Source organism: Misgurnus anguillicaudatus, chromosome 4 (assembly GCF_027580225.2).
Source record: "Misgurnus anguillicaudatus chromosome 4, ASM2758022v2, whole genome shotgun sequence".
Classification (NCBI taxonomy): domain Eukaryota; kingdom Metazoa; phylum Chordata; class Actinopteri; order Cypriniformes; family Cobitidae; genus Misgurnus; species Misgurnus anguillicaudatus.
The window spans coordinates 20467514-20518952 of NC_073340.2; the positions used below are offsets into that span (position 1 = coordinate 20467514).

The window sequence follows — 51439 nt, forward strand, 5'->3', positions numbered from 1 at the left end:
TTTTACAGGCAAGGTCACATATACACCATATGTGATATTCAATATTTTGACAGACATTGAAGGGACAGTGCTTGGACTCTTCACAGTCCATATACCTTTTCCATTATATTTAAAATGTTTACTGTATAGATATTCATAGTGACATCATTTAGATTAATGTTTCCATCCAGGAGTAGCAATGTCTAATCTATTTAAAGGCCAAGTTCTGTATTTTACACTTAAAGCCCTGTTTTTAGATGTTTATGATAAAATAGAACGGGTTTGACTGAAGTTTGGACATATTGGAGAGTTTTCTGGTGTTTGTTCTATCACCTCCCTCTGCAATGGCTGCATAGGTGCACTGGAGCAATCCTTCCTTAAATGCATTAAACTTTCGTTTACAAAGACATGAAACTCACCGAGTGGTCAGGGGTGTTCACTGATATCCTCACACAAAAATCGCTGCAAAAGATGCTTTCCAACAGCTGTTTTAGCTTTTGTTGTAAACTTGTGGACCTATTTTTCCAAACGCCTCACACCCGTATATTCTTCCGTTGAAAGCTTGAATAATAGACACTCCAGCCCAGTTGGGGGCGATAATCCACCTTTGCCAATTGCAAGAATACAAACAACGTTCCCGGCAGCGGAGTAATACCGTACCTCACAGCACATCTAATACAAGTCAATGGAGTTGGACAAAGACTACGATAAAACCTGTTGGAATGCTTCTTTTGCAGTGATTTTTGTGTGAGCATATCAGTGAACACCCCTGACCACTTGGTGAGTTTCACGTCTTTGTAAACGAAAGTTTAATGCATTTTAGGAATGATTGTTCCTGTGCACCTATACACCCATTGTAGAGGTGGGAGGTAATATAACAAACACCCGAAAATTCTCGGGCCAGCATCATATGTCAAATTTCACTCAAAACCCTTCTATTTTATCATAAACAATCTGAAAACAGGGCTTAAAGAGCAACTAAACCCCAAACCAACTTTTTTTAGTTAATGTTCTGTAAGAATGATGCTTTATTAGTGCTGTTCATTGATTTTAGTAAGTTTTTTGACATTTGGATATAAAGTGTTTCAATACTGCAATATATGGTGTAAAAACGTCTGAGTGCTGCCCTCTTCAGGTTGAACGGTGGCTACTGCAGTTGAATTTTCCTATTGGATGTTGAGTCCAAAAAATGACTCGTGACGTAAGCAGATTCAAGCTCACCACGCCCTTGTCACGATCTCACCACACACTTGGTACGAGCTCAGTTCGTCCCCTCTATCTCCATTGGGATCTGCCCACTTTTCTAGCATTTTTCAAATATTGCCAGTGGGCGGAGTCAGGCTCTGACCAGGGGTTTAGTTACGCTTTAAGTATAAAATACCAAACTTAAGTTGTTCTTTAAGATAAACCTGCACCTAAATAGCATGCACAATAATTTTTTTAGAACAAATTTGTTTCTGCTTGTACTGTAAGTGAGCAGTTTATTGCCATAAGAAGTCCAGTGTGGACCAGACTTTATGCTATTCAAAAGTCTGGTTTCTGGAGGCATTCATCATTCATCCCATATACTGGACCAGCAAAAGAAATCAGAACGAGACAGAAAGAACGGAAAAAAGAGGCAAAGGCGTTCAACAGGGATTGGTGCTAGACTGTGTGTTGGTGGTCTGGCTGAAGTTTGGCAGGACCTCATTGTGGTGTAGTCTGGGCGACCCAGCAGGTGGGTCTGAAGGAGTAGCGAGTCATAAGCTATAATATAAGCTTGGCATTCGACCTGCTCACTCTTGGGATCCAAAACATGGGGCTACTCATATAAAATTGAAAAAAAATCCTTACTTTGCAGATTTCAAATTTGCTTATTTGCTTAACCAATGTGTGGTTTTGAATAGGGATGAGACAGTTTTGAGTGATGACTATATAATTAGATGTATGATATATGATAAGGCATACAGTAGTAGTAGTAACCACAGAACAGTGCTACCCACCTTTTAGCTGCTGCTCACCAGTCTGGAAACAGAGCTTTGATGCTTGTGTGAATTCATGCAGGCTTACATAGTGTGTCTGTGCCATGTTAAAGCTGTATCAGGTCAGGTTTAAACTGAGAGAGATAGCGCCACTCAGGCTTTTATCTGTGCGTGTGAGATCAGGTTTTACAAGGTCTCCCCAAATCCCACAGATTTTAACAGCCACATTCCCACAGCACTACCTGTGTGTGCTTACATAGCCTACTGTTTATTCATTTTTGAGTTTGAGGCTTTCTTGATCTGCTCGTGTGAGTGCATTTGTGTGGTCTAAAAAGTAAACTTTGGACACATAAGTCATTTTAAATTAAATGTTTTTGCATTATATAACACAATTTCGGTAACTCGTTACTATGAGGTTGTGGGCTATTAGATAACATATTAGTTTATTAATGCACTGGGTAACATGAACTAACAAGGAACAATACGTTGTCTAATGCACAATAAATTAAAATCCCCACTGTGGCTAAAATCAGGTTTTTATTGTTGTTTATATGGCTATCCCTTATGAAAACTAACCATGGTTTTACTACAGTTTAAACACTTAAAATTACATGGTTACCATGGTAACCGCAAAATAACCATGGTTTTGACAACCATGGTTTTCAAAAACCATATAGTTAAACCATGGAAAGTGTAGTAAAACCATGATTTTCCTGATAGTAATCAATACACCAAAAAACATGGTTACTACACTTTTACCACAATAAAACCATGGTTAATTTTCGTAAGGGACGTGTTGTTTTTAATGTTTTAATATGTGCAAATTCATCATTAAACACCATTGCTGAGTATTTTTTCCATAAAATTAGAGACTCGTTTGCATGGTTAAAAATCACCTTGGCTTCCAAAGTCACAAACATGTAACCAATCACACAACAAAGTTGAACGCATGGATCAGTACACGTATGCATTGCATGACACCAAACTTAGCAGTTATATGTCTGAAACTGCAGAATCCATTTACTTATTTATCTATAGTCCGAGGTGGTGAAAAAGACTGGATGCGGGGACAAAATGGCATATTCATATGTATGGTCCAAGCTGTGTGATTGAGTAGGGGCGGGGACTAAATTTCATATTCATAGATCCATGTATACTAAATGAGGCATGGGTGTAGAGTTACATTTAAGCTGTTTTAAAACATGATAAAATTTGAGCTCCCTCCAAAGATTCTCTATTGGGTTTAGGTCTGGAGATTGGCTAGGCCACGCCAGAACCTTGATATGCTTCTTACACAGCCAAGTCTTGGTTATCCTGGTTGTGTGCTTCGGGTCATTGTCATGTTGGAAGACCCAGCCTCGACCCATCGTCAATGCTGTAACTGAGGGAAGGAGGTTGTTTACCAAAATCTCACAATACATGATGCTACAACCCTTATGCATCACAGTAGGGATGGTGTTCTTGGGATGGTACTCATCATTCTTTTCCTCCAAACACGTTTCGTGGAATTATGAGCCAAAAGTTCTACATGACATTCTCCCATGACTCCTCTGGATCATCCAAATGGTCATTGGCAAACTTAAGACGGGCCTGGACATGTGCTGGTTTAAGCAGGGGAACCTTCCATGCCATGCATGATTTCAAACCATGACGTCTTAGTGTATTACCAACAGTAACCTTGGAAACGGTGGTCCCAGCTCTTTTCAGGTCATTGACCAGCTCATCCTGTGTAGTTCTGGGCTGATTTCTCACCTTTCTTTGGACCATTGAGACCCCATGAGATGAGATCTTGCATGGGGCCCCAGTCCGAAGGAGATTGACAGTCATGTTTAGCTTCTTCCATTTTCTAATAATTGCTCCAACAGTGGACCTTTTTCACCAAGCTGCTTGGCAATTTTCCCGTAGCCCTTTCCAGCCTTGTGGAGGTGTACAATTTTGTATCTAGTGTCTTTGGACAGCTCTTTGGTCTTGGCCATGTTAGTAGATGGATTCTTACTGATTGTATGGGGTGGACAGGTGTCTTTATGCAGCTAACGACCTCAAACACGTGCATCTAATTTATGATAATAAATGGAGTGGAGGTGGACATTTAAAAGGCAGACTAACAGGTCTTTGAGGGTCAAATTTCTAGCTGATAGACAGGTGTCTCTCATAGTGGACATGCACCTAAGATGACAATTTCAGACCCCTCTATGATTTCTACGTGGGAGAACTTACAAAATAGCAGGGTGTTCAAATACTTATTTTCCTCACTGTGTATATACAGTGTTCAAAATTAAAATATGGACACCTCCTGGCTGGCAAACAGAATGGGAACTGACTTCATGCATCTACTAAAATTCACCTGGAGACCAGCTTCTTAGCAAAAGATGGCTAAAAAAAAAGTTAAGTGGAATTTTGGAAAAAAGCTCTAGAATGCCTGGTTATTAGAGGACACCGTGTGTAAAAATCCTGTATCTAACGTATAATATAACTCATATAAGTGTAACTTAAATTGGAGCAACTGTATATGGACGTTTATAGGTGTGCTCTAGTTTAACAGCTTTTCCTTTAAACCAGACATTGGCCTAAAAACCCATAAACTCATGCTTTTAAACACACACCAAATATAAATTCCATACAGCTTTTTTACAACAAAAATGACCCTTTTATATTTTTGCCAAATGGGTAATATGTCAGGATAGAGTCTTTGTCTTTTAATCCCCTCTCTTCATCTTTCTCCATTGTTTACACTGTCTTGCTTAGCTGGAGGAGGTTTCAGACCGCAGACCGGCGTGTTGAACTTGGACAAAACCAAAGCAGCAACAAATTCTCCTCAGTCACACTCAAAACAGTCCTCTATTAACTCACACTGTTGCTGATTTCATTGGCTAATATTACAGCTCAGATTCACTATCTACTTTATACATTGGTGTGGTCAAGAATGTTATTGAAAACACTTATTAATGGAATGGTTTAAAAACAATGACAATTTATAGCAATTCTATTATTGTAGATTAAAATCACACTAAGGAGGCTGATCTTTCTCCCTCTCTCGCTCACACACCCTTTTCTAAATATCTCACAGCTGTTCTTTACACTGTAGTTGAGAAATAAATGTCTGACATGCTCTTCTAAGATGGGCTATGAGTTATGACAGTCCTTGAGAAGGCAAATGTCTCCCATATACACACACACACTTTCTCTAACTCATCATATTTCAGTCACCAGCATCATCTCTACACAAAGACTCTCTGGATGAGTGCTGGGGGGCGGGGCTGTTTACCATAAAGTCTATTTTTATTCTTTTACGAACTTGCCTATGTGTGATGCATATCAATGCTAAATGGCTGCTGTACGGATGAAAAACCAACACTCGTTGAACAAAATCATTCAAAATATTCTTCATGAAAATACCTGAAACAATTTGAAGAACGGCAATATAAATATTCTTATAGACATTTTCTGGTATAGAGGGTATGCACTAGGGTTCGATACGTGGTCGATAACTATTCTTAATGGCACAGGCTATAATATTCGCAGCTATTTCATGTACTATGGCTTTTAATCAGTAAGTCCTTATCGATCTGAAATCACTGTTAGTTTGAGTTGTTTATAACATGCATTTGAAAAAGTAACACTCGTCAAACATAATCATACATATTTATACATATTCTTTATTATCATGAAAATACCTGAAAAGGTTTGAAGAACAGCAATATAAATATATCCTTAAGCCATTTTCTGGAGCTGCGTGTAGTTACTCGTCTGCAGCGCACATGGAGTTTCTGCACGAGAGCGCCCCCTGGCGTTTGGATTCATAATTCATTGGCCCTGTCCCAAATGGCGCACTTCATGTGGACTTTCGATCTCGTGGCCTTAAATTGCGCGTGCTCGCTTAGTCTACGAGTCCGTAGGGTGTCCCATCTGTCATTTTTACGCTTTGAAGTGTGCTCATCAGCGCCTCCTTTGCCCCTTGATTCGGTCTTCACTGAAGCAGGCTTCGCGCACTTTACCAACCCAGAAGCCCTTGCGAAAGAGCAATCAGACCAATCAGACAACGGAAGGGAGGAGTTCACACTGACGGGCAACTTCTCTACCTATTTCCGGTGTGACGCACGAGTCTGTCCCAAAATACGACTCCGGTGCACCCACGTGGACTCGCATCAAGGGTCCCTAAAGTCTGGACTACATGATGTTATCAAAGTGTGGACTCTGAAGAGGACCACAAGTCAGGAGTGTGCCATTTGGGACAGGGCCATTGAGAAGCATAGCACGCATCATCAGCCGATATATCGGTGCACACCTAGTATGCATGTGACGTCACCTTCGGCAAAAGTGACTGCGGTTACGCCCACTTGAGTGGCAGAAGACAGAGCGGCAGAATTTGTGTACAGTGTGAAATCAGCGAAACACGGGGGGAAACGTGTCTAAATGAGAAACAGCTTAATGAGAAACAGATTTAACAAGAATTCTGAGCTATCGTTTTGCAGACTAACAAAAAACACAAAAAGGAGAAATAGATCGTTCAATCCAACGCACACTGACCACAGGTGGGTTGACAAGTTGCTAGGGTCACTATCAAGTCCAACTAAATGTAATTTTTGCTGATAATTGTCAGTTATACGAAGAGCAGAGAATTCTGCCAATTTTTCCAAAATTTTGATAACTTCTTTTATTTATTTGACATTTTTCCATCATTCAAATTTGGTTGGGTGGTTAATACCACAAAGTGTGACAAACTCAGAACACATTTAATATCTGACTTTACAGGGACTTTACACATTTTTTTATAACTTTCTATACATAAATAATAAGTTACAGATTTTCAATGTGGTTTCAGACTTTGGGATCCCACTATGAAAAGCAGACGCACACTTCACATACGTCACCCATGTTGGGTGTGATGCAGGGAGTGTTTGGGTGTGGACTTTAGTAAGATCACTTCCAGGAAAAGAAATTGCATGGCTCCATAAAAATGAAAATTAAGCACATGGCCAAATGCACTCTCAGGAAAAAGGTACAAGAAGGTACAAAAAGTTGTTTTTAAAACTTCCTAATTTCTGAAAGTGTGAAGCCTCACTTGAAACTGCATTGTGTGTTTGTTTGCATGTGTTGTGCATCTTTAAAGGCGGAGTCCACGATGTTTGAAAGCCAATGTTGATATTTGAAATCACTGGACCTTCTGTTGATAGACCCGCCCCACACATACGCCACCCCGGCAAGGATGTCGGTTATTAGACACGCTCCTTCTTGCTGATTGGCTACAAGTGTGTTTTGGTAGTCGGCCCATCTCCTTTTCCAAAGCGTTTTTCAAACATCGTGGACTCCGCCTTTAAAGTTTTAGATCTCTGCTATGTAATTGTTTGATGTTCATTGGGGATATCTGCTTATTTTAAAAGTGATGGAATATTTCAAGCTTCTTCCCTCCCTGGTCTTCATTTAGGGATGAAAGAAGGTTTCTGGGCGACGTCTTGAGGTTCATGGCTCGATCCACTAGAAGAAAACACATTTGTCATTGGGTACGTACGGTTTAGTGGGAGAAAGCCACAGGGTTTTAACAGGGCCAGACTGGAATGTGTCTTCAACTCTCGTTATGTTTAAAATTGTATCTCTTATTCAAAACACAAAACTGTCGTAATGTCCTACAACTGCGTTTTTAACTTTTTAAAAAGTAACACGCTCAATTTTTCATCAATGTGGAATGTTGTTTTTGTCTGCATGTTTTGTTTTAATGAAGATTGTTACACTCCAGATGGTGGCTATCTTAAAATGTCTTTTGACTTATCCTTCAAGTACACTCCTTTCTTCACCCAGTACCTACTATCTAGTTTACTTCTCCTTTCCCCCATACTCCCTTTCTCTACTCCATTCCTTTCTGTTTTCTTTTATGCTAAATGTAGGAAAGGAGCTGACATTACTCAAATCCCAAATAACCCTGGTCAGTTTTATATTACAGTAAATATTTACACCATTACAGCTACATTTATGTTCTTAACAGATACTGTCTCTGCAAATAAGAAAGACATAAGGCAGTGTACGTGTTGCATAAGTGATGAATAGCATTACAGTTCCCCGCCGCTCACGGCAGTCCAGCACACACACAGCAGGCGAATAGAGTCTCAATGCTTAATGTTTGCATTTCACAGTCCACTAAAAGTGGATGAGGGTTTAAAGGGAGTGGGGGGTGGCCAAGAGTCCCCATGATGAAAACGGGTTTATATAAACACTAAATAAGTCCTAATAAATACATTTAATGTATATCTAAAAATGCAAACAGGTTAAAGTGACTGTCAAGTTTAAACGTAAGGGAACTGAAAACAAAGATAGAAAAACAAATATAAGTGTGTGAGTATATATGCTCTTGGTAATAAGTTGCTGAGTTAAATAGAGGCAGTGAGTGTGTTTTTACAGTGTAGTGGTTTTGAGGCTCAGACTGCATTGTAAACATGATGGTGTTTTCCCTACACACACATGCACGTGCGCGTGCGCACACACACACACACACACACACACACAAGTCAGACAGCAGCAGCACAAGCCCTGTTAAAATCTCATAAAATAGATGTGGCTTGCATGCAAACTAAGTAAAATGAAACTATTAAACATGTCCATTGTTCCATGAGAAAATTTGGTGTTTGTTGTAATTTATAGCACACAAACTTCTAAAGATGACGTTTATCAATTTACACCACTGGCAGCATCAAACGAAATCGTAAACTCTTCAGTTACTCAAATTGACTTGGCCAAACCAATAGTGTAATTTGGGGCGGGACTACCAGTTTGGGGTCAGGATGAAGATATTACTGTCAAATGTATTTTTGCAGTTCTGTTTGTTTCTAATAGTGGAGTAGCAATAACACTTGGGTGTGTCTTGATATGATGCTTTTAATTTTTAACTATTCTAACTTTTATAAAATAATAGCAAATGGATAGGCAGAGAAAGCTTGACTTATTGTGTCGATGGATCCTAGTTGCTTAAGGGCCTTTCCATGTAAGCTGGAACAGTATGTCCGTTTTAATATACCTGTCATATATCATGCTAACTGACTAAATGTCTCATATAGTATCAGAAAAAGTATATGGGACTGAGGTATGAGCCTTGAAATGCAATGGTATGTCTAATGTGCATCTTTTATTTACTAAGGGCGGCAGTGGCTCAGTGGTTCATGTAGGTTGACTACAAATCGTAAGGTTGGTGGTTCAATCCTCGGGTCCACATGACCAAGTGTCGAGGTGTCCTTGAGCAAGACACCTAACCCCAGCTGCTCCAGACGAACTGGATGGCGCCTTGCATGGCTGACACTGCTGCCGGTGTATGAATGTGTGAGTGAATGGGTGAATGTGAGGCAATATTGTAAAGCGCTTTGGATGGCCATGGGTCTATGAAAGTGCTATATAAATGCAGTCCATTTACCATTTATTTCAAATGGTAAAAAATTAATGTAGTTATCATCAATTTAGTAATGTTTTCATTTATAAACGTACTTATAAACTGATTACAGTCTTACTGATGTTTTTACAATTTAAGTCCCCATGAAATCAAAACTGAGAATTTTAATTTTTTAATGGAATATTGCAGTGTTTATTAAGTCTTTTTTTTATGTGCCCTCAAAAACTTTAATTAAAATCTGAAAATTTACTTTTGTCCCCTTTTATGGAGATCGTTCTCTGATGACCTAAGCTTGATGGCTAGGGCGGGAGCATCTGTTAACTCCGCCCCCTCCAACTGTCAGTTAGCTGCAAGTTCCATTTCTGAATGAAACGCCTTCTTTACTAAATAGAATTAATTCACAGTAGAAAACACAAGCCACGACCGCTAGTTTCCCTCGTGTGATATCACGTTTCACTCGAAAATATGGATGTAAAGTCAATCACAACTTCTGGTTCATGGAGACATTAAGGGTTATCTTTATTCTAAACCCCTCTTTTAATGATCTTTGCACATTGGGTCCAAAATACTCGTCCAAAATTTTCGGACATACAACCTCAGGTTGTGTCAATCATGCTGCACTTCCTCCGAAAGTTTCGTACTTCATAAAAAATTCAGATTGGTTCATATCCGATCAGTTTAAATTGTCTGCATTTTTTGCATCCGTAGCAAGCATTTTGAAAGGTGTTTTGACAACAGAGCCACCGTACAAGTGAAACCCCAAAATCAAGAATAGCATCTGACAAGTTGATCCAGGCCGCACAAAGTATGACAAACACAGTGAGGAATACAAAGAGACGGAAAATATAAAGACAGATAGAAAGTGCCATCGCCATTGAACATAGTGCTAACTTTATGAATGTTTCGCTAATTATTTCGCAACAGATAAATATGCGTCGAATACAGTGTGCCAGATTTTTGTGTATAACAAATTTGTAGGATAAGGAACACGAAAAACACCTATGAAAATTACGACAGTAATTACAATGTAGTCCCCAGGAGGCTTTCAACAGCCAAAAATAATTTGTGTGGCAACCTGTTTTGTCACTGATGAGGAAGTAACAAACACGCCGTTATTCGAAGTGGTACCATGAAAAGACCTTTAGTGACGCTAATATACATAAAAATGTTTGTTTAATAGCACTGTGATTTTAACATTCAATTACAACATTCAATTACAATCCTACAGACAACGATTTTTACACTGTTAATACTGTTAATATGCATCTTATGAAAAGTTTAATAGCAGTTTGATAACACTAACATACCAGTTGGAAACATACAGACAGTTGATATTACAACAAGTATTTTATAATAGTAACATGTATGTAACATGTATTTTTATATATTAAATACGTTTTTTACATGTTTAAATTGCCTGCACTAGCATGTATTTACTGTGAACCTGTAAAAAGCACTATGAAAAAAAATGTTTATGTGTATTTAAATATTTAAATTTATTGTATTTAAATAAGGAAACCTGCCTAGTATTAGGAATTGAAGACTGTTCAGATCTTATTTGATAAGCTGTGTTGTCTGGCTTTATTGAATGCAGTTCTGATAGCCATGCTTACATCAGGCCAAAAGACTGATGTCAGATGCTCAGCATTACAAAGCCTAAAAAAAACAGGAAGTATTTTCTAATCTGCCACTGGCACGTGGATGTTGGTCCAATTCCAGACTCTTTTCGCCACTGTGATGATTTTGATTGTGTCTCTAAATCTGTCAATTGTACACTGCACAAATGAGATTTTTGTGACATAGATGAAGGTATGTGAGGAATTACATTATCCTGACTTTTCAGTATACAAAGATTTTAGGATAAGCCCGTTAAATGTGTGCTATCCAGGAACACATATAACACATTTCACACATATGTCCTTAATGTTCACTCAAGGACAGGAGAGGAGATTTTCATATAACGCAGTAGTATGGCAGTTATGTAATACCATGCGCTGGCACCGAATTTCACGCTGGCAGATGATGGGCCCCCGAGGACTTCGATCACTCTCTCAGCTTTCAGTTCAATGTGTCTGAACACTTAACAAGACATGACAAAGTGTGCTGAGGATCTAGGTCAGCTTTTAAACTTTTTCACTATTTGTCGCTCTGTGTGTGTGCATTAGGAGCAATATCTAACTTTAAATTCAGCTGCTATTGAGATTTTACAGTAGATTATACATTTTTTGTATAATGTTGAAATAGGATCCACCTCTGCACCTTCCTGATGTGTTTCATTATGGAGTTCTCTTATACAGAAGTTCTCAATATGAGGTTGTGGGCTTGTCCTACATCAAAGTAGATCAGCAGGAGCCCTAATATCAACAGCTGGCAGCTGTTCAGAGGTTATTGGGCTCTACATGCTCCTCATATGTTTAATGCAACCCCTCTGCCACACCAGTGCTCTGTCCTACCTCATGATATCCAGATGCCCCAGCTGAGGTAGAAACATAAACTAGGCCCTGCCTTTAGTCTCTGAACTCATGCTGCAACCCATCTATAGCCTACAAACACACCACTAACAAGGCTATTGCTTTCTACAGGCACCTATTGGTCTTTGTCAGCACAGGTGGTAGCCAAAGCAGGCTTGAGTGACTTTATAGATTTGTTCTGGACTGGTCGAGGACGGTTTTGTAAAAAAGAAAAAGAGGTTGTGTATGCGTGTGCGTGCATGTGTGTCCTTTGCTATATATTTCGGGTTTTCTGAATCTTTTCCAATTTTAGGCCTGCATGTCATTTATTATACAATAGGAATTTGCATATTTTATGTGATATATGAGATTGTGTGATAGTGTTTTGTTTGATTTGTGAATAGTTTTAGAGGTTTAATTAAAATAAAAACAATGAATCTTCAGTTCGGTCAGCCCAAAAGGCTTTTATGCCATAAATCAAGCTCCCCCTATCTTTTTGTTTGTATGAAGGCAGAATTGAGTACAAGATAGATGAAAATGGAGTCACCATACAGATGTAATAAAAGATGTCTTTCAAAGAGTACCAATGATGGCTATTCAAGTGGCATACCAAGTACTATTGCTGAAAATCACAAAAATCACAATTCAAGTGATGACTTTTGTGATTAATTGCTGGATTAAGTATTTACATTTATGTTTTCAATCAGGCAATAACAAGCATTTTATATGTTCTTAAAGTGATAGTTTACACAAAAAATTAAACTTTATCATTATTTACTCGCCGTCATGTCATTTGATCCCCCAGTGTATTCTGTTGTTTGTCAGAACCCAAATGCAGATTTTTTTTAAGTGTTGTTTGGGGTGGTCACCGTCCACTCCCATAGTAACCAAATAACCCTTCAAGCTTCAGAATGACACAAAAGTGTTAAAGGAGACATTTAAGATTTTTTTTAAGATGTCAAATAAATCTTTGGTGTCCCCAGAGTACATGTGAAATTTTAGCTCAAAATACCATCTAGATAATTTATTATAGCATGTTAACTCTTTCCCCGCCATTGACAAGTTATCTTGTCAATTAAGAGAAAACCCTTCCCTGCCAATGACGAGAATTTCCGGCTTTCCGCAATACCACTATTATCAGTTTGTTCTTTTCTTTATATATATTGTATGTTTATATATTTGAAGAAGAACATTTTCTGGAAGGCATTAAACTTTTGTGAAAATGGCAACTTAAAAAAAAAAAAAAACGATGGCCGGGAAAGAGTTAAAATTGCCATTTTGTAGATGTGACCAAAAATGTGCCGTTTTTGGGTGTGTCCTTTTAAATGCAAATGAGCTGATCTCTGCACTAAATGGCAGTGCTGTGGTTGGATAATGCAGATTAATGGGCGGCATTATCCCCTTCTGACATCACAAAGGGGGCAAAATTTTTCCACATGCTTGCAGAGAATGATTTTAAAAACTAAGTTACTGGGTTGTTCTTTTTCACATGACTCTACTCCCAGTGTCCTGAAAAAAATTACTCATCTACTGTCTTGTTGTGGATATCATTGTTGTTTTAGTTGTTACACATTTTTTTAAAGTTAACAACCTAAAATGGTTCAAACACAGAGAATGTGCACTGAAAAGAGAGGCAACACTTTAAAAAACAATGCATTTGGGTTCTGAAAAACAAAGAAAGAAAAGCATACAAACAAAATGAGGGTGAGTCAGTAATGACAAATGTTTTATTTTTGGGTGAACTATCTCACAATTTCAGTTCAGTCAACAACTACATCATTGCTCGCCCAATCATTGCTCAACTTCGAATGCAAATTACACTTGACCAAAACATCCCAAAAATGTTCTCTCTGGTTTCTCAATTTTCTATTTAACAGACTTACGTGTCAGCAGCAATCGATGTGGAGACCGCCGAGTCGTTTCAGTTAAACAAGTCTGAGGAACGGATAACTACACAGCCTGGTATTTGGTCCAGAGATGGTGCGGGTCCAGTGACCACAGGCCACTGTGCAGTCCCCAAAATAGCCGCTTTAAATTGTAGGTTCACTTTTGCCACAGAGAGTGGGGAGCCTGATTTCAGTGAATGTTAAGAATATGTCTACGAACACTAGTGGTTATTCCTGCAAATCCACATTTGGAAACTTCATTTTACACGAGCAAACCCCTGCATTGTTTTCCAGACTTTTTTCCCCTTGAAACCACAAGTCTGTATTTTGCTGTGTTATTCTGTCTGGCCGAATAATAAGATGTTTATGAAAGAGCCGCAATGTTGCAAAGTATGTCAACCCACAAACGCCCAGCTCTGTAATGTAAAGATGAGACGTGAGTCTGTGTTTGCTTTTGTTTAGTTTAACGTTAATTGCGGATGAGAATTTCCCATCCGACACAGTTGATATTTTCATGCTTCGCCAAAATGAGCCGCTCGATCTATTTACAGATTAACTGGAAGCCAATTAAATAATCTAGCTGACAGTTTCTAGCTGACAGACTGTAAGTGCTAAATGAACCAGATCAGAGCTGAGCAGACAGTCCAAGGTGAAGCACGCTGGCCGAGAGGCACCGAAACCTTGAGTGAGAGACAATCTTTCTGTTTGCCATGCCAAGTTGTGTATGTTTATGATTGAGCTAAAGGGGTCGGAGCTATGCTAGCTATCGCAGCTGATTGATTGTCCTCCAAAGCCCATTACCCTGTGTTCAGGCTGCCAAGCCTTCTCTTATACACAAACTACATACACAGACCTTCAAAAGCTAACACTTGTCTTATTCCATGTCCTTGTCGACATTAATTAGTAATCAGTTATAGAATTAGTGTAATAGTTAAAACATACATTCCTGATTTATTTGGCTAATACATTATACGATGATGGTATGCCCTTGATATGTCATTGGGAGAAAAAATATATGATTTCAGGCTATATGCTCAGTAAAGGACTGATTCACATTAATATAAAATATTCATAATACCGTATATCTTAGGGGACTGTTTTTATTGGACATAACGTTGATATATCTCATTGCCTTATTATAAGTCCCCCTGACATTAATGGTTTCCAGGTGCGTATAAAATTCATTATTGTGAGGTCACATGAATTGTTGTATAGGCTACACGTGGCTTGACGTGTCCAATCAGATTAGATATTCTGGAACTTCCCACGTCCTCAAAGGAATATATGCTTGCATCGTTTTTTTTTATCTCCGTATTGTATATTTTCAGTTCCGTAATATCGACACCGGTAGACCGAGCTCAACAAGCTATGACTTAATAATGTTTATCTGAACTTCAGTGGAAGGGAGACAGACCTAAACAATGGATAGATTTACAGGAAACAGATAAGAAGCAACTAAGCAATTTAAAGTCGGCTGAAATTATCACAAACATTTAAGCGGCTGGAGGTCCATGACCTTCCGAGTTTCTTCAACAGATGTCTAAGTGTAGTATGACCTCACAAAACAAACCTAGGGATTTCAGTGGAAACACAAGTAAACCACAGCTCAGATCAGCTCCGGTGATTTCTATTTGAGAAGGGTAGATGGTGCATACCCACTCCTTTTCCAAAAACTCTGTGTGGATTCAGTTATATGTAACATCTGTGTCAATATTATGAGATCTGTCAGCCTTTTTGCACTTTTTAAATTGCTCCAATGGAACAGCTTTTCATCTGTAAATGGTCAGCCCTGAAAACCCTTAGTCAGTCGGGTATGGGGGAGTGTGTGTGCGTGCGTGCGTGTGCGTGCGTGCGTGCGTGTGTGTGACAGAGAGAAAGAGAACGATGTAAACAACAAACTAATTTTTCAAAATATGCCCTGAGTTTAAAGAGTGATGGAATCATAAGTAAACAACACTAAAACTTTTAATCACAATAAGTGTTCCTTTAGCTCAGTGAAGGTCAAGGGTTCGATCCCCAGGAACGCAAAATTTAATGTGTAACTTTGGATAAAAGCACCAGCAAAATGCATAAATGTGCCACTAATGCATTATTAAGTGTAAAGTATTTTAAAAGAATATGCTAATGTAAATCCAATAATCAAATGTGAGCGTGAATCCTGAGCATGAATAAGACTCATATGGGGCGTTTGTGTAATAGTGGAATGGGATGGGGTGGGGTGTATTTCAGTTTCGTCAGTAAAAGTTTACCCACACATTGGGAGGAACCATTCCCCTCTCCACCCGACGCACAGCAGACACATCTGAGCTCTCCCTCTGCTCTGCACAATCCTCAGATATGCACAGCACAACATCAGGAACTAAACACAGGATTCCCTGGGACCTCAGAAAGAGCACATCTCAGGTACGTGTCAAAGGACATTATATATCTTTAAACGGGCTAATTCACGAGGCGTCTTAACGTGAACGCGCTTTTTTATCTACTGACGCTGGTAGCCGTTCGATATAGGCAGGGAATGACGCGCATCGGGATAAACTTGCGAGATAACGGACTTAAATCTCCATGATAACATTTCACTGAGGAATCTAGCGTCCTGTTATGTGCCTGCATCTGTACTGGATACATACAGGCATGATATTCTGAACAGAGATGAATTGCAGGCCACTATATATATGAATTATTAGCCTATTTGTACCGTTTTATGGATAAAACATCCTCTATGAAGCAGACTTGCTTGCTGGTTGTCTGTAATGATGTGGTTAGAGGTCGGGCGCAGTGCGCAAGATGTGTGTGCTACATAGCGAGGTAAACGGTGAAAATACATGGCAGGGATGAGGTTTATCCTTGACATATCATGAATGTATAACTTTGCTGTCAAGTTGTGTTTAGTAAATCCTTTAGGTAAATTAACCATGGTTTTACGGTGGTAAAAGTGAGCTGTTCTGATTTAGCGGACTGATTTATATTACCACAGTTTAACTATTTTACAAATTGTGTGTTTCTAGGGTACCTGTAATGATCGACTATATATTGGTGGTTTACTGTGGTTTAAAAAAAAAAAAATATATATATATGGTCACTCTATAATTTTATTTTCCCTAAGGGATATTTTAACAACTTAAATTAAATAAAACCGCATGGGAAGCTGCACTCACATCCACGCACGCGGCTCGTGTGTTTTGTCGTCATGCGCGAAACAATCTTTATTTATTTATTTATTTAAACTCTCATGTGGATGGTCATCACACAAGACAGCTTGCCATTGGTGTGTTGGCATTTGTCATTAAAGTGTCCGGAAAAACAGTCTCCTGTTGTGTTTACACAGACTGGTTAGTGAATAACTTCAAAGGGCAGGCATGTCACGTGCAGAGGAAGCGACCTGTGTCAAGCGCGCGGGAGGCGCGAGGTCAACAACTCTGCCCCGGATGGCCACTCAATTGCTAAGCTATACCCTTACGAAAGTTGAAATACGATTTTACTACAGTAAGCCGAGTTTATGGTAATCATAGTTTATAATTTAACCATAATATTTGTAGTAGAACTATGATAAAATGTACTCAAACCATGGTTAATTTTCTAAAGGTGGTTGTTGGTCTGTCAACTGCTTTTGGCCTTGACTTAGATGGCAGCAGAGGAGAATTTTTTGAGCACTTATCTATGTGAAGTAATGTTTTCTGATCAGACTGAAATTCTGGGACAGCATATCATATTTCTAAAGAAAAGCGTGTTTTGGAAAGCCAAGGTCCAGTTTGGAGGCTGTTGGAAATGGTGTAAATAATCAAGTCTGCACATCTGTCCTCATGTGGCTTGCAGATCTTTGTTCTCAATATAACCTCTATGACCAGAGCAATTGTGTCCAAAGGCTAAGAGCAAGAACTCAAGTGGTTTTATGAAGCTATAAACTTGGAAGCTGGTCTTGAAAGGTGATGAGACAAATGGTCTTATGACGGCAAATGTGAATAGGTCAAGTTGAGGTCAAAAGGAGATTGAAAGTTAGTCACAGTGATTAGTTATAAACTTATATATATGTGCACATCTTAGTTGTTGTAATAATGTTGTAAGTAATAGTCAGCTTTATTATTATAGTTATATATCCCAATATATTGATTGAGATATTTATCTTTGTCAAGTAACAAGGACCTATGAAGACATACATCCATATAGACTACCTAAGTATTCCTTAAATCTGAAGGAATGGGAGGTCAGCGGAAGGACGAAAGAGGAAGAGAGCTGAATCACACAGCATCACTTATCTAATGGTACGTGGAGAAAGGGCTGGAGTCTGTTTCCTGGAAATGTGCTGATAGCGCTATTATACACATGCAGTTAGTCACTTAAAGTGAGTTTTTTATGAATGAGGTGGTGATGGCTGTTTCTTACCAAACAGGCTGACCAGAGTAACATTATCAGTTTTAATCTAATATTTTCCGATTAAAACGGCACTATAAATATGTCTGTTTTATTACATGCGTACCGTGATTACATGGGGATTTTGAGCCTTTTCAATAGACTTTATATGTTCACAGTGTACTTTTAGTTATAAACATGCTGGGAGCACAAATGCTCCTTCATAATAGATTAAAGGGACCATTTAAAATATCCGCCAAAAAAAAAATCAATTCATACTCCACACTCCAAACAGACGGGGGCAGTATACCTCCAGAAAGTGAGTTGGTCTATTTTAATTTAGCAGCTGCAAATTTAGCAGCATATATCAAGTTTGATTTACATTAGCAACTAAGTTATCATTAGTCACAAAAAAAACATTCGGTCTCATTAAAATTGCAATGTTTTCCGCTACGTTTCGTGCGTCCATTTGGTGTTCATTATCATCGAAGACATTTCAAGCTTCTTAGCTAATGTTACATTTTAGCCTCAGCTTGGTAGATAACGGGTGAAAACCGGATCGGATCCGTGGGTAGAGCTAACTATTAACCGCTAACAGCTAAGGATGCGCGATAATTTGTACAAGCTGAGCATAGGTTATTGCAATGCCTATTATAAGTGAACATCTAGCGAAATACTAACAGTATCTTACTTACCAATCGAAAAGAAATGTTGTCATTTCGGAGTCGAACCTCATTTCTTTCATGTCCATTAGTTGTCTCCAGCGATGAAAAGCAGTGCCAGTATTTACTCTGGTTCGGTTCCTTTATTTACCATATTTTATCCGAGCGCGTTGTTCCCTGCAGCAAATGGTTGTGGTAGTGGTAAATGTCTCTTGCTTTAGCCATTCTTCCACTCTCTTCCCTGAACTGAAATACGTCCGAAAACCCTATTGCAAGGCAGGAAGGCATGTCCGAATCCATGGCTGTCCGAATTGCATTTCTCTGAGCTGCCTTCATGCTTCTTAAGTCAACAAGTCAGCTTCGGACGCAGCGGTAGTAGTAGAGGGCTGTAGTCCCACACACGCGACTTATTCGTGTATTGCAGTTTGGATGGCTGTTATGTGCGTGGCCTGCATACCGCCTCCCATGGTCGAAACTGGTATTACAACACCAGTCGGGCTGTAGCTAGTAATTTAGCATGCTAATTCAGATTGATATTTCTGCAGCACTATACCTTGTCATTTTTTTAATGACATCTTTGCCCTTATTTCTTCTAATTCTTTTGATGCGTGTAGCTAATTTTCTAAAATCTTTTACCTCAATTATTACAAATGGCACCTTTAATGCAATGATAGTTGCCTCATTCAGAAAACATTTTGCTTAGAGAACGATGTCTCGGAATCGATTTTGTTTGTATTGCAGGACAAAAACATTAGACAGGTTTTGAATTCTGAACGTAATCTTGTTTATTTCTATAAATATTTACCCATTACTCGTTCAAATTATGGACAGCAGTTTATTGTCAATTCTAAACAGAGGACACAATAAGATCTCAACTAATTTTTACATCAATCAATGTCAAACGTTTAACCTTGTGTGTGTTTGTTGATTTAGAAGAGAGGAGTAATGAAGACATGCTCTCCCCACATGTACTCCCATCTTATATATCATAGCAATAAAAGTGGGCCAACCGAACATGTACTTTAAGATCAGTCAAGCTATTTGGTAGTGAAATACATTAAACAAGCAAAGTGCAACCATCTGCAGATGAAACAGTACAGTAAAATAATGGCCTAATGGCAATTAAAAGAGATGCAGTGCAAGGGATTACTACAGTATATAGCCCTTGCGTATGAAGAAGAGGCTTTAAACTCATATGGAAAACAGATGGACTGTTGCACTTTTCCTACATACTCCTGTATAGATACCTCTGGTCAAATGCATTTGCCTGGTGATTAAGCTCAGGAGAGAAATACAAACTGATAAGGATCACTGGTCAGCTTTTCCCTCTGATGAAAAGAGCCACCTGCTTCAATGTCCTGTTGGGGTGTGAAGGGTATGAGCTATTAGAAGATGCCCTATTTAATTTTATATGTATACACATCTGGTGTTTTGCTATTGCCCTTTTTGAATGATAGTGTACCAGTTTTTCTTTAACACAAGAGGAATGTTTGTTCAAATAAGCATTGTTCCCCTTGATTTGAGATCATATTTTTGGCAGGATAGGAGAAGTAATTAGCAGAATGCTTACGTGTTCCAATTCTTTGATCAGAGTGTTTTTGACTGATAAACCTTGCCACTGTGGTCTCTTGGATAGTCAGGTTAACTAAGAAAAGGCTTCAGATTAAGACCCTCTTGCGAATAAGTTAAAATTAAACCTGCTCTAAAAGTGCTTTTGTCAAAGGCTTTTTACGGTCATCAACTTTTGTGTGTACAAATTACAAACATTTGTTTAAATTAGGGATGCACCGATGTATCAGCCTATAATCGGTTTTCCCACTATTGGACATCAGCCGATTTTTACAAACAGCCAATGATCAGGGCATATTATTATATCATGGAAATTAAAAGGCGCGGAAAAACGCATCAGAACTCATGCTGTGTGATTATTTTAAGTGACAATGACAATTGCAGTTTTGGGGCTGTGACGGTTGTCATAACCACCGCACCACCAGACGCCATTCCAGTGGGTGCTTCGGGGCTCGACTCGAGCACCCACCGGAATGGCCAAGCATGTATGCACTGTTGCTTCACATTTACTTCACATGCCGCGTCTAAAACCTCGTGAAAAACATGACCACGGCACTTTACTTCCCTTCAAAGTGCGTGGGCGCTCCAGAGCGTCTTTCGTTGCTAAGTAACTTGCTAAGCATTGCTTGATGCTGTGACAAGCACCCATCTGCAGAGAAAGAATTTGGCGCCTTCGAACATGCACATTTGTTAAGAACTGTATATCTGATCCTCGTTTACATTTTTATATTTCAAAATATATGTGTTACAGGGTTTCCCAAAGGATTTTGAGAGACTGTGGCGGTGATGACGTCACACGTCGATTAGCATATAGGTGACATCATTGCGTTGTGTTTTACTCTTTGATCTGTCACATTATATTGCATTTTAATACAACTGAATGCTATTTTTACATATTATCTGTTCTGTTGTCTATAAAATAGTGACTAAACAGGACCCAGTAATGACCCACGACCCAGTAACTCCTTGTTTAATCCAATCAGCTCTTTCTTAGCAGCTGCTAAAAACGTGACATCGTCTGACAAAATCACCATACATTTACACTGATGTTGCTCTTCTCATCAGTGTTGTTGTGTTATGAGTGCTTTTTTCAAATTCAATTTCAGAAATATGAGAGAATACACGGTTGCTAACATCATAGGTAGGGAGAGAGCTCTCACACAGACTCAACGGGTATGTATGGAAACACTACTGCTAACCTTTCGTTAAGTCATGATAAACTCGATCAGCCATCTCTGTTAGTAACATCTGTGAGTGTTGACGTTTAGGCGAAAAAGAGAAAGTACACGGAGGAACGCGGGGTTAAAATACTTTTCACTGTTATGTGAGAGAGGCGCGCTGGCGCTGCACGCATCTTGAGAGAGAGGAGGTGGCACGCGCTGTTGAGGCGCTGCATGCAAGAGAGAGAGAGAGGCTCGCTGAGCACTCGCTACAATGAATTAATCCATTTTAAATAGTAAAATAAAAATGTAAATGGGAATCATGAAAAATCTATTTGTGGTGGCCAGTGTTAATTTTGTGGCGGGCCGCCAAAGATAAATCAATGTATGGAAAACTCTGCGTTATATATAAGACCTATATGCATTAACGTGCGCGTGCACATACGTGCCTACACACAAACACATGCACAATCTATAACCACCGCACCACCACTGTGAATTGGTGCCACGTCACAGCCCTAGCAGTTTGTATGCTCTGCACTTTTACAACATAATACTTTGAAACAAGGAGTAAAAGCAAAACTATCGATATCTGTAGATGTAATAAAAATGTCAGTTTCGTCACAGACATTTTGTATCGGTCCATCCTGATCTTAAAATGATACTTCCCTAGCACAAGACACAGCAAAGCAGCTGACCTTGAAAGTATCCAGGCATTGATAAAAAATGCTACACATTTCAATATGGAGAAAAAAACTAACCCACAGCGATGGTTGAATAAACAGCCCAAGCCACAATTTTAAATGTCATTTCTTTCTAAGTTTCATAGAAGAAATTTGAGATGGCATTTTTTGATCTTTCCACACACCACAGAAACCTATTGCTAAAGTAAATAAGCACAGTAGTCCTTTTTGAAATTCTGAAATCAATGAGGAATGTGTGGATTGAAAACTAAATGATATTCAGGAGTGTAGAACACAAAAAACAGGGACATATAACTGTGGTTATAGTTCAAGTCTGGTAAAGCTTTGCTTTCCTGCTTTGATGATTCTTTGGTTCTCCTGCCAATTGAATTACCAGACCCTGAAAACATTTCTCTAGTGCCACAAGCGACACCATTCTTGTAGTCTTTTCTTTGAAAACACGCTTTTCAGGGAAAGCAAAGGGGTCATTTCCACGGCCACAGCTCAAAAATAACAGGACTTTTTTAAGTAGCTGGCTATCCTCAAAGGATGCAGATTAGACCTACTTCTTGAGAGTCATTGACTGTTGCAGACTGTCATTACATTCTAGAAGTGGGTGAAGATGTAGCCTGCATATTCTGTGTGGACTTTATCCAAAACTATAAATAAAGACACTCCCTTTTCAGTTCCTATTTTAAAAAATCACTTATTTCTTTCTCTCTGTTGTCTGTTTCTTTCGCAATTATATTTCAGCTCAAGCTATTGTACTGCTCTCTGTATATAATATATAAGACTCCTCTGTTAAATTATTAAAAGTAAAAGCCCAATAGATCAGCACATTTTTATATAGGTGTATACAAAGCCATTTTCTAACGTTTACAGTTGAACAAAGCCTACTTTCAAAATAAATGGTCAAAATATATACCATCCACTGTAAAAAATGCTGGTTTATTATAACACAGCGTTATGTAAAAAGGGTCGAGCCCAGCCTTCAAGTGTTCAATTAATTCATAAAATATTTATATTTGATTAGAGGTCGGCCGATATATTGCCCAGGCAGATATCTGATTCTCCGGTTGGGTCACGTTAGCGCAGTAACATTGTGTTCCAAGATATATACACTCAAGCCCACGCAGAAACCCACAGACCGGTTGGCGCACGACACCATACTTTGCATACGGGGAGTGCTTTTTTGCATTTAAAGAAACACACACAAAAACAGCGCATTTTTCATTGCATCTGTGGTGTATTTTGAACTGAAACTTTACAAACACATTCTGGGGATACCAGAGACTATTTTAATATGCTGAAAACACCTACTGTAGGTTAGCAGCCCTATAAAGAATTAAACACTGTTCTTTTTTCATTAATTATGCATGTTATCTTAATCTATAAGCAGTAATTATTTAACCCCATTATAATTTTTACCTCATTAAAAGTTATTTAAATTAAGAGAATATTGCATAAACATGCAAAATCAATGTTTATTTAGTTTCACCAATTGTTTGTATCTTTCTCAGTTACTATAATGATATATTTTAAATATCTGCCTTATATCGCCCAATCAGCTACATTGCTTTCTTCATGGTGGCATCGGCCATCAAAAAACCATGTCGGTCGACTACTATATTTGACAAAACAATGGGTTACAACAACCCAGCATAGGTATAATTACAACCCAACAGGCTGGGTTCCTCTCCTTTTGACCCAACGATGGGTTAAAAATAACCCAGCTTTTTTAGAGTGTAGCTGTCATTGAGGCTGTACCCTTTCAAAAAGTACACCTTTGTACATAAAGAGTTCATATTAGTACCTCAAAGATGCATATTAGAATCTCAGAGGTACATATTGATAAACGTATCTATACCTAATGGTACATATATTTTAAAAGGGTTCTGCCTCAGTAAGGGTACCTATTGTGACATTTTTTCTAACAGTATACACTTAAAAAAATGCTTTATTTTCAACTATGCTTGGGCCAAAAAGGGACAAACCCAACCATTGCGACTGACCCAGTCATGAAACAACCTAGCAGTTTGGGCTTAAACAACCCAGCATCGTTTTTTTACCCAGCGTTTAGGCTTGTCCTTTTTTGACCCAACCATGATTTAAAAATATTGCAGCATTTAAGATCTCCAACCTTTTTATGTAAACATCTTATTGATGTCCTTGGTAGAGCTTTCACGGTTATTACATTTGGTTGATGGTTAATTGTCTACGAAATTGTGACGATTATTACGATTATTTGCCTGTTTTAGGGCTTTGATGGTTATGATGATTAATTTACTGGGTTTTTTTTTTTTGCTTTTGACATTTAATTCTCATACATTTTTTGTTTGTTCATTAAATAATTTTCACACATTGTTGTGATTATTTAAATTAAAGTTTTTGCAAGGTTTATCTGGCAGTAAATATTATAACACATATTTAAAAGTAATCTGATACGGTCTCATTTATACAGGTACTGCAGCTCCCCCTTGTGTGTTTTAGAGAGATGTGCGATCATTGCGGTGATCGGAAATCATCGAAATGGGAGGTCAAACCATTGCGATGAGACGATTATTTAATCATTGTGACAACCCTAGTCCTTGGCCTTATTTATGAAAAAATATTTTTTAGGTAAATGTGAATGATCAGTTTACACCTTATTGGTTTGTAAAGCAGAGAAAGCAAACATTTGAAACACACCTCACAGTCTGCATAAGATGCTAATGCAGATAAATGAACGAGCAGGCCATGGATAGGGAAAGATTGTGTAGAGTTGCCAGTACATTATACTTGTGTGAAACCGAAATGAAATAAAATCCTGCTTCTGCCAAGATGGAGATACTTAACTCAGCCCAAAATACAGCTTGGTGAAGCACTTTTCTTCTGTTTTGGCTTCATCTCTTTCCTCTCAGTATCAGTGTTCAGCTGTCAAGTTTATTCAGCCCTCTCTACCCATAGCCATTGGCTTTCCCTCAAACCATGCACATCCTCAGGAAACGGAGGTTAACTGTTATGATGTAACAGTGTTTACGATGAACAGACTGTTGTCCAAATGTGAACACGTGGCTCTTAAGGGACAGCGTAGGAGTTTTGTTGGTATGTTTGGAACAATGATGGGGTGTGGCGCCCTTTTAATAGAACTGTTGTCAAGCTTGTTGTTTTTAGTTTGATAGATGCTCAATTTCCAGTCTTATTTAGATTGAATTAGAAGTCTACGAGATGGCGTGTCAGCAAGCAGTGGCTGTCGTTCCGGGCTTTTATGTGCAGGCCATTACTTTCATATTTATTTCACGGTTATTAGGCAATTTTTGAGGAGACATTAGTCTGATGAGGTAATACATCATGAGTCTCAACGCAGTTGTTCTGTCACTCCAGAGATTGAGACAAGTTAAAATCGACATGAAATCAAAATTGGCCCTGTTTATGAGCGCTTCTGCTTTTATTGGGCAGAACCCATCAGCGCACATTATTCCAAAAAAGTCATACATGCTTTGGTTGGAAAACAACAGCATACAATGCAAATGGTCTATTTACAATAAATTAGAACTGTTATTTCAAAACTATCACTAGGTATTCTTATTTACAATAAACATCTAGATAACTTTATATGCAATATGTAATAGCTTGCTAAAATGCGATATATACAATATGATAATGTTTGATAATGATTAAGTTTGTAAAAATCAAAATAAGGCATCCGCCTAAAACTTTGACTTTACGTAACATTTTGATGTATTAAAATCATTCAGTTATTTCAAACCATTGCGATATGCACATTTGCTATAAAACGGTAATTGTGATTTATGTAGATAACATTAACTGCTATATAGTTTATGCATTTAATGTCACAAATTCCTCTTATACTTTCCACCCTTCATCTTTTATCATAAACCCTTTAGACGTGTGTGCAATAGGCACTCTTTTGGACAAAACACGTGATGCACATGTGTTCACTCGATGTGCCGAACACATATTGTGAAATTACGAACCACACACATGACGGGCTACATACATGTTGTGACGGACTTCGCATCAAGCGCCCTTGATAAAAGAAGTCACCGGCCGCCACTGGCCTCTATTCAACACTTACTTCTCCTCACAAACCAATACATTCCCAATGAGTAACCAAAACATTCACAATCTCATACTACATTTTGTCTCTTTAAATTCAATATTTTACTTAGTAATTTACGTGTCAAATTACAAATTTAATTGCTTGGTGTAATCAGAACTTTTGGGAAAATCCCTTGCTTGTTTAGTAAACAAAAAAAACTTTACTTTGAGGGACAAAGTGATTTGTCTCTTCATTAGTTTCTTTCTTTAAATGTTTTTCTCAAACACACTCCAGAAATCTCGCTAAATCTAGGAAAAAAGAGTTGACACCAAACTGTCATGGCAGCAGCTCTGGCTCTGTGGGCGTGTTGGTGAGGGTAATGCGGGGTGGGGAGGATCTCGATCTAAAAAAATGTGTGATTGTTTATGAGAAAGGCATTTCTGTCTCAACCGTCTTAGAATGAAGCTCATAGTCTTTATAGGTTTCTCTCTTAAGATTAAGCTGCAAATTAAAAATGCAGAAAACAAAGAGTGATCCTGAATGTTTATTGTTGAAAAGTCTATGGAAGCCAAAGTTCTCAATATCTTAGTGGAATCCAATGATTCACTGTTATTGTTCAGTTTTGGCTTAAACCATCCTAATGACATCACTGCTCTGCTTGTGCTTTTGTACATTTTTAGCTGGCAACATGTGTTAGTCATAAAAGCAAGTCATTAATAAGAAAAAAGTTTGCAATCATCTCAAAGATCTGCAATTGTATAAATGTACTTGTGCTCTCAGCAGCAGTTTGTCATTACTTAAACCTATGCTGTATTCTGAACCAGACAGACTTTTCTATGCCATTAAACATCCCCATGGACCCTAGAATTGTTTCAGTTTTTGCCAAAGTCTGGCTTTTGAATGTAGCTGTGTTTTCTGTGGGACGTAGACGGGTGTTTGTGCGGTGAATTGAATACAGAAAGTTGTGTGGTTTCTACATTGTGCAATGGCATCCAAGCATTCAAAATAAAGATTTGTAGATAAATTAATAATAAGGTTTGTGTGAGGGTTAGGTCTAGTGGGTAAAAACATATTTTAGTCGGTATAAAGAGTAAGACAATAGTAAAAGATCACTGAAAAGTCTTCCCACCACACTGCTAAAAAAGTGGTCAGCCCAGCTGTCAATGGGGCAGTATCCTTTAAAAAGGTCCTAATATTTACCATTCGTATACATTTGGTACCAATGTACATTTGAGATAGTAATATGTATTTTTGAGGTACTAATATGAACTCTTTGGGTGCAAAGCTGTACTTTTTTAAAGAGTACTGCCACAGTGACAGTTGGGGTACATATTTCGACCTTTGGATGATAGAAAGACAAACGCTTCTGAAAGATATGGCTTGTGGTAAGTGATGTCTTTGATAAAACTTGAATGTAGAGTTTTTACTCTTGCAACTGCATAAAGAGAGACAAAAAGAGGTAAAGACCAACCATCATAGAGATCAAAAAAATTTAGATTGTTCTTTGGTAAAACATTTAGGCATGTGGGTCATTCTACCGAATCTGTGCCATTTCTCTCCCTAGGTCATATATGTATGAAATAAAAATGCAAAAAACTAACTCTAAAATACATTTTATTATTAAGCAAAGTGTCCTGCATGTTAATCTAATACCAAATTTAAACTAAATATTTTAAAACATTAATAAAAACATTAATAAAAACTATACAGAACACTAAAAAAAATAGCATTTTTATCTGTCCCTGCTCTCTATCTCTTTACCTTTAAATATAAAGCAAACAATTCTTTATATATCTTAAACTTTTTGCATTTTTGTGTGGGTTCATATTCCATCTTTGCTTTAAATATTTTTTACCATTGAAAAGTCGTAATATTTTAGATAAATGCACATTTTAGTTATGTCCCCAGGATTTCACTCAGTCCTGTTACCCAAAATTTAGGAATATCCCGCAAGTCACATTTTCAAGAGGAATTTACATGATCTGGATCTTTTGAATGTCATGTGAAGATCAAAAGTCACTTTTTTCTTTTCTTTTCTGTATATACAGTGAGGAAAATAAGTATTTGACACATCAGCATTTTTACCAGTAAGGGGATTTCTAAGTGGGCTATTGACACAAAATTTCCACCAGATGTAGCCATCAAGCCAAATATTGAATTCATACAAAGAAATCAGAACATTTAAGTATACAAATTGAGTTATAATAAATAAAGTGAAATGACACAGGGAATAAGTATTGTTTATTCTGACCCATTCTTGCACACAAATGGTCTTTAAATCTTGAAGGATCCTTGGGCGTCTTTTATGAACTTTGATCTTCAGTTCTCTCCATAGATTTTCTATGGGATTTAGGTCAGGTGATTGACTGACCACTTCATTGTTTCCTTGGCCTTGTGTTTGGGATCATTGTCTTGCTTGTCTACCTTTTTTCATTTTCAGATTTCTGGTAGATGGCAGCAGATATTTATCCAGAATGTCCCGGTACATTTCTCCATTCATCCTGCCTTCAATAATAAGAAGTCTGCCAGTACCCCTTGCTGAAAAGCAGCCCCAAACCATGATGCTTACACCTCCAAACTTAACTGTTGATATGGTGTTCTTGGGGTGGTGGGCAGTTCCATTTCTTCTCCAAACATGGTGTGGAATGTTCAATTCTGAGCCAAAAAGTTCAATTTTGCTTTCATCTGACCATACTATAGTCTACTAATAATCCACAGGCTTCTCCAAATGCTCTTTCGCAAACTTTAACCGACCCTCAACATGCTTTTTCTTCAGCAATGGAGTCTTGCGTGGTGAGCGTGCATGGATGCCATGGCGGTTTAGTGCATTGCTTATAGTTCTTCTTTGAAACAACAAGACCTGTTGATGCAAGGTCTTCCTGAAGTTCTGCCTAAGTGGTTCTCCTGTTTATTCTTTGGACTCCTCGGACAGGGATCTTACGTGAATCACCTGATCGTGGCCAGTTTATGGTGAAGTGATGCTCTTTCCATTTCCGGATAATGGCCCCCCACAGTGCTCACAGGAACATTCAGCATTCTAGAAAGGGCGTATAACCATTCCCATCGAAATGCTTTTCAACGATTAGATTACAAAGATCTTGGGAGAGTTCTTTGCTTTTACACATCATGAAGTCTTTCCTGTGTGCCTCCTGGGTAATGAGAAGCCTTTATAGGCCATCAATTAGGACAAAAGCAGCTGATATCAATTAGTATTGATAGAGGGCAGGGTTTCTCTCTCAATACTGACAGATTTCAGGTGATCTCCTGGGTTTCTCAATTCAATTCAATTTTATTTATATAGCGCTTTTCACAATTTGGTAATTGTATCAAAGCAGCTTTACATAATAGATGCAGTGAAAAGCACAGAAAATCGACAGATAGCACAACATAATACACGATAGCACAAGCAGCTAAATTTGCTGCGGCTTTAAATCAACATTATAAGCGAACGTATTACTAATGAAACGTATAGAAGTTAAGCCCAAGAAGGCTGCCTCCCCCTAGGAGAAAAAAACCTGGATTTTTAGCCGGGGAAGTAAAAAAAAAGTCCTAGGAGGGAAAAACTCTTGGGAGATATATATATATACATTGAAACGGATAAGGAGATTAAGCTGTTTCTATGCCATTTTGCACCTTGTTCTCTTCATGTGTTCAATACTTATTCCCTATGTCATTTCACTTTATTTATTATGACTCAACTTGTATACTTAAATGTTCTGATTTCTTTGTATGAATTTATTATTTGGCTTGATGGCTACATCTGGTGGAAATATTGTAGTCCACTATATCAATAGTCCACTTACTGATAAAAATGCTGATGTGTCAAATACTTATTTTCCCCAGCTGTATTTATGATATTGATGCTATGACTGTGAATGTCAATCTTAATGTTCAGTCCTGCTTTCTATATTATTTCTTTGATATTATCGGATTATTTTAAAATAAAACATTTTGGTAAATCAATAGAATTTGCAAGTGTCTTTATGCTATTAGCACATATTTACTGCAGCTATATTTCATGTATTTGCTAAATCTATGCTAAAAACTCAGTCCTGTTACTTTCAATAAAGATTAATTTTTCTACGGGTGAAATGCTCCTTTAAGAAACCATGTTAAAAAAATAAACTAGTTACCTGAGATTGACCAATACTCATTTTGAAAAGTAAAACATGTTTTTATTAAATTTAATGTTAAAAAAAGAAAAATATTAACTTCAATTTTGACGGGTTAAAACATGCAGATGACACCGATTCTGCGGAATGACCCATGTATTTTTCATTATATGACTCTTTAATGTCTTCAGTAAGAAAATAATGTGACTTTATTTTCACGCTTTCACCCGAGACATCACCTGACTGTCACCTGTCATCTGTCTCGCTTTCAAAAATCAATAATTCAGCATCGACAGGGACATCTTAGTGTATCTAAAAGACTGACAGAAAAAAATGATGAATTTGTCCACAAAAAGATTTTGGTTTAGAAAGATTATGAATGCTGAACTGATAGAACATTCAGATATTGCCGAAATCTAAGCTTCAGTTTGGACTTCACCCTCTGCAGATCAAGAAACCATCAGTAATCTTAATAATGATGGGAGATTGTAAGCAACGTTGTAGGCATCTCTTTCTCTCCCTCCTTCTTGTTTAGGGCAAGTTAGGTAACCTCTCTGTACTGTTTCTTCAAGGTTTGTTTGATCATTCCTCTTGTCTATACCATTTAAACCTCAGTTTATTCTGTTGGATATTCAAAGGCACAGATGTTGATCTACTGAGATTAGATTTCATTTCTCCCTTCTAGATTTGATTTATGGATATGGATTTGAGATGATTTAGTTGGTACAGACTGCAAACACACATACACCCAGACCCCTTGATGTCATGTTAGTGAGGTCCACTCACTAAGATACTAATAATAATGACTGATTTTGATGACATTACTAGAAAATTATTTGGCTGAGCTATTCAAATGGTATTTTGCCCCAAGTGCAGTCAAACATGTACACACACACTAGAATTTGTTAAGATTATCACAAATAAAAACTGTTTAACTTCATGGCTCTGGATTTTCCAAAACACCTGCAAGTTTTGCGAGTGAGGTATCCAGAGATCTGGATAGATTTTGTGTTTTGGCTGAAGAACAGAGGAAATTGTAGAAGGCAGGGTGTGAGGCAAAAAATGGGCTGGTTCAATGGATAGACAAACAGACAGTGAATTCTCTTGTGGCACAGCAGGGCTTTTTGCTCTCTGTCCCTTCTGACTGGGGGCAATCAGCTCTCCTCTTAAAAAAGACAAAATCATTTTAACCTCACCTCTCTCTCTCTCCCCATCTCTCTGTCTCTCTCTCGCTTGCTCGCTCTCTCTTTCTATCTCATACTCTTCCTCCTCTTGCTTTCTCACCATCCTGTTTTCTATCTTTTCTTCATAGTGATGGCCTCTCCTGTGCAGCTGTTTATGAGCTTGCTTCATCTGGTCTAGAAGCGGAATTCATCTGACACTCACATCCACAAGCCACTAAAAGCAACAACACACCGCTTAGCCATGTACAGCGTGGAAGACCTTCTCATTTCTCACGGATACAAAGTCCCACAAAGGAACAGCAACAATGTCCCTGTTTCACACTCGTCGTCCCCCCACCCCGCAACCTATGAAAAATGTCTGCCAACACGAAGCGACAGCCGGTGTGAAATCGAAGAGAAGCGGAAAGGACACAGCGCGGTAAACGGCTATGAGGGGGACCATGTTTACAGCGGTGGAGGAATCAGACAGACTCCTGCCAGGGGATTCCCCAGTGACACCGAAAACAGGGTCAGAAAGCAAAGAACGCAAGACGTGGACAACGGTAACCTCCGAGATGGACGTCTGCCGGAAGACAGTCTGACCACAGACAGCGGGTGAGTTTTTACTTCTTCATCTATGCATCACCTCTAATCTCTTCCAGTTGTTTCTTTGATCTGAGGTTGGGAGTGTTATGTAAAGGTTGGAGCTGTCAAGGACTCTGTTTTTATTCCTCTCCTCCCCTTATAATCTCTCGTATTTTTGTTTGTTCTTTCATCTTCATGTCATTTTTTTTCTAAAATCTTTGTACTTTTTACATTTTCTATTTCCTTCACTCTCTTGCATCCCTGCTCTGCTTCACCTCACTCCTCCTTACCCTGTAGCCGATGAATTCATTAACTATGTTTAGCAGATTTTTGCAGTGCGGTTTAGTCACACGGTACCGTGCTGGGGTAAACAGTACTGAAATCCCGCAGCACCCTCTACTGAGCATGCTCAGTTCTGCAGGCAGAGTGAGCTGTAAACTACATGTCCCACGAGCCCTTTGTCAGCTCAATATTCAGTTCCTTATTCCTTATAATCTTTTATATAACGCTGTTATTAATAAAACATTATACATATAAATGTGAATATCTGCATCCTGTAAGCCTTATTGTCGCAGAACAGCTTCAGAGATTGATTTGTAAAAAATATATATATTTTAGAGGTCACTTGGTTTTTGACATGAACATTGTTATTTTTGTCTTCATATACTTATGTTCATTAAACAATCAATTAATCAGACATAATGTCCTTGTGTCAATGTCATTGATAGACAGACAGACAGACAGACAGACAGTGACTGACTGATTGATTTTTGAACTGATGGGATATTTAATGTTGCACTAATCACTGCAAATCAATTTAGACAACATTATTGTCACGCTATTAAGCTATGGCTCGCATCTCTGCATTTTCAAGTAATTGCATGCCGTTTCAGACTCAGCAGTTCAGGGCAGCTAATGGACGCAGCTGCTATTACGCTATGATCTTTCAATGGGTGCAGGTCAGGATTGTTTAAGATGCAGATCATATGCTTCCTGCTGCCATGATATTGATGAGAAAATAGACCTTCAGTGCTGACTCAACTGCTTGCACCAGGCTACAGCAAGCCATGTTAATTCCCTGCTTCTGAAAAAAGGCTCATTTATCTTAGTTTGCTTGCACCTTAATAACCTCCAAATCTAAGGTGCCTCTGGAGGTCTGCTGCTTTGCTGACCATGTCGTCAACAACAGCAAACTCATTTCTTAGTTTTGTGTTAGTGGGATGTCACTGTATGAGCTTGCATAGTGACATTTAATGCTAAATTGCGGCTTGCATTACCAAGACTTTTACATTGTATTTTACAATATCACAGTACCAAAACTGACCAAAATAAACAAAAATGTCAACAAAAAATGCACTGTAAAAAATCTTTGCTGCCTTAAATTGTTTCGTTCAATCAACTCAGACACATCATTTTAATTTACTATTATTTATCTTGACTAGGGATGAGTTGCTATAACTTATAAATTTTAGTTGAAATAAGTCAAGTTGTAAGTTGTAGCAAATCATCTCTTATCAAGATAAATAATAGTACGTTAAAATGATGTGTAAACATTTTTGATTGAACAAAAAATGTAAGGCAGCAAAGATTTTTTACAGTGCGCAATTATTGAATCGATCTATTAATGATCTACTAAAGGGATAGTTCACCGATCAAAAGCCCCATTGACTTCCATAGTACACTGTAAAAAAAAATCTGCATCTTTGTCAAATCGACATAATATATTACTTAAACAACTTCGACTATTTTATAAATTATGTCAACTACTCACAGGTCAAAACTTAAAAAAGTATGTTTAAAACGTTTTTTTTTAACTTCAATGCTAGGTTTTTACAGTGTAGGTAAAAAATACTATGGAAGTCAATGGGGCTTCTGATCGGATTGTTTACAAACGTTTCTCAAAATATCCTCCTTTGTGTTCAGCAGAACAAATAAATACGCTTTAAGAAAGGATGTGGAATTTTTTTACACATTTTTGTGTTATGCTACTTATAATATATATGTGTAATTTTGTGTTGATTTTGTGTTAAAGGAGTAGGCTAGTCCACTTTTTAGATGGGGCCCATTGACTTACCATAGTATTTTTTTCCTAATATGAAAAGTCAATGGACCCCATCTTTAAAGTGGACTACTCCTTTACAATAAATTAAAGGGACAACACAAGTTGTGTTAAAAGTAACACAAAATGTGTTGTTCCAATAATAACACAGAGATGTGTGTATTTTGTGACAACGCATTTAAGGTTTTGTCCAAAAACTAACACTGATTGTGTTGTTTTTAACATCCTTTCTAAGAGAACAACATAAGAGTAAGTGATGACAGATTTTCATTTTTGGGTGAATTATCCCTTTAATATGACCATAAACTATATGCATTTTTCATTATTGATGATGAATGCTTGTTTTTTATTTGACTACTGTACTGTGTTATTGTAAAATCCAATGTAAAGTATTGTACATCGAACAGTAGGGCATATCATGCAATTTGTCCTTATTGGCATCTGCCTGTATTTGCTCTTTAGGGGATACATGATTATACACCAGAGTATTGCAGTGTTTAACATGATGAACCCCAGTTGACATCAGTAACAAAATAAATCATTAAGCAGGGTTTTCTACTCTTTTAAAGCCTCACTAAACCTGTTTATTTTGTATCTAATTCTGCATGATTATATTGTGTTCTTTATCTCTGCTGTCCTTGAGTCTTTTAGGAAAAGATATGTGACCTACTTTTCGGTTTTAACCCACTAGTTAAGAACCACTGAACTGAAGTGCTAGAATAAAGATATTTGTGTGTATAATTAATATTCATATTTGTCTTAAAATCCTAGTGTTATCGCCTGTAGTATAGCTTTAGAAATTTAATCTTTGACATTCTTTGTGTTTTTAATGCAGGTTTTACGATAGCCACAGAGGAATACATTCCCAGCCTAGATCTGAGCAGGATGTGTCCTACTGGCGAAGAAGAGGTCAGGACTTCAGTGTGCTTCTGGATTATGCAGACTACAGGGACCCACGTGGAAGTTCAGGAGGGGTTCCCAACAAGCCAGAGGGCATGCAGCGCAGACCAGAATCAGCCTTAAGCACAGAGGAGCATAACCGTGTAAGACAGCGCAGGGCAGAAAGCACACGTGCCAGGGAGAGAGAGATGGCCCTGCACCAGTGGAGAATTGCAGCTGAAAGGAAATACCAGAGTTTGGGAACGGAAGAATGGCGTCCAATGACCAGCATGAGTCGTCAGCCATCCGAAAATGAGATGGCACAGGAGCAACGCAGGCCACGGACTGCAGAAGGAGCTGTTCCACCCAGAACCAAAAGCAAGTCTCAGTCACTGCCCAGAATGGCTCTTCAATCAGAAAGCCTACAGTACTTTAGCATACCAACCTCTGGGCAGGATTCGTATGGAAGCTATAGGTTAAATGGCCATCATACACGAGAACCTCATGGAAGACATCTTAGTGATGCAGAGAGAAGGGAGAGGTGGACAGACCGGTCAGGTGCACAGTCCGCGCCACCACTGAAACCCCGATTCAGTCGACCTCTAAGACCTCCATCTTATGAGGTGCACCAGCAGATGCGTGGGAGCGCCGAGATTCTTACAGGGGATATCGCCCCTCGGGCCAGAGACAGGACTCCACTGCCTTTCTCGAGGCAAGAATACTTTGTACAAGAACTTGGAGGCTCTGGCTCAGAGCCCCCTGGTTATATCCCTCCGCCATCCTACAGGAGGCAGCCTGTGGTTAAAGCAGGGCACAGAACTTATCCCATCTCAATGGGTAACCACCAGTACAGAGGTGACCCATATATGCAGGGATCTGCCATGACAGAAGTGCAGGAATGGTTTATCAGGCAGACTGGATTGGCTTGGCCAGATCATTACAGGGATGGAAGAAGTATGCCCTGCAGGAGACAGGGATATCCCGGCTACGGCGAAGAACGGATGGGTAATGTTCAGTACATTCCCTTTGATGACCCTCGCGTCAGGCATATTTCAGGAACAGGGATAGATGGCAACTCTTTGACAGACGCAGACAAAATCAGAAACATCAGAAATGAGATTCCAGTCAACCACATAACTGAGAAGAGCACTGAAAGTGCATTGCCACTCAAAGAGAAACCATTGGACCACACTGAACCAAGTCAAAGCAATATAAGGGACTCTTCTGTTAATGAAAACAGTATGCAAAGGGAAGTCTTGAAAGAGACAGAAAGATCAAACACAGTATCCGATCCAAACTGCAACAGGGATCCAGCTGACCATGGCAATACAATTGCTCTTCATATGACATCAAATCAGAGTTACATTGAGACGGTAACACAAGTAAAGAAAATTGAGCCGAAAACTGTTGGTGAGAATAAGAAAAACTCGAAAAAGAGGCTCAAAGAGACAATGTTTTGTCTGGTTTCTGTCCCTATTAATATGCAAGCAAACAAAGTAGTCTCTGACCCAAATAACAATGAAAAACTAGCAAACTCTATGGAGAACACAGCAGTACAACCTGACAACCAAAACCTTTCAATAACTCCAGTTATCAAAGACTCGCAATTACAGTCCAGCAGCTCACTATCTATTAAAACCTCTAAAAATTCCCCATTGAGGAAAGAAGTTGTAGATGTTAGGTCTTTTAACGCAAGCCAAGACGATGAATTGTTTTATGCAGGATCCTGGCCTGGTGATCAGTACAGGAACCAGGAAACTCAGACAGGCTCTCCTGAAGTTTCACGAGCTCAAGGAGCTCCTGTCCAGATGTCAAATGACTTTCCCTCCCTTCACGCTACCACAAATAATGAGGATGGAGCTAACTGTAGTGCCAACTACGGATATCCCATGATTGGTCAAAAAGATCTCAATCCTTCCAGCAACAGCGCATTTTCCAGAACTCGTGCTGGCAGCAATTCAAGTATAAAGAGCCCCACTTTATCCCAGTCATCACCAACACCACCATCGCCAGACCGTCAGCTTTTGCTAAGAAAGACTCAAACAGCAGATGGGCAAGAGGTTTTTGGACAGTTCCTTTTAAAGCCAGTAAATAGAAGAAAATGGGATGCCATTGGGGAGCTGGAGTCTTTTAATAAAGAGATACAAGATCAGACAGGCAAGTGTCCAAATGTTGACCAAAATATAGAGGAGCTGGATGACGCATTAAACAATATCCTGGAATTGAGCAGCGCTAGCTCAGAGGTCAACAATACAAGACAGGAAACAGACCCACTTAGGTTAACGGAGGAAATTGGCCAGGCGTCACATGTAGTGCAAGTCACAGAAAAGCATTTGAAAAGAAATAACTTAAATGTAATGTCAGATTCAGGAAGCAGAGGCAGAATAGCAGGACACCCAGAATACTCCTCCAGGGCAAAGATAAACTTGGAAACCCAAACCCAAGAAATACACGAGGCCAAAGGCAACATTTATGTAAACTTTGAGGTTCTCCAAAAGGAGCACATAAATCCAGGGATGCATAGGCAGGATATCACAGTGCCGAAAGAGTGCTTGCTTAAGGATGTTGGCTTAACAGTGTACACCGCCATTCCAGACACAGTGACGTCAGGATCACCCACATACATGAGTCCTGAGTCTCCTATGTTAACCAGCCCTTCAGACAATTCGGAGGTCTGTGAGACTTTACACATTACATCATCAGACAGTAGCGGAGATCTGAGTAGGCACAGCCCTGAGTTAGCTGAAGGTACTCAAAGCTTGAACGATAACAATGTCTTTAATTCCGAAGCCCTCAATGAGAAGAAAGCAGGAGGAGAAGTTGGCAAATCGGGCAGGTCCTCACGTATCCGTGCAATCAAGAGTCTCCATTCTAGGTTCAAAGCAAATTACGAAGACGATGATGACAATTGGTATTCAGAGTATCTCAGCTGGAGTAATGAAAAGACGCTGGCAGATGAACACCTTGAGACTCTATTAAGTCAAGAGAAGGCCAACAGCATGCAGACAGAAGACTTTAGCAACCTTTACCAAGTCCAGTCTGCCAAAGGCATTCCTGAAAACGAGTCCATTGAGGAACGTGCTGCCAGGATACTTGGCATTGCCGTACCAGTTGAATCACTGGTTGTTGATCAGGGCGATGGAAAAGAAGCAGAAACCACTTTAGAAGTCAAGGATGGTTTAGCCTTTCCGATACAAACCAAAGAGATAAGCTCAAATGAGGAGATGCAGAATGTCAGTAGAGAGTACGAGCAAGTGCCATGTAGGTCTATGGAAAGTCATGAAGGTGTGACAGAACAGAACAGTTGTGAGGTAGAACTTGGAGTAGATCCAGAGTCTGGAGATGGTTTAATTAATGCAGAGAAACACGGCCACAGAGTTCCCTCTGGAGTGCTGGAGTTGCCTGAGTTTCCTCCAAGTAATTTATGTTTGTCGCTTCCACTGACAGAACATGAGGAGTTGACATTAAGTGTTGGTGGAGGAGACAAGAACGTTTTTGATGAGATTACAGAAGCACCATGGGACCATTTGCAAGCATCCACTAATGATCAAGCATCCATGGAGCACAGCATCTATGCAAAAGAAGAAATGATCAGTGAGTCATCAGTGAGAACAGTCACCAGGATCACCCTGGCCAAAGAGACTGAGGAAGAACAAGGCTCTGAAGATGAAGGAGAACTAACAGAATCAGTTCAAGTGGACCAAACACTGAAGCAGACAGACCAATTTATTGAGTTTGCAGCAGGTGAAAACAAGGACATTGCCAGTTATATGCATACGGAGGATGAGGCTCAAGAGGAAGAAAAAATGACAGCAAAGGACCTGATACAAGACAGATCAAATCAGCCACCAAAGTCTATGGCACGTCCAATCCCACAGCCTCGTAGTGGTAAGGTTGCAAAAAGAGAGATTACCCTGCCACAACCATTCAACATGGATAATGTGGTGTCTGCAATAGAGGAGGATGACAAACTATGTATTTCAGGTCAGTACAATTATTAGTTTACTATTATTAGGTTTTTAAGGCTGCACGTAAAGTCCTATTCACTAATACTGACTTCAGAGTATAGGTAAAATTATTATTTTAATGTATATTGTAGTATAAGTTTCAGTATAATAAACTATAATAATGGAAATATTATATTAAATTACATTATTATATTACACAATTAAGCAATTCCAGTGTTATGGATGTTACATTTTCTGTCAAAAATGATTTTATAATCAACTGTTTATGTTTTCATAAACCTCTTATGGTGAGTCCAGATATCATAAAAATACATGTATATGCATATGTTTTTTGTTTTAAATGAGGAACTTACACTATACATTAGTTATGGATGTTACAAAAAAGGACACTTCCAAAAGATTTTTTGTGGTTTTTTTCGTCATATTATATCAAACTGGAAAGATTATTTTCTAATTCTATACTTTAAACAATAATATTATATAAGTTTAAAAAATGTTATATTAGTCCACTTCCAAATGTGAAGGGTTTTTTTAGATGCTATTGTGGTTTTTGCCTTTCATAAGTTTCCCACTGAGTTACTCTCAGGAATATGTTGTGTACCATTACACACTGTCAGAAAAAAATGTTAATAAAGATTTAAAATTGTGGGTGGGGTGGTACACTCACAGGTTCATTTTTGTAATATGAAAAAAACTTGTGGAAACCGGTTGCACATGATTAAATTAAGTTTTCTTCAAATTAAATTAACATCTAATTTCTGGTAACATTAAGAACTGGGGTACATAATTGAATTACATAGATCCAACAACTTAAAAAAATATATTTTAAGAAACTTTTTTTTCAGTTTACCTTTATGGGTATACAACACATTGAAATTGACCTTTTGGGGTACAATTTTATACCCTAAGGACCTATTGTGTACTCTAACTCTGGGTTCACACCAGCCGCGTTTAAGGCGTCTACCGCTTCTAGTTTGGCGCTTGAACACTTTGAGTTAACTCGCTTCATTTGCGCGTGAAATTCTAGTCATCGAGACATTCATGCGGAAATTCGCGTCATGGGAGGGGCTTCTGCGACTCCGCTTACTTCCTGTAATCACGTCACTACTAGAGCAAGCTCCTGATTGGCAACGCTCAATTCGCACCATTTGCGCGAACTAGACGCGCAAATGATGCAGAATCGCGTTTACCGCGCTACGCTAAATGCCTCATTCGCGCCGCAAGACCTCCAGACGCGCGTCAACGCGTCTTCACATTGACTTAACATTAAAATCACTCGCGCTTGATGCCTCTACCACGGCTGGGGCAAGCCACTGAATAAGGCAGTGGTTCTCAAACTGGGGGCCGCGAGATGGTGCCAGGGGGTGCCAGTTTTATGACAATTTATTTTACATAAACTTACCATGTGTTCTGTGTAAAACCTGTGTATTAAACCTGAGAAAAATAAGGCTACTAACCAATTACAGCACTATGTTGTATAATTTTATATTTTAAAATTTTAAGTTTAAGTATGTTTTATGTCATAAGGTATGCCCGTACACAAAAAAATTTGAGAACCACTGCTCTAAAGAACAATTTTGTTCCAGTTAAATTTTGGGGTACAAAACAGTTAACTGTACCTTTAAAGGTACACAATAGATCCTTAAGGTACAGTAATGTACACAAAAAAGTACAACATTGAATTTATTTAGCATACCTAAAATGGTACAAAACGGAAACCTAAGGGTACCAACCCAGCAACAGGAAAGGTACAGTTTTTCTGACAGTGCAGGGTTTAAATATACTGCTGTAATGTAAAATATATCTGTTGCTTGATATTCTTTTAGCATCATAAATAACTAAGCCATTTAAATTTAGTTGCCATGCCACTGTATTACATTGAAGGGTCGATCAGTAATAAGGTTTCTTCACCACAAGAGGGAACTATCCTCTGATGTATTACACTGTATAGACACATTCATCTGCAAAGTTCTCATGTGTTTCTCTGCCAGAATGGTTGATATACAATATGTTGTATTTGTCTTCAGATGCATATGACCCCAGTCGTGTGGAGCGAGTCTGAACTTGGACGCTGTCGAAGCAAACGTGTGACCTTTCTGGAATATCTGCTCTAATGAAACAGAACTGGAGATCTTCAGGCCTTTCGCTTTATTAACAACAGTCACAGAAGTTCATACGCAGGCAGATGAGCTTCATGGTCCATATTAAGACTAATTTCTACGTACTTCTTGATGGCTGTAATAGTTAACTATCATCGAAAGTCTATAATAATGAGATTTGAATGTATAATGTATTTCAAGCAAAGCTCAGACATTACACGAATAGCTACAAATCAGTCTGTGTAGACCTTAATCATTTTCTCAAGAAACTTGAGTTTCTCTGCACCAGCAAATGCTGGAGTTCTGTTGGACTGTCACAGAACACAGTGTCATTAACGTGCCATTAAGCAACAACAAGAAGAAAGACACAAATCCTTGCACTTCTTAGTTCTGTAGTATTACCAATGAGAAGAAAAGGGGAGGCATTGATGTATCAAAGCAATGAATTGAACTGACGAGGTAGCAGCTAAATCAGTTACATTACACTGTGCTTTAAATCACAGAGCAAACTATTTTTGTAAGAAATGTTAAAAGGAAAGCGTGACATCTGGTTTACAGGTGGGAAAAACTGGCAGCTAAGAAGAAAGCTGAAACAAGTCCAGGATATTTTGTGTGAAATCCTGCTTTCCAGCTTTAATCTTAACTGCATCAGACAGTATTAATTGTAATTGCTTTAAATGAGACTGTGCACCCATATAGTTTTCATATCTCATATTATGCGGTTTGAGCTTTTCAAGGTAGCAATTTGATAAATGTATATTATCACCTCAAAATGCAATAAAAAATAAATATGTATTTATTTTATTAAGCTATCAACTTGTACAGATGAAAATATATTCGAGAAGTATTTTGTATTTTAACTTGTGAATTGGTTTGCTTGCTTACAATCATTACGGATATATCATACCTGAATATGTTTATGATTATTATCCTGTAGTACTCTTGCAATGAAGGATTTTTTTATTGTGATGTGTGCTGTGCCTTTTGTTGCACAAATATCAGAAGGTATTATATGTTGTTTTGATGCATTTTATTACATACAGTATGTAAAGTAATCCGTATCTGTGATTCAATCTCAGTTCTGAAAGTTACTAGCTTGTAGTGTTTGTAAGATAGTTTACCATATTATTGCTTGGTTTTCTTATGTTTTATGACTCTTTACATGCAAGATTGAAGTGGGCCGTGGGTCCCTCGACAAGTTGTTTATAGCTGCATTCCATGCCGGGCAGAAAATGAATAAAAGAATTATTAGCACATCCAAAGACAGAAAATAGTTAGCTCAGCCAAAAACTCCAGAAAGTCATTTCTTCCTTTATTATGGATAATAAGTGCAAATATTGTAATGTTACAGTAGTATTTCTATTGCTATTTTCCATTGCTGGCATTACAATAACTGCAAGTTCATGTAGATAGATAAATTCAACAAGTTGTTTAATAATATTGCACAATAAACCGATGAAACATTGCATTCTTCACATTTTTTTGTAAGTTAGCATTGCAGTGTTGTAAGTATGATTGTTTCTACCACTTTGTACAATTTTCTTTTCAAAATGAATTATTATATTGTTGCATAACATATATGGCAATTAATATCTTTTCTATTTTCATACAGAAACTGTACATGATTATTTTGTATGGGTTGGAGTTGATTTGCCTTCTCTGCATGAGATAGGAGATGTAAACTGGAGTCAGGAAAATGTTTTGCATACAGTTGCATTTGGTACGACATTAAAAATATATTCATTATACTACATTGTGCACATTTGTATCCTGCTTTGAATTTTTTTTTAATTTAAAACAAGCTATTTTGGGGGTAAATTAAGTATTTACTTAGTAGTCTCTGATTCACAGTATTGGGTGAATGTGAATGAAGCATTTGAGAGGAAATTCCTTTGTGTATTATAGCAGGTTGCTCATGATGAATAAACTCCTTACATGGACTTGTTTTATTTTCATATATTGGTTTCATATATGTAACGTAGAAAATTGATGGGAAATGTGTTGACAGCTTAATTAAACTTTATGAAGACTTAACGCATAAAAGAAAGTAATCCAATTCACATCTTTAAATTGTAGTAATAACAGTGATAAGCCTACTGGAACAAACAATTCATTTAGTCCCTTATAGACTTTAGTGTATTTGTTAATTTTATTTTAAGGTCTTCAATTAGATTAAAAGCTTTTCTGTTGTCACATTCACTCAGATAAGTGGATTTTTTTGTAATAAAGATGGTAGTCATAAAACATCCCCATAATAATCATGCAAACTGATTGACTTTAAAAATGTCACATAACACACACTGTTTATGTTAGGAGTAGTTGCATCATTTATACCTGTGAAGAGTCTTTAGTTATATAAGATTTATAAGATAAGATTTATAAAAGACAGATAAGCTGTAGGCTACTACTCCTTTTTGGAAAAAAAACAACGTGTACTTTGTGTGGAGCGAGTCACGAGCAGGCAACACACATAAAACATCCAACTTTCTCTGTATAACTTACAATCACTACATGTTCATGTCGTAACATTGTGCACTACTCTTTTACTGTCTATGACTTACACGCCAATTGGCAATTGCCAACAAAACAGAAATTTGATGCAGTTTTACATACCGTCTCTGTGGCTCATGGTTGTTTTATCACTGGGACAACCCCGCTTCTAACGTTACCCCAGATAAACAAACTACATCCATTTTTCTTAATGCAGGGTTTTTTAATGTGATTTTGATTTCGTGTCAGCTCTTTGTTGGTGTGTGTGATCTATTTCCGGGTGAAGTGCCCATATAAGGATTTCCACTCAGGCCCAGTTTGGATAATCGGGAGAACTCCCGGAGGGCCGCTTCACTGTCGAGGTTTTTTTTTAAAACATTTGTCACGCTAGTGAGTCTATTTTCTCTTAAATAACACTACACACGTTCCGCTGCGCATTCCGACACCGCAGGTCGCAGCCTCTGCATGGGTCGTACCATGTGAGGGAGTTCTCCCCTCCCATAGAGTTGGTTCGGTCCATAGCGCCTCTTTAACTTTCCTCCGGCCCTCACGGTACGCGTCTGAGAGTAACTTAAAAAAGAAAAAAACAGAGAGTAAAAACAGGTTGTAGAAAAAAGCCATCGGAGGAGGATGTGCCAAACTTATCGATTTAATTTCAAGAGGACAAACAAAAGTGGCAACAGGTAACTTAAAGAGAAATAAGCCTAGTAATGATTAGCATTAGCAACGTAATTATTCGGCAAATACCGTTGTCAGCCTATTAACAAGACAAAAAAAATGTGTTAAAATATTAGCCTTTTGTGTATACATGGCGATTGCAAGCAGCTTCTGAGCAGCAGATAAGCCAGTCCCCTGCCACAAATGAGGAGGCCATGAGTAAACAATATAAATGAAAGTTATTTAACCCTGTTATTTTAATATGGGTTAAAACAAACTCAGCATAGGTTAAATTACAACTCAACGGGTTGAGTTTGTCCCCTTATACTGTAACTGTACACATTCATACAGGGTTAGTATTACCTATGGAATATAATTAATTACTAGCAAGAAGTAAATTACAAGTGTAATGTAGTTAAGCAATATCGCTTGAGTAGGAGTGTGATATAGCTCTATATCATCATGGCTGTGATTAGGCCAGAGGCACGAGGCCGTAGGCCAGAGGCAATCACAGCCGTGATATAGAGCTATATCACACGACTCCGAGAGCGATATTGCTTTTATACAACAGTTCGACGGCACACGTTTGAAAAAAGAAAACTAGAAAACAACAACGGAGATATTTTAAAAGCCTCTTTGTTTGGGAACTACTTTCTTCCGCCACGGATTTGAGGGCGGCCAGAATGACAGGTAACACTTTCAGCTGCTTTGAATCTCATAAGAACTCAATGGACGGAAAAGCCGTTTCTTTATATTACTGTTTCTTAATTAGTCTTAGTCTTATTAGTTTTAAGATTAGTTCAGTCGAAAATGTATATGTATTATATTTAAATCTGCAGTCGATTAGTAAAGATAGCGCCTCTTTGAACGTTTGCTTAGTGAGATTCGGTACGAATGAGAACCAAAGCATGAGCGGACGTCAGTGTTCACCTGCCCCGCTGACCACCGCCCTCTCTGGGCTACATCTCTGACAGGGATCTCATGTTGGCCTTGTTTGTTTTTGATCGGCAAAATGAGATCAAATCAGCAGTATTTGGTGTCATGATCAAACTATTACTTGTTTTTTTATTCATATTTAGTGTCTTTTGTGTTGTTATTGTTTTGGCGCGAGGTAAAAGTTAATAAAACTATACTTGTATAACATTACTATTGCTTTCCCATTTACTCTTAACGCGATACGTGCACTCGATTATTATTAAACTTTGTTCTTGTCAGTACTATATAAAACTGTTTTTTATAAGTGTCAGAGAGATGTTTTTGCATGCTGCTTATAAATATATCAGTGGCGATATCTCATAACATGTTTTAATAGTCACGTCACGATAAAGTAAATGATCAATGTCCACATTTAAAAGCTGCGGTGCTTACCTGCAGTTCCACGGTGTTTTCGCGTTCTGAGAAGAGATATTGCTCCAGAAAAACATAGTTTACATTCCTCTTTCCAAGTGTTAATCGTCCACACGATGTGACAAGACATAACTTCCATTAAGTTTAACGTAACATCCAAGAGCGCTGATCTTTGACGGAATAATAGGTGGCGGAATGATACGAAAGGTGAAGCGGTTACTGTGCCGTTATTAGTAGAATATTGCACGCCTCTTAGCCAATCAGATTCGAGAACCAGAAAGAACTGTTGTATAATATTATTTATAGCCCCGCATTTCCAAAAAATGTGTAAAGACCTCAAGTAGGGATGTGGTATAGGTTCAGATCTCAACTTTATGATAATCTTCTGCTAGGTGACAAAATACTTAGAAGAGCATTGCATTAGCAACGCTAAAGTGATGGGTTTGATCACACATACTGATAAAATGTATACTTTGAATGGCCTGTACAACACAGCATTTTGTGTTGAAACAACCCATCATAGGTTAAATTACAACCCAACAGGTTAGGTTCATTCCTTTTGACACAACGCTGGCTTGAAAATAACCCTGAATATTTTAGAGTTTAAGTCGTTTATAAAAGCATTTAAAAATTGTTTAAAATGTACTATGTGCATTATCTTTTTCCAGGTGAGAGAGAAGAATTGCGCATCCTGTTACTAGGTTTGAGAGGATCGGGTAAAAGCTCTTCTAGAAACACCATCCTCAAGTGTAACGCTTTCAACACAGACATGCTGCTGAGCAGAGTCACACCGATCTGTGAAAGGGCTTTTGGAAACATCAGGGGCTGATCTGTGGCCATAATCGACACTCCAGGACTGGTTAAGATCAACCGAATGGAAAAGCCTGTGATCAGGGAGATCTTAAAATCTGTAACTGCACATTGTCCTGATAAATAAACAAACAAACAAATTTCCAAATGATGTCATCGCCAGCTCAGACAAAGACCTTAGAGACTTCGTTCGTAAATGCAGTGGTGGATTTGCGGTCTTCAATAACAAGGATGTGGAAAACTCTGAGCAGGTGAGCAAACTTTTGGAGAAGATTGGGACCTTGATGGCCGTTAATGGCAAAAGCTGCTACACAACGTCCCTTTTTCCAGCCTCAGGGCCCGGTTGCATAAAGCACCTTAAGTTTTTCCCTTAAGTATGACACTTAAGGGGTAAATTCCCCTTACCTAAGGGAATAGTTTAAGGGCGTTGCATATAATCCCTTATGTTAAAAAACATAAACAGTGGGAAGAAATAACTGAGAAAATTAACGCACGGAATCTAGGGGTAAAAAGGACTGTTCAGACAGGAAGTAATAAAAAATATGAAAATATATCTGTGGTGGCAAAAAAAGAAATAAGCCTTCACAACAGGGAGTCCAAAAAAACTGGTAAGGAAAAAAACGCACTTTAAAATGTATTAGCTTTTACAGCGTTTGTTACTGCGCGAGTGCGTTTGTTGCTGTATCACAAATAGCTAATGGTTACAAAACTGGTAAAACAGGTGGAGGAACACCGCCGTCTGAATTGTCAGGCTCTACCAAAATGGTCCAAGACATCCTTTGGGTGGACTCACCTGTCCTGGCTAGCATCCCTGGAGGTTTAGAGAGCGAGGCTGAACCAGAGGAACAGCATAACATGGAGTGAGAGAACATTGTCTCAACATAAAAAAGCAACATAAAATCTAATCAAACTAATTACTGCTATGAGATTAAATAATTTTAAAGATCATGAAAGGCATAATATGACAACAAATAATATTATAATCGTTTCATGCGTTAGATTTTCCCAGCAATCTCAACCGCTTCAACAGCGACAGAGTGATGACAGTAGTACGCCAATGGAGGCAGTAGCCAAGTGAGATTTTATTCTTTAAAAATTATTTTAGTCTGTTGTTATTGTAAATTAGATTATTTTGTATATTTTTCAAAAACTTGTGAATTGCAGAAAAACGCAAATATCCTCTTCTGTCGCGACAAGAGAAGAAATTCTGGAACTGCAGAGGGAAGTCCTACAGCTACAAAAGACCAAACTGCAGTTAGAGATCGACAAACTCAAACAGGAGAAGGACAATCAAGATCTTTACAACATCATTCTTAACAGCAAGCTTCTACAGCTACAAAACGAAGGAAAAATAACAATCACATAAATTGATAAATAAATACATTTAATGACAGTTCTTAAGTGTTGTGTTTTTTATGTAATCACATTATAGTAACAAAATAAATATCAATATATACAAATAATAATTAAAACGTATATACATTCCTCTAAAATATAAATACTCCTATAACATTGTTTAATTGCAATATATACCTAGACATTAATACTTCTTCTAATAATGATACTAATTCTTCTAATTACTCTTATTATAATAACTACTACTTATTATTACTCTTGCTATTAATTGGCCAACATTTAATTTTTTACCTTAACTACTATCACACTAATTAAAGAACGCATTCACAATTGCGTCTCTGACAGCAAATCCAGCCTGCTGGAAATCTTGTTGCAGAATTGCTTCATGGGGCTCTTCTGCTTCATGCCCCTCTGCTTCATCCCCCTCTTCCAAGGCAGAATACATTTTTTAAATGTTAAAAAGAACAACACAGGCCACAATAATTTTACAAGCCCTTGAAGGCTCAACGCGCAGCTCGCAGTGAAATCTGCGTTTAAGCTGCCCGATCGTCCTCTCAATTGCAGACCTGTGTCACAGCTATGTTGTATCTTTCCTAAAGGTGTACAAAAAATAGTTTCTCCTTAGTTTAGCAAGTCACAGCATATTTTAATGCACTATATGAAAGAAATCAATTACATATTGTTCACATTACTTTAAAGTTAAGCAATATTTAACTTTTTAAAGATATATAGGATTAAAAATATTTTAAATCAGCTTATGTCATTTAAGTTGACTGTTAATATACCTGTGCAGCATTAAGAGGGTTCATGAAGGGCGTCATAAGCCATGGTCGGCAGGGGTAACCACTGTCCCCGAGCAACAGGCCACTGTGGAACGAAAAGTTGTGCTTTAAAAGTGTATATTTGTTATTTTTCTTGTCAAAAATGACAATCGTTTTGCTAGATAAGACCCAGATGCCCTGTTTGGGATTGTTTATAGTCCTTTGAAACTCCGCCGAAAAAAACTGCCAAGTGCTGAGCCAAGTACCAAATGTTGGTGCCCACCAAAGTCCACCAAAATGAGAAAAATCCTGCAATGCTCTCCCCAAAAAACATAATTTCTTCTCGACTGAACATAGAAAGACATCAACATTTTGGATGACATTGTGGTGAGTAAATTATCTGGATTTTTCTTTTAAGAAAATGGAATATTCCTTTAATGATTGAAAATGACTTGGCGGTTAGTGTACACTGTGTTTCTATAGTCTACATTTATTTTAAACAGACAAATAATCATCAATTCACTTGTACTTAGCCTACACTTTAAAAAAAGTAAAAGGCCAGGTGAAAGCAGTGACAGTGAGGTGGATGTGACAGTGAGACAAGGTGAGCTTGCCCTGCAGGAGATTGAAGATAAATTGCACAGAATCAACAACAGGCGACTGCATAAAGTTGGAAGGAGAGACCTGGAAAATGAGATAGCAGATACCACTAAAAACGTCCACAACTCTGTGAAACTTTACTTTGAAGAAGAGAAAGAAAATTACATACTGAGTCAATGGAGATTTCAATTTCAAGAGAAAATCAAACAATTCAATTGTGAGCTTGTGAGAGAAGCAAAAATAAGGCTAGATAACATAATCCAACAAAGAGAAGCTCTTGAAAAACTGGACAGGGAGAAAACTTTGTGTGAAAGAAAACTATTTGAAGAAGGCAAAAGATCTTGCTTCTAAGCTCAAAAAGGAGCAGTTTGACGAGAAAGCCCTGAAGAAAGAGTTTGATTCAGTGTGAGTAAAGTGGGTCTCTGAACTTGCAGGGGATGTTCCACCTTTCAAAGATGTTTACATAGATAATTACAATCCTAACTGAAATTTATGAAGCATCACTTGTGAATGAAAGATTAACCAAATATGGTAACATAATTGTGAAGGATTGGATTCCTGATATTTGCCTCCTCTTCATCATATCCTCCTTATAAATGATTTTAAATACTTATTAATCAGACACTAATCATAATTTAATCGAAAATACCAAATGTTTTAATTGCTCCAAAGCATTAACAACAAATGACCAAGTGTCTAAAAAAAGAAATTGGTGCACAGTAACATTCGTAAAACTGAAAACCATGTCGGGACGAAATCAGTTGCAAAGATGGGTTACAAACCAAGCTACATTCAAGAAATTGAACAATTTATAAAAAAGGAATGTACAAGAACTATGTGTAATTGCACAAAATATGATATTTGGATAAATATCTAAAGTAGGAAGCTGACTTTTTACCAATATGTTCTCCAATTATAGTTTTGCTATTTGCTAAAAATATATAAGGTATGTGCTGCTTGATACTCTCTTTGTACTGTGGTTATTTACAATTATATTACTATTCTATACCACTGGGCAGTAGATTTTACATCTCATCTATTTATTTAGCAGACACTTTTAACAAAAGTGACTGGCAAATTAGGGATGATTCAACTAATGATGGAGCTTTCTAGATTTTACTCAGATGGTACTTCAACTAGACTATTGTATTTCTAAATTGTAAAACTTTAGGTGGAATTCTGTCAAATGCTGGGGAAAACACTACCTGTGAATTTTATTTTCTTTCTTTAAAACTTGATAACCTGCGCGAGGGCGTGGATGTACTGAAGAGCTATTTATTTACATAATTTAAATTACTGTTAGTTTAAATGTACTTACATTAAACAACTATACATAATTAAAAAGTGTTTTGATTTAAGATTTAGTTTTTTACCTTTATTTTAATCTGAGAATCCTAGTAACATTAATTTCTTCATTTTTGTCAGGCGTTATGAAAATGAAAAACGGTACATACCTTTAATTTGAAATATAACCCTCAGCCGCACTCAAAAATACTCCTCCGTGATCGTCATGAAAGCACTCGATAAAACAACATCCATCGGGGCTTTTAATTCAAAGTCTGCATATTTGGAGAAATATTACTTCAATTTTATATGTTTACTTCAAATTTCTGCAGGGGGGGTAATATTTCACCCATTTTTATACCAAACATGGCGATATGAGGAAGTTTGAGTCTGCAGTCATTCGCACTCAGTTTGTTTCATTCATACGTGAAGCCGGAGGGCGCTAAAGTCTGAAAGTGTCAATATGAAACTTTTATAAAAAGAATAAGACGTCAGAGCTCAGCAGCAGCTGTCAGTCAGACGTGAACTTGAACAGTGACCTGCAACGAGCGATCGCTGTTTTTATAATAACATGCAAATAAAGATGTTTTGAAACATGGAGACAATAAACACGATTAAGATTATATATGGTTTGTCTGTATTTTTAACGCTATATCTGGTTTTTTCATAACAGTACTATATATTATAATGCTATGCTAAGCTAACAGCATAAATAGCATAAAATTTTTTATTTTCGGTCTTATTTTATGATCCAAAGCCACATCAGATCACGCATGATTGTTTAAGTACTCGACTTTTGATGTTATAAAGTGAGTTTTATTATAAATGCTTTTATTTGTCGTGTTTTGATGGTATGCTAAGCTAACGTACTAGCTGTTCTGTAAACATCTGCTGTCTGGAGATATGAGATATATGTTTCTAGGAATAATTTCGACTGGTAAAGCTTCTTTAAGGTAAGTTTATTTTTGTAAGAAAGGAATTTAATAAAAAGAAAGTGAATTGAGACAAAAGGAGGAAATAAAACACTAAATAGAATGTATGAGTAATTATTCATAATAATAATAAAATAAACATTAAGACAGCCATATCCAGGATTAAAAGTTGTTAATGACTCATTCGGATGCTTATTTAATGAGTCTGTTTACTGTAAAACCCGGA

At 37.9% G+C, this 51439-nt stretch overlaps 1 protein-coding gene across 3 annotated transcripts; it reads left to right on the plus strand.

The window, feature by feature from the left end:
- The first annotated feature begins 15892 nt into the window (after positions 1-15892).
- On the plus strand, positions 15893-42916 carry jcada (junctional cadherin 5 associated a). 3 transcript variants are annotated; one of them, XM_055176016.2, is made up of 5 exons: positions 15906-16051; positions 17779-17907; positions 31536-32001; positions 34866-38893; positions 40905-42916. In XM_055176016.2, exons 3-5 carry the CDS (start codon positions 31649-31651, stop codon positions 40937-40939), a joined length of 4416 nt encoding a protein of 1471 aa, XP_055031991.2. In that variant the 5' UTR covers positions 15906-16051; positions 17779-17907; positions 31536-31648; the 3' UTR covers positions 40940-42916. The 3 variants fall into 3 exon arrangements, with proteins under 3 accessions (XP_055031990.2, XP_055031991.2, XP_055031992.2); XM_055176017.2 differs by lacking the exon at positions 17779-17907 and adding an exon at positions 16974-17147 and having other exon boundaries at positions 15912-16051; XM_055176015.2 differs by lacking the exon at positions 17779-17907 and having other exon boundaries at positions 15893-16051.
- Positions 42917-51439: the final 8523 nt, after the last annotated feature.

What these genes read in the sequence shown, in the direction of transcription:
- jcada (XM_055176015.2), top strand. Translation starts at nt 31,649, where the DNA reads ATGTACAGCGTGGAAGACCTTCTCATTTCTCACGGATACAAAGTCCCA. An exon ending in AGTCTGACCACAGACAGCGG is followed by an intron (nt 32,002 to 34,865) that starts GTGAGTTTTTAC and finishes TTTTTAATGCAG; the next exon opens with GTTTTACGATAGCCACAGAG. An exon ending in TGACAAACTATGTATTTCAG is followed by an intron (nt 38,894 to 40,904) that starts GTCAGTACAATT and finishes ATTTGTCTTCAG; the next exon opens with ATGCATATGACCCCAGTCGT.